Below are 60,948 nucleotides of genomic sequence, written 5' to 3' on the forward strand. Positions count from 1 at the left end.
GAGCAATACAGAAGCATTATGGTATCCATCGTTTTATTTGCCATTCCCTTCTTAATAATTCCTAACATTCTGTTTGCTCTTTTGATCGCCATAGCACACTGGGCCAATGATTTCAATGTATGATGCCTAGAAATATGTCCTGGGTGGCAACAAGTAAGAGAGAACCTAACACTGTGTAACTACAGCAAGGGTTATTTTTCCTTATATCCATCACTTTGCAATTGTCCACGTTAAATTTCATCAGCCATTTGGAAGCCCAATCTTCCAGTCTCACAAGGTCCTCCTGCAATTTATCACAATCAGCTTGAGATTTAACTACTCTGCATAATTTTGTGCATTCTACAAATTTGATCACCTCACTCATCATACCCATTTCCAGATCATTTATAAATATATTAAAAAGCACCGGACCAAGTACAGATCCCTGAAGCACTCCACGCTTTACCTTTTTCCACTGTGAAAACAGGCCATTTAAACCTATTCTGTGTCCTGTCTTTTAATCAGCTTGCAATCCACAAAAGAACATTGCCCCCTGTCCCGTGATTTTTTAGTTTTCTTAGAATCCTCTCATGCGGGACTTTGCTGAACACCTTCTGAAAATCCAAATACACCACATCTACCTGTTCACCTTTGTCCACATGTTTATTCACCCCTTCAAAAAAAAATATAGGAGAGTTGTGAGGCAAGACTTGCCTTGGATAAATCCATGCTGGCTGTGTCTCATTAAACCATGTCTATCTAAATGTTTTATGATTTTATTCTTTTTAACAGTTTCCATGATTTTTTTCTGGCACTGAAGTCAGGCTCACCAGTCTATAGTTCCCCAGATCACCTCTGGAGCCCTTTCTAAATATCAGGGTTACATTGGCCATCTTCCAATCTTCAAGTACAATGGATGATTTTAATGATAGGTTACAAATTAATTGAAATATGTCTGAAATTTCATTTTTTAGTTCTTTCAAAATACTGGGCTGTATGCCATCCGGTCCAGGTGATTTACTACTCTTCAGTTTGTCAATCTGGCCTACCACATCTTCCAGGGTCACATTGATTTGGTTCAGTTCATCTGAATCATCACCCTTGAAAACTGTCTCCGGAACGGGTATCTCCCCAACATCCTCTTCAGTAAACACCGAAGCAAAGAAATCATTCAATCCTTCCACTATGGCCTTACCTTCCGTAAATGCCCCTTTAACCCCTTGTTCATCTAACGACCAACTGACTCCCTCACAGGCTTTCTGCTTCAGATATATTTTTAAACGTTTTTATTGTGAGTTTTTACCTCTACAGCCAATTTCTTTTCAAATTCTCTTTTAGCCTGTCTTACCCAATGACTTACATTTAATTTGTCAATGCTTATGCTTTATGCTTTTTCTTCTGATGGATCCTTCTTCCAGTTTTTGAATGAAGATCTTTTGGCTAAAGTCGCCTTTTTCACCTCACTTTTTAGCCATGCTGGCAATAGTTTGACCTTCCTTCCAACTTACTTAATGTGAGGAATACATACGGACTGTGCTTCTAGGATGGTTTTTTTTTTTTAGTAATGGCCATACCTGTTGCACACTTTTTACCTTTGTAGCTGCACCTTTCAATTTTTGTTAACTATTTTTCTCATTTTATCAAAGTTTCCCATTTGAAAGATTAGTGCTACAGCCATGGATTTACTTACTGTCCCCATTCCAGTCATTAATTCAAATTTGATCATATTATGTTCACTTTTGCCAAGCAGCCCCACCACCATTATTTCTCTCACCAAATCCTGCACTCCACTGAGAATTAGATCTAAAATTGTTCCCTCTCTCATCGGTTCCTTATCCAATTGCTCCGTAAAACTGTCATTTATTCCATCCAGGATGGTCATGTCCTGATGTTTCACTTAATCAGTCAATATTGGGGTAATTGAAATCTCCCATTATTACTCACTAGCAATTTGGTTTTCTTCCCTAATTTCTCTTATTCTTTCACTGTCCGTCTCATCATCTTGGCCAGGTGGATAGTAGTATACTCTTATCACTATACTCTTCTCCAACATGCAAGGGATTTCTACCTGTAAAGATATGATTGTGCATTTAGTCTCATGCAGGATCTTTATCCTGTTGGACTCTATGCCATCCCAGACATAAAACGCTATCCCACCACCAAAATGCTGCTTTCTGTCATTGCGATATAATTTGTATCTTGGTAGAGCACTGTCCCATTGGTTATCCTCCTTCCACCATGTCTCTGAGATGCCAATTAAGTCTATGTCATCATTCACTGCTATACTCTCTAATTCTCCCATCTTACTTCTTAGACTTCTTGCATTAGCATACAAACATTTCAAAGTGTGTTTTTTGTTTGTTTTAACATTCTGCTTTTCAGTTGACAGGGATAAATTGGAATCTTTTAGCTCAGGTGAGTTTTTAATTATATGTACTTGGGCTACTTTTCTTATTATTGGAACCTGTCTGTTCGGATGCCCTAACTCTATTGTTTCATTAGTATCCTTCGAAGATACCCCCCTCCAAACCATGCTCTGCTGAGCAACTGTAAGCTTTCCCCTTTGATTTCATTTAAAAGCTGCTCTATCTCCTTTTTAAAGGTTATTGCCTGCAGCCTAGTTCCCCAGTTCATTACAAAACTGAATCCCTCTTCCTTGCACCATCGTCTCATTCACGTATTGAGACTCCGGAGCTGTGCCTGCCTCTGGGGATCTGCGTATGGAACAGGGAACATTTCAGAGAATGCTACCCTGGAGGTTCTGGTTTTCAGCTTTCTATGTAAGAGCCTAAATTTGGCTTCCAGAACCACCCTCCCACATTTTCCTATGTCATTGGTGCCCACATGTACCACAACAGCTGACTCCTCCCCAGCACTGTCTAAAATCCTATCTAGGTGACGCGTGAGGTCCGCCACCTTCGCACCAGGTAGGCATGTTACCAGGTGATCCTCATGCCCACCAGCCACCCAGCTGTCTACAATCCTAATAATAGCATCATTAACTAAGATGGCCAACCTAACCCTTCCCTCCTGGCAGTAGCCCTAGAAAACACATCCTCAGTGCGAGAGGACAAAGCACCACCTAGAGAACAGGTCCTTGCTATAGAATCATTTCCTGCTGCGCCAGGTTGATGCTTTCCGATCATGAGACCTTCTTCCTCCAAGACAGCACCAGGGCTGCCAGATTAGAGTTGGGACTTAGCTATGATGTCTCTGAAGTTCTCATCTATATACCGTACTTCTCTGTCTGCCTCATCTGATCCAGGTCTGTCATTCTAGCTCCAGAGATTGGACTCATTCTCTGAGAGACAGGAGCTCTTTGCATCGGATGCACACGTACAATTTATCACTGGCAGGTAAAAAATCATACATGTGACACTCGATGCAGAAGACTGGAAGGCATCCCTCTTGCTGCTGGACTGCTGCCTTCATTTTAAATTTGTTCAGTTCCTAGTTAAGGTTTAGGTTGCTATGGGAGTAGGACTCTGCACAATTAGGGTCCTTTAAATGTATACATGTATTCACTATATATATATCTGGTAGTCACTACAAGAGAATGATTAAACTCTTGATAAGGTGTGGGGAATTTCTGAATTTAAGTTACAAGGTAATTCACTGGCTGTATACACATTTGATTCTGATTATATCCACGTCCCCAAAGTTATTCTCCAAACTGATCATCTGTCTATGAATGTGTCTCTTTGTATTGAAGTCCTGAAATGGTCTTACTCTACATGGCATGGAATGGTAAACATCTCAAGTCAGCCAGGGGCCTTCTAGTTGAAGCTGAGGTCCCTTCCCAGACAATGCCTGAAGTCAGTTTATCCAACCTCTCAATCCTCTTCTCTTTCCTGGGCAAAAAACTCTATAGGGGGTCTCCAGATGAAAAATAACAGCTCTTATTCTCACTTCTCCTCTGCAGATGGTAAACAGGGATCTTTCCGATTGAGAGGTCCTGACAGCAGGGAAAAATAACTCTTCTCTTTTCCCCACTCTTGAGCAGGAAGAGCAGCCTCAAAACTTTCTCCTGAAACAAAAGACAAAAGTTTTTCACAAAAATGTTCACTCCATTGGGTGTGAGAAGGATCAAAAGAGCTTCTCTCATCATAGTCCTTCCCAGAGGCAGGGGAATTTTCCCTTCTGGAGACAAGACAAAGGGATCCAGGGAAAAATATTAAAAAGTAAAATGCAGAATTTCTCACATAAACTGCAAAACACTGACGCAACTTTACCAGCCAGATTGTGGATCAGAGAGAGAGAGAGAGAGACTGCCTCTTGCCTATCCCGGTAACACTAGGTCGTGAGGCCTAGCTCACCAGGTATAGGGGACCAAAGAAAATCACTACTTCACCATTACAAATTAAAATGCCACTCTGATCTTCCTCTCTGCCTGCCTTTGAGCAGACAAGAGCTCACCAGGTCAACAGCCTTACCAAGGTGCTGTTCGGAAATAGTGCACTCCTCTCCTAACTCCTGTACCCTAGCTCTAAATCAGTGGTGGGCAATTCTAGTCCTCGAGGGCCTCAAACCGGTCGGGTTTTCAGGATATCCCCCAATGAATATACATGAGAGAGATTTTCATGCACTCTGCCTCAGTTGTATGCAAATTTATTTCATGCATATTCATTAAGGATATTCTGAAAACCCCACTGGTTTGAGGCCCTCGAGGACTGGAATTTCCCACCCTTGTTCTAAATCAAAAGACCAATTAGTAGAGATCCCAAGGGGTCACCACATATTTATTTATTTTTTAAGCTTATAGCCCTGCAATTTTATAGATCAGCAAATTCTGACTACAGAGCAGCTGCCCTAGAAAATTGAGCCCTTTTGGCAGCTTAATGAATGATATATCAAGGGATGTTCACTAAAACACAGTAACGTGCAATAGCATTAAACACATGCATTATTTAGTGACTCGGTCACTTTGGAAATAATGTGACCTGCAGCAATTAACACACAATGTTAACCTGCAATAATGTTAGCCCAGGTTACTTCACGTTAGTGAATCTGCCTCTTAGACTCTGAAGGAGGCTCCTCTGTAGCTCTGCAGGAATCATTGTTAACTTCGGGATCCTTTTTAATGGCATATAACTGACTTAGAAGTGGAGAACAGCTGTTTCAACATATGACTGCCTTGGACCTCTGTTTGCTGGTACTCCCCATAGAATATATTTTAAAGTGAAATATCATGAAAAAGTTAAAACATTTGCAAAAAAAAAAAAAAAAAATTAGAAAAATGAAAGATATATATTAATTATCCCTTTCTCAAATGGTAATTCTAACTTGCTCTGTGTTGGTCAGCATATATTTCTTAGGCTGCAAATGAATGCTTACATCTGCCAAGGGAATGTGGCACAACATGAATATTGCATCAGTGCTTCTGAGTTTAAAGCATTTTACAACTTTGTTTCACAAGAGAAATACTTGATGTATTCTCAAGTGGCTTGCCATGTTAAGGTCTCACAGAAACGGGTTGCTTTGCAACACATATCATACAGAGAAAAAAATCAAAGGCTTCCAAAGGCCAAAAAGAAAAAACATCTGAATACAAATTTTTAGCACTTATTTCTCATGTTTAAAAGAAGATTACATTTAAATCTGGATAAACTACTCGGTTTGATGTTGTGATGTTTAAAGATAATTCAGCTGTATTTGGCTCTTGTTATCTATCATATGACACACTACTGGCTCAATTCTGAAGTTATGCAAGCCATTAGGCACAGAGATATTTGGAGGTCCTGCAGATAAAAACAGTGAGATCCATATTCAACTCCAGGCAGTCCGGGTAAGTTATCTGGATAAACTCATGAAGATAACTTAAACCAGAAAGTCAATGTTGCAGTTGTACTGCTCAATGTACCCAAATAAATCAAAGATAAACAGATAACTTAGCCAGGTAACAATGAATATCTGTGTTATCTGGCTAAGTCAGCCCTGCCCCAGAACACCTTCGGAACGCATCCGACTTATCCGGATACATTTTTATTTGGATAATGATTTAGCTATATAATTCAAAAACTGTGATTTGTCCAGCTAAGTTCTGAACTTAGCAGTACAAAATGTCTGACTATGGATCTTGTTACATTTGCATTTTAAAGATAGTACCAAAAGAGTCCTGCATAACAGAATTTTCATGATTTATATGGCTTCCAAGCCCTGCCTTGTTGTCAGGATGCATTTATCATCACCCTCATTATAATCAAATGTGATTTTCAATGGGAATGTTGGCAACTATAGTGTGCCAATTATCTCTGTGCTCAGTTTTCCCCTTTTTTTCACCCGTGTTTCCCAATTTTGAACATTATTTAATGCCATTGCAGCAGATTGCTTTCTGCTTTTATCTCTCCATTTGCCTTCTGACATGCCTTTTAATACTAGGGGACCAATTTACGAAAGAGCATTCAATACTTGCTTTAGTCCCACCTTTCACCCCCTATGAACACGGGTTTTACTAAAGAGAATTAAACCCTTAGTAACTCCCATGTTAGTGCCTGGATAGTGCATTGTCATGGCTGAAAAAGTATATATGTAACCCCTGGACTGATAATCCCGGATAAGATCCCAGGAACCACACCTCAAACACAGTCTCTTAAAGTTAAGACTTCTCATGTTGTTAATTCATCTGAGTATTGTTAAGTATGCCATCTGCGGCAGACCTGCGGCGCTGCCCCCTCACATTCTTACATAGACTCCAGCTTCTGGTTCCTCCTCCCTAGCGGTGGTGGGCCGCCAGCTCCAACATCGAGCCGCCCCCGGTACCTCCAGCTCCGCCATAGTCCCCAGCGTTTCAGGTCAAGATCCCATTGCTTGTCGGGCCTCTCCGCGTGGTCCGCAGAGAGACGCTGTTGCGTCCGTCGGTCGCAGATGGCTGCGACTGATCTGCCTTAACTTTTCTTCCCTTTTCCTTCTCCTTGGGCAAGATGGCTACCTCCGGTTCCGAGTGCCTCGGCATCCCCAGCTCAGCATGGGCGTTCCAGTCCACCATGCTCATTCCCAGGGCTTCCTAAGGCATGTGCGCGCACGTTGCCTATGCTCAAATACACGTCATGGCAGGAACCTCAGGGGCGTCCCCACCGCATGATGTCAATACCTCCGGGTATTTAAAACCTCCACTTCGCTACTATTGTTGAGTTAGCAAGGCCTTTGGTTTAGCTACTCTGACCGCTCTATGCTGCATGCTTAGATGTCTCTCTATACTCCGGGCCTCGCTCCTTACGAAGCTCTAGGCACCCGCTCCTTGGGGGTCTCTCGCTTCCAACTCCCTTCGGGGCCTCCACTAACTAGACAACCGCTCCTCGGGGGTCTCTCTCTCTCTCTTTCTATTTCAGGATCTCTGGACTATCAGGTACTCGTTCCTCGAGGGCCTATCAGTCTGTGTATCCTGCACCTTGGACCTTTGGTCCCACCATCTTCATTATCAGGAAGACACCTACACTACACTCCTGTGAGTACCTCTACAATCTGGTGCTCCAACTCCACCCACCAGGCTCGGCATTACCCACATTGCGGGCTCCCACCTATCTGAACATCTGGGTAAGACTCCAACATCAAAGACTGTTGACCATATTGGCATCTCGCAGACTGCAGTGCCTTACCTTCCTGCTTCATACCATCTATCTACAGCAGTACAATAAAGCCTTCCATCTACTCTGTGTCTGCTATCTGAGCTTAGCCTATCGCTGTGGTTCCCCATGGAGCCCCTCACCGTGGGAGGAGTCATCTCCACAACAGCCAAGGGTCCATACAATGCCACAAAAACAACAGATGCCACTACCCAAGCCGTGCCCCTCCCTAGGCGTGCATGTGCGCATCGCTGATCCTTATGAAAGGCCCGTGGCGGGAACCTGGCCACAGCCCCGGATGATGGCGTCAAACTCTTCAGTGTATTTAAGCTCAGGTCTCGCTCCATAGCATTGCCTTTGCAACAGGTCTCCTCACTACTTGAGCACTTATTGCTGTGAGAGATTCATCTCTTCTCTCCTCTCCTAACCCTCGTTGTTCCTGGTTCCTGTTCTCTTCATTCCTGCCCTGCCTATGCTTTTGATTGACTGCATGGATTTTGACTTTGCTTTGACAGACAATGCTACAGCCTACCTCCAGACCCAGACCTCTGCTACGCCTGACTACGCTACTGCCTTTCTCCAGACCTTGACCATTGCTTTGATTGACCAACGCTATTGACTTCTCCGTGATCAGACCATTGCTTCGATTGACCGACGCTATTGACTTCTCCGTGATCAGATCTCAGCATTGCTTGGTACGACCCCCACTTTGCCGCCGGCCCTGATCCAAGCCTGTCATTGTCGCCTCTCCTAGTCTACTCCCTGGACGTGGACTTATTAGGCTTCGGCCTACCTTTGCGCGAGCTCTCTCAGTCAACCTTTGTTCCATTGGCGCCCGAGTTCCAGTACCTTACCTAGTTCAGAGTAGGACTACGCCACCTATCGCCTGCTGCCTCTGGGCTGAACCAACCTCTCTTGCTATCCAACCTCGAGGCCCACCTAAGTCCTGCCGGCCCCAGCACCCAAAGGCTCAACCTGCGGGGAACAAGGGCTGGTATAGGTGAAGTTCCAGTGGCCTCTGCCTATCATCCCACTCCACCTGCCGACTGTGGGGATCCATAGGTCCTCGCCTATGGGTTGCGTCAACCCCACCTCAGCCCAAGGGTCCACCTCCGACGCAACAAGTATCCATGATTCCCTGAACAGGAAGGGGAGGGGCGGGGGGGGGGGGAAGAGCGAAGAATACTCTCCTAGGCCCTATGCATTACTTCAAGTCAAATCTCAATTTAAAGTTCATTGTAAACAGCATTGATGATCATTCAGAAATAAATGGCAGCAATAGTCATTCTGGAAGAATTAGATGGTTTCCAACATAACTTTTACTGATAACATTTATAGCTGATGGCAAAAATTTTGTATGCCTCTTGTTGATTGAAAATGTAAGAACATAAGACATACCATATTGGGTCAGACCAAAGGTTCATCAAGCCCACTATCCTATTTCCAACAGTGGCCAATCCAGGTCACAGGTACCTGGCAGGATCCCAAGTGGTAGATGAATTCCATGCTGCTTATCCCAGGAATAAGCAATGGATTCCTGCAACTCCACCTTAATAAAGGGTTATGGACTTTTCCTCCAAGAACTTCTCCAAACCAATTTTAATTGCAACTACACTAATAGCTTTCACCACAACCTCTGGCAATGAATTCCAGAGCTTAATTATGCATTGAGTAAACAAATATTTTCTTTTATTAGTTTTAAATGTATCATCTAGTAACTTCACTGTGTATCCCCTAGTCTTTGTACTCTCTGAAAGAGTAAACAACTGATTAACGTTTTCTAGTTCTACTCCACTCATTATTTTATAGAACTCTATCATCTCCCCTCAGCTGAATCTTCTACAAGCTGAAGAATAGTAACCTCCTTAGTCTTTCCTTATAGGGGAATCATTCTATCCCATTTATCATTTTGGTGGGACTTCGCTGTAACTTTTCAAATTCTGCTATATCCTTTTTGAGATATGGTGACCAGAACTGCACAAAATGCTTAAGATGAGGTTGCACCATGGACCATACAGAGGCATTATGATATTCCTTGTTTTATACTCTATTTCTTTCCTAATAATTTCTAGCATTCTATTTGCTTTCTTGGCTGCTGTTGCTGTACACTGAGCAGAAGATTTCAATGTATTATCAACTATTAGAGATGTGAATTGGAACCAGAATCGGTTCGATTCCGGTTCCAATTCACATCGTGTTTTTTTTTTGTCCGGCCTGATCACGGTTTTGTTTATCGGCTGCGCCCGAGCCGATAAACAACCCCCCCCCCCCCACCCTTTAAAACTAATCCTTTAGCTTTCCCCACCAAAAATATTTTACAGGTATCTGGTAGTCCAGTGGGGGTCCCGGTAACGATCTCCCGCTCTCGGGCCATCGGCTGCCACTAATCAAAATGGCAACGATGGCCTTTGCCCTTACCATGTGACAGGGTATCCGTGCCATTGGCCGGCCCCTGTCACATGGAGGTAGTGTTACGCTTGGGCTCCGGTCAGGAGGCGTGAACACCACCCAGCAGGGTGGCTCCAGGTGGAGAGAGACAGGAAGCTAAAAACAGTGTCTGGTTCCAGGCTGGGTCAGGGCAGGCAGCAATAAGCAGTGTCTAGTTCAGGCTGGGTCAGGGCAGGCGGCAAGGAGCAGAGTCTAAGTTCAGGCTGGGTCAGGGCAGGCGGCAATAAGCAGTGTCTGGGTCCAGGCTGGGTCAGGGCACAGTAAGCAGGGCAAGGCAGGTCAGAAGGCCCGTAGGCCACACACACACAGAAGGCCCGTAGGCCACATACCATAAGCGGGGCAAGGCAGGTCAGAAGGCCCGTAGGCCACACACACACAGAAGGCCCGTAGGCCACACACCATAAGCGGGGCAAGGCAGGTCAGAAGGCCCGTAGGCCACACACACACAGAAGACCCGTAGGCCACACACCATAAGCGGGGCAAGGCAGGTCAGAAGGCCCGTAGGCCACACACATACAGAAGGCCCGTAGGCCACACACCATAAGCAGAGCAGGGCAGGTCAGAAGGCCCGTAGGCCACACACACACAGAAGGCCCGTAGGCCACACACCATAAGTAGAGCAGGCAGGTCAGAAGGCCCGTAGGCCACACATACACAGAAGGCCCGTAGGCCACACACCGTAGTTAGGGCAAGCAGGTCAGAAGGCCCATAGGCCACACATACACAGAAGGCCCATAGGCCACACACCGTAAGCAGAGCAGGCAGGTCAGAAGGCCCGTAGGCCAGGTGAGAACAGCGAGGAAGGAGGCCCGAAGGCCGCGCAAGGCAAGGCAAGGAAAGGCCCGAAGGCCACGCAGGGCAAGGCAAGGAAAGGCCCGAAGGCCGCGCAAGGCTAGAGCAGGGAGCCCAGGTGAGCTCGATGCCGAAGCACCGAGGCAACTGTCAGGCAGGGTTATAAGGACACACCCAGAGCACAGAGTGGACAGATAAGATGGACTGGGCCTGTCCGGAAAGCCAGCACTAGAGGGACCCCTGGTGGTGAGGCGGTTGCACTGCAGCCAAAACTGTAACAGGTAGCACTGGATGGCCAGTGCCCTGGTGCGCCATTTTGATTAGTGGCGCCATTTTGATTAGTGGCAGCTGACGGCCCGAGAGCGGGCGAACACTCCGGGACCCCCACTGGACCACCAGGTACCTGTAAAAAGTTTTTTGGGGGGGTCGGGAGGGTGGGGAAAGCTAAGGGATTAGTTTTAACGGGTCGGGGTAGGTTTAGGGGTTATTTTTGTGTGCTGTTTTTTCCGCCCTCCCCCAAAACGATAAGAGAACCCCCACGAACAATGTCGTGGGGTTTTCCTATCGTTTTGGGGGAGCCCACAATTTCTGATGATTTTGAAAATATTGTACGATATTTTCAATCGTCCGAAGCCCGATTCACATCCCTATTGATGCCTAGATCCTTTTCTTGAATGTTGACACCTAGTATGAAAACTTACTAGAGATGTGCAATCATTTTTCCTGAATTAGGCAGTGTAAACAAAACTGCCTAATTTGGAATGGTTTGGGAGAACCGAAAAACGATTGACTTTTTCCGAAATTTCGGAAAAAATTCATTTTTGAGTTAGTGCGCGCTAACGGGAGTTAGTGCACACTAACTCTGCCAGGTTAGTGTGCACTATCGGGAGTGCGCACTAACCCAAAAATCGAAGCCCCCGAAAAAAAATCCCGAACCACGGGAAAAACGAAATTCCCATGGGGGGGCTCCGAAACGAAGCCTGACATGAAGGTTTTACCCAAAGCACATCTCTAAATCTTACATTATGTAGCTATAATTTGGGTAACTCTACCTAAGAAGTCAATTTTAAAATGAGCATGCATGCACCCCATACATGTGCATATTGGCACGCAAGCAAGGTTATGCTGGAATTTTTAATTGTGCGTGCACTTGCACACGCATGTTTAAAATGCACACCAAATGAGCCTGAGCTGGTAAGTTCACCTCACCTCTAAATGTCAAGACTGCTACAGATGTTCATATATTTTGGCATAAGATGCTCACATTCATTGATGCAAAGTGCTCATCTTATGCCAAACAGTACATGTGTATTTCTTAGCATTGGTACTTATGTCTTTGTTTCCACAGCTCAAGCCTCAGGAACCAGCAGTGCCACTCTAGGGACCAGCAGCACGGCTCCACTTTTACATGCACCCTTACAATTGGATGCGCTTAAATATGCTCCTAATTTTAAGAGGTTACTTGAGCACTAGGGATGTGAATCGTTTGTTGACGATTCAAAAAAATCGTCCAATATTTTTTAAATCGTCAAAAATCGTTAGAGTGCGCGATACAATATACATTTTTCCAATTTATCGTGAAAAAATCGTTACTCCCATTAGTGTCCACTAACGGGGGTTATTTGGGGGGAGGGCGGGAAAACCGGCACGCCAAAACAAACCCTAAACCCACCTCGACCCTATAAAACTAATCCCTTACCTTCCCCCACCCTCCCGAACCCCCCAAAACTTTTTACGAGTACCTGGTGGTCCAGTGGGGGCGCGGGGACTGATCTCCCACTCTCGGGCCATCGGCACCATTTTAGCTGCCACTCAAAAATGGCGCCGATGGCCCGATAAAAAAAAAACCCACCCGACCCTTTAAAAATGACCCCTTAGCTTCCCCCACCCTTCCGATCCCCCCAAAACATTTTAAAATTACCTGGTGGTCCAGTGGTGGTCCCGGGAGCAATCTCCCGTTCTCGGGCCATTGGCTGCCACTCATAAAGATGGCGCCGATGGCCCTTTGTCCTTACCATATGACAGGGTATCCGTGTCATTGGCTGGCCCCTGTCACATGGTAGGAGCACTGGATGGTGGTGGCCATCTTTAAAGATGGCGGTGGCCATCTTTACGATGGTGGTGGCCATCTTTAAAGATGGCACTGGCCAGCCAGTTCTCCTACCATGTGACAGAGGCTGGCCAATGGCACGGATACCCTGTCACATGGTAAGGGCAAAGGGCCATTGGCGCCATCTTTATGAGTGGCAGCCAACGGCCTGAGAACGGGAGATCGCTCCTGGGACCACCACTGGACCACCAGGTAATTTTAAAATGTTTTGGGGGGATCAGGAGGGTGGGGGAAGCTAAGTGGTCATTTTTAAAGGGTCTGGTGGGGGTTTTTTTTTTATCTGGCCATCGGCGCCATTTTTGAATGGCAGCCAAAATGGTGCCGATGGCTCGAGAGCAGGAGATCCATCCCCATGCCCCCACTGGACTACCAGGTACTCGTAAAAAGTTTTGGGGGGGTTCGGGAGGGTGGGGGAAGGTAAGGGGTCAATTTTAAAGGGTTGGGCCTCACTAAAAAAAAATTAATGTTGTGAATCGGAACTGATTCCGATTCACATCTCCACCGATTAGATTTTTTTCTCCCTCCAGCCGAACCCGATCGTTAAGATGATCGGGCACACGATTCACATCCCTATTGAGCACAGTGAGCATGCATGTGTCTTCCATAGGACTTGTTGGCTTTTAAGTATGTATGTCAGCGAATTTTAAAATGTGCTCATGCCTCATACAGGGCACCTTCCCAGTTTTGCATTTAATCCATAAGTTTGTCCAGTTAATAGTAAGGTCTTTCAGACATCTCTAATTCTTCATTCTACACGCCCCCTATCCCCCCAGATGATCCAGACACATCACCCTGTTCTATAAGCCCTAAAACTCAAAATCTAAAGACTTGCTCTTCAAGAGCAGCAGTAAAAGTACAGATAATTAGCATAAGCAGGCTTCAGATTTTGGTTTTAAAATCAGCATTACGTGCATAAGTATTGGCTCCGCCCAGGAATATCCATGTCCCGCTCATTCCCCGCCTGTTTTCCTCCCCCTTATTCCTTATGCTCACATGGGTACATGCACATGTATTTTGAAGCTTTTTAAAATCCAAATAACTCGCACGCGGCCCACATACACGAGTATGTGGGCATTTTTGCATGATGAGCAATGCTTTTAAAATCGACCTGTTATTTGCACTTGTCCATATCAAATTTAATTTGTCTTTTGCATGCCCCATCTCCCAGTTTTGCAAGGTCCTCTTGTAATTTTCTCACAATCTTCTTGTGATTTAACGTCTTTGAATAATTTTGGGTCATCAGCAAATTTGCTCACCTCACTTAGGGGTAGATTTTAAAAGGTTGCGCGCTGGCGTACATGTGCACATGCTACTCGGCACGCACACATGTACAACCAATTTTATAACATGTGCGCGCAGGCGCGCGCATGTTATTAAATCCTGGGTCGGCGCGTGCAAGAGGGTGCACTTTGCGCACGCTGAGCCGCGCTGCTTTCCCCGTTCCCTCCCAGGCCGCTCTGAAATCGGAGCGGCCTGTGAGGGAACTTCCCTTTCCCCTAGCCTGACCTTCCCACCCCTTCCCCTAACCTTTCCCCCCCCCAGCCCTAGTCTAACCCCCCCCCCCTTGCCCTTTATCTTACATTTTGCGCCTGCCGGCTGACTGCCAGCACACAATCCCGGGCACAGCAGCAAATGGCCGCTGTGCCTTGAGCCTCTAACTCCACCCCCAGACCGCCCCACCCCCTCCCCACTCCTTTTTGCAAGCCCCGGGACTTACATGCATCCCAGGGCTTTACGCGCATTTTCGGGCCTTTTTAAAATAGGCCCGGCGCGCGTAACGTTTTTAAAATCTGGCCCTTATTGTTCCCATTTTCAGGTCTTTTATAAATATACTAAAAAGCAATGGTCTCAGAACCGATCCTTGGGGCACTCCATCTTTCTCCATTAAGAAAATTTACCATTTAGCTGTACTCTTTCTTTTCTACTTATAACCAGTTCCCAATCTACATTAGGACACTGCCCCCATCTCATGACTTTTTAATTTCCTAAAAAGTCTCTCATGAGGAACTTTGTCAAATGCTTTTTGGAAATCCAGATACACTATATCAACTGGTTATATCCACATATTTATTTACACCCTCAAAAAAATGTAGCAGATTAGTGAGGCAAAACTTCATTTGGCTAAATTCATGTTGGCTTTGTCCCATTAAACTATGCCTATCTTGCTATATTTGAACATCATGTTGCAATATGATGTTCAAATTTAGTTCTTGAATACATTTGTGACCTCCTCTCTTTCAATCAATCTACATTGACAAAATAGCTTCCAATTCTAATTAATGAGTGTAAGTTCTCCTCCTTCCCAATCAATTTGGGTAATTGGTAAGCTCCCTCCCAATTGATAGAAATGGTCTTTTTAATCAGTTTGATGCTATTCCATAAACAAAGTTTCAGTATATCCTACCTTTCTTCTAGTTCTTCCTACTTCTCCTTACTACTGATTGGTACCTTGTTTACTCCTCATCTCCTGATATCTCAATAAGGCCTAGAATTATCAAAACACTATAAATGTAATAGAAATATGTCACAGTAGTGCCCTCATTAACATAAAAAGTGGCATGTTTAAGAAATACATGATCTTTTGCAATGCAAAGGTATTTTGTGGAAGTCATGAAATGTTATAATGTCACACAATGCATCAGCACTTTATTTGTCATTTTAGACAGCACGTGTTAATTTATGCTTGACACGTTTTTTTTTTTTATTTATATATATATATATATATATATATATATATATATATATATATATATACTGGCTTCCTTCAGCTGCCTCTTTGAGGGTATGTCAGGCATTGGAGAGAGGAGAGGAGAGTTGGATGCAGCACCACAGGTCAGAGAAGAGGAGGAGGAGGAGCAGCAGCCACCTGAAGAACAGATACAGGCAAGTCTTCTGAATGTAAGCCTCATCATTTCATATTTCATGGAAAACCCCAGTCTACAATGGGAGGCAGGTAAACCATCACAACCTACCTCCTGCATGCCATGTCACCAGCAGGTACTGAGCAGGAAAGCCCATCAGCCCCATCATGCCATATTTGGAGGCCCAAATTGCAGCTCCTACCACACCCCATACAGCACCAGCACCAACAGAGCCTTCTATGCATGAGCAGTTGGACCGCATGGAAAAGAGGTATGTGGTGTACACCTCCACCACATACCGGCACAGCTAGTACACTTGATGAAGGCTCTCAACACTTAGAACCAGGCCCTTGTGTGTGATCAGACAGCAGCCCACACACAAGCTCTAACCACTTTGTCAACATCCATCAATAACATGACCAGTGTGTTAACACAAATTCTACAATGATTTGCCCGAGCCTCCACCGGTGCCTTTCCCAGCATCCCAGGATTCCACACCTTGTGCAGCAAGCCATGCCCAAAGAGATGACCCAGGGATAGGCCTCCCAAAGACATGCTGCAGAAAAGGGCCATGAGCCATAGTAGTGGTGCCATACATACCCAGCTTACAAGACTCGTAGAAACAAGCATGGCCAGGCCTTTGTACAGAGTTCCTGTGCTAGCTATATGGAAGAAGCCTGCTGGGCTCATCCTGACTGCAGAGTTCCTCTGCCGGCTAAATGCAAGAAGACTGCTGGGCCCATCCTCACTACAGAGTACAGAATCCCTGTGCCAGCTACTTGGAAGAAGACTGCTTGGCCTATCCTCACTACAGAGTCCCTGTCCTGGCTAGATGGAAGAAGACTGCTGGGCCCGTCCTGCCTACAGCGTTTCTGTGTCGGCTAAATGCAAGAAGACTGCTGGGCCCATCCTCTACAGTACTCCTGTGCCAGCTAGATGGAAGAAGACTGCTGGGCCCATCCTCACTACAGAATCCCTGTGCTGACTTCTTGGAAGAAGACTGCTGGGCCCATCTGCACTACAAAGTTCCTGTATTGGCTAGATGGAAGGATCCTGCTGGGCCCATCCTAACTTCAGAGTTCCTGTGCTGGCTTGCTGATGGGGATGGTATACTGTCTTCCTGTGTTGTTCTGTTGCCTACTTATAATGCCTCCTGTATGCTCTGCCTGTACTCCAGTCTCCTTGATGTGGTCTCCAGTAATGGTCCTGCTGCTGTCTCTTCTCATCATGTCTTATCTTCTGTTCCTGCTTCTGGTGTTTCAGCTCATCTCATCTCATGGTGCTGCTGCTCCTGCTTCTGATGTCTCATCTCATCTCATCTAATGGAGCTGCGCTTCCATGCTGGTGTCTCATCTTATCTCATGGTGCAGCGGCCTCCATGCTGCTATTTATTTATTTAAATTCTTTTACTATACCGATGCTCAAGACCAAGTCTTATCGTACCGGTTTACAATGGAACTGGGGGAAACCAATTAACAACTATATAGAAGGTAAAGTTACATTAAACAGGGAGCAAAACATGGGAGTTGGAAGACAGGAAAGAATTTAAACGATTACAACTGGAGAGTGATAAAATAGTCAACGAAAAACAATAGAGTAGCGAGACATATACAGATTGCTGAATTCGGCTGGAGATTTATCATAGGCAATTATTAACATAATATTTCCTGTGGAAGGAGGAAACATGGGGGGGTAAGCAGGGGGGTGGTGGTGGCAGGGCAGGGAATGGAGCGAGGAGGGAGGGAGGAGATAGGGAAATGGTCGGAATGTGAGAGTCAATGTTGGTTGATAGATGCTCCTTCAACAGTAAGCTTTTGTGAACAGCCAGGTTTACAGTTTCTTTCTGAAGGAGAGATGGCATTGTTCCTGGCGTATATCTGGGGGAAGCGAATTCCAATGGAGCGGACCCACTGTCGAAAGTGCTCGCTTATGAATGGAGTTGTGGACTGAGGATTTGTTAGGGTGGGCCTTGAGAGAATCTTTGTAGGTGGATCTGATCGGCCTTGCGGAAGTATGTAGTTCGAGAGGGATGGCGAGTTGGAGTGTGGATTGCCGGTAGACAGATTTGTGGATGATGGTGAGAGTCTTGAATAGTATTCTATATTGGATGGGTAGCCAGTGTAGGATTTTTAGGATTGGTGTGATGTGGTCCTTACGACGTGTGCTTGTAAGGATCCTGGCCGCTGCGTTTTGCAGCATCTGTAGAGGTTTAGTAGAAGAGGTGGGGAGACCGAGTAGTAGAGCGTTGCAATAGTCGATCTTTGAAAACAGTATGGCTTGAAGAACTGAACAGAAATCCTGGAAGTGTAAGAGCGGTCTTAGCTGTTTCAGGACCTGTAGCTTCAAGAAGCATTCTTTAGTTGTGGAGTTAATGAACTTTTTGAAATTCATTCTAGAGTCAAGGGTGGCCCCAAGGTCTCTAACCTGGCTTGCTAGTGGAATAATTGTGTTGTTGGCGAAGGGGTTGTTATCTCTAGGGGAGATAACCAGGAGTTCTGTTTTGGACGTATTAAGGACCAGGTTGATGTCATCCCCTGGGGTGTATTAAAGACCAGGCTATTTCATCCCCTGGGGCTCCAGCCTCCATGAGTGCAGTCTTTCAACATGGATTGTCTGGGCCTTCTTGCCATCACATAGGTGTGCTGCTCTCAGCTATAACATTAGAGCTGTACTGCAGCTATTGGGTTGCCACTTCTGATTTCTATGTTCATTGCTGTAATCATGATTGGGCAAAAGGATAATATGCTAATACTGTATATATAATGTTGCCATTTGTAACAATGTATGTACAGATCTACACACTCAATGTGCTGGTTATTTCAGTTACAGTGTCATGTGCTATTTGATATCTTGTCCTTGCAAAATGTGATTACCAAAGACATTGACTTGCTTTGAATCTGTTGATGACATTGTTGTGTAACAAAGTGGTCACAGGTTTTGAAAAAGCACTTTCTGGTTGTATCTTTTCATTGTGTGGGTTCACTAGGTAAAAGGTATGTGACCCACATGACCTTGCATGCTAGAATATCCAATCCACAAGGAGTGCAAAGAAACTATAGGTCCAAAAGTTTTTGTCATCAAAAGCAATTTATTGAAACTTTAATTTGGCAACTCCTTTTCTCCAAAACAGTGAAGGAAAATAGATCTTTCAGGGTCCCCCGACACGGACCCCGTGTTTCGCCCGAAGGCTGCGTCGGGAGGGACAAAATTATTTTGCAATAACTAAAAGAGAACAACAAGAAATAGGTTTTAAAATTTTGTCCCTCCCGACGCAGCCTTTGGGCGAAACACGGGGTCCGTGTCGGGGGACCCTGAAAGATCTATTTACCTTCACTGTTTTGGAGAAAAGGAGTTGCCAAATTAAAGTTTCAATAAATTGCTTTTGATGACAAAAACTTTTGGACCTATAGTTTCTTTGCACTCCTTGTGGATTGGATTTTGTACTTTTTGGAGTGCTTCCTCTGCTCCTTCTTTATATTAGGATATCTCCTTGCATGCTAGAATGCCATTGGCCATTCCAACTAGGCACATTTCTTGCATACAAGACCATATGGCTTAGGCCATACAACTGAAAGCTCACTGTATGTTCCAAGGAAGACATCAAGAGCTAAACTGGAAACTCCTTACTGCAGAGCTTCACAAGCTCATGTTGCCTTCTTCAGAGAGCATACTCTTAGCAAACTCTTGGGTACATGGGCATGTATGTGAGATGGGATAGGCACTAGCTTGTGTTCACCGCCATAGGCTCTCCAATGGAATAGATGTAGACATGCTTGGCTAGAGGTAATGTAGCAATGTCTTCATGCTATTGATAACCAATATGTTATAAAGCTATGCTAATTAGGGATGTGAATCGTGTCCTCGATCGTCTTAACGATCAATTTCGGCTGGGAGGGGGAGGGAATCGTATTGTTGCCGTTTGGGGGGGTAAAATATCGTGAAAAATCGAAAAAACGTAAAATCGCAAAACCGGCACATTAAAACCCCCTAAAACCCACCCCCGACCCTTTAAATTAAATCCCCCACCCTCCCAAACCCCCCCCCCAAATGACTTAAATAACCTGCGGGTCCAGCGGCGGTCCGGAACGGCAGCGGTCCGGAACGGGCTCCTGCTACTGAATCTTGTTGTCTTCAGCTGGCGCCATTTTCCAAAATGGCGCCGAAAAATGGCGGCGGCCATAGACGAACACGATTGGACGGCAGGAGGTCCTTCCGGACCCCCGCTGGACTTTTGGCAAGTCTTGTGGGGGTCAGGAGGCCCCCCCCAAGCTGGCCAAAAGTTTCTGGAGGTCCAGCAGGGGTCAGGGAGCGATTTCCCGCCGCGAATCGTTTTCGTACGGAAAATGGCGCCGGCAGGAGATCGACTGCAGGAGGTCGTTCAGCGAGGGTTCCGGCGCCTCGCTGAACGACCTCCTGCAGTCGATCTCCTGCCGGCGCCATTTTCCGTACGAAAACGATTCGCGGCGGGAAATCGCTCCCTGACCCCCGCTGGACCTCCAGGAACTTTTGGCCAGCTTGGGGGGGGCCTCCTGACCCCCACAAGACTTGCCAAAAGTCCAGCGGGGGTCCGGAAGGACCTCCTGCCGTCCAATCGTGTTCGTCTATGGCCGCCGCCATTTTTCGGCGCCATTTTGGAAAATGGCGCCGGCTGAAGACAACAAGATTCAGTAGCAGGATCCCGTTCCGGACCGCTGCCGTTCTGGACCGCCGCTGGACCCGCAGGTTATTTAAGTCATTGGGGGAGGGTTCGGGAGGGTGGGGGATTTAATTTAGAGGGTCGGGGGTGGGTTTTAGGGGGTTTTAGTGTGCCGGCTCACGATTCTAACGATTTATAACGATAAATCGTTAGAATCTCTATTGTATTGTGTTCCATAACGGTTTAAGACGATATTAAAATTATCGGACGATAATTTTAATCGTCCTAAAACGATTCACATCCCTAATGCTAATGTCACAGTGCAGCTATAACAAATCTTTGTCCTCTTCCATTATGAAGATATATCTGTACATACCTCTTTGCTAAGGATGATCTTAGATATGAGTGTCTGTGTGCATCTGGATGAGTTACGTGCTGTGTTAGCTCTGTCTATATCTGTGTCTGGGGGTATATAATCAACTGAAAAAATGTGCCACCACTTCTATGTATGCACACAAAATGTATCAAGCTACATATGCCATAAGCGTATACTTATGGAAGAGTAAGCCTCAAATGATGTGGCTTTGTGTGGCAGCCTCAATGTCGAGTTACCAGAATACGTTCTACAGAGAAGAGGGTAAGTAGGCCATTGTCTCAAAAAAGGGAAGCTCTAATAGGGGTGCTGGCAGAACTCATGACCCCCAGGTATAATCAATACTACAGGCAGATATCTACTCATCCAGAAAAGTGGCACAGCATATCTAAGGTCTGACACAGGCAATTTTCAAAACCCACCTCTTGATGAAAGTAATAAACAGTGTCAGACCAAGGTGGAATGTTAATTTATTAAGCATGAGGCCATTTTCTCCCCATCCTATACAATAACATCTTTGAGGCACCCCCAGTCACAAATATAGACAGAAGCTAACACAGCACATCACGCATCCAAATGCACACAGACATACATATCTACTGTATTTGCCCATAGTTTGATACAGACAACCTCCAGCACTTTCTTCACTTACACATGCCCAATGTGGATGTCCTGGCCTGTTTGTTATCAGCCATCATTGATGTCTCTATCAAACTTGTCTCTACCTCCTAATGAGGGAGTCAGAATCATGACTCCTCACAGAAGATTATCTATACCTGGCAGCATGACAGATATCTGTCAGAAGCATATTTGATAACAAAATTGTCAGAGTTACAGACATGGGATCCTCCAGCCCTTACGTAGCCCTAAATGGTTGTATTTCAACATAACAACACTGAAGGTGCAGAAGCCATCATGCCAAACACCTGATACCTCTGAAGCAGTTGGCCTATATATTTTGCATAGCTGCAGGCTTTAGATAAAGGCTGGTGGCTGCTCCTGAGGTCATCAGCTGACAACATCTTTTTTAGCCTTAATGCTATAACAGAGCTCATGATTGAGAGTTTATCAGCACATGTGTCTTGGTTACAGTATCCACAAATTCTAAAAGGCACAAACACCACATGAGACACATCCTATAGGACACCCTGTTGGCCTCATGTCATGGCAGCCAAGTGAACAAGCAAGGACCTCACACCACAAAACACCTGAAGGGTGGTGGCTCATCTTGGAAAATGACCATTCTGCAAGCTGCTCTCCCCTGGAGTCCTCAGCCTATGTGCTTTAAGGGTAGCTACAGATAGGATAAAGAGTGTAACTGAAACTAGCAATCAAAACAAACAAACTACTCTGCATATTTTCTATCTACATACATACATACTTACAGTGGGACAACATGACTAGCCCTGAACTGGACAGGCCAAGGGCCTAGCAGCACTATGGCATGTCCATATTTGACAAAGGCTACCTGTGACATGTCAGGCTAGGCAAATAGATTCTAACACAACTTTGCCTTGGATTCAATGAGATGAACCTTTTCTTAGGAGACATGCAGGTGCTATTAGAGTCATTACAAAATATACTCTGATCTACATATTTGAGTTGACTTTCAACTACAAGTGAAAGCATGACACTATCCAATTCCCTATCCAGCCTTCACACAGTCTGATCAGCATCCTTGTCTAGGCTACCTGAGCAGCTTCATGTACCCTCACTATCTGTACATGAGAGTTCACAGTTTGCCTAGTTAGGTGTAGCAGGGTCCAGCTGTTTATGGGTGCATACAACCACAATGAGGTATGCTAGCTTGTAACTTGTGAGCATTTTGGGAATGCCACAATCTTTGACATGTGCATTCCTAAAGGCTGTAAGTGAAGGCGTGCTAGGTGAGCACTCTGATGTCAGCACTGCCTCTGAAACAGCTGAGGCAGTGCTGTCATCTGTGTCTGAACGCCCATTGATACAATGCATCCGATGTCCAGGAGCATATCTTCAGATGCACACGAATGTCTGCAAGGAAATGTGGCTGTAAAATAGTGACTCTGTGACTGTTTCTTTTAACTGTTAACTTATAGCTTTAGGCTGTGCCTTTAAGCAGCTGAGATACTTGTGATTTATATGATTTCTAGAGCAGTTGGGCTCCATGTTCAAGGCCCTGCTGGAGTTTTCTCTTACCTATGCAACTATCTCGCCCATACATGATAGCTAGGATAGGGTCCAAGGCGTAGGGCTGTCAAGCAAGAAGGCACAAGCTAGGACAAGCTATGTACATCGTGTTGACAGTCCTACATGAACACTATTGCGAGACATGGCTCTTTTAGACTCACTATCAGTCAGAAAACATTAGGCCAGCCACATGTCTTTGGTATAATCTTTACTTTGAGTATACTTTTGTTAAAATTATTTCTTTATTAGATTTAAATCATATTATTTTCAAAATTATCAAATAGGGCCCATAGCCTAAGTATAAAGGATGTTGCGGTCTTGCCCGCGAAGAGTGCAGGCAGGCTCCTTACCTCTTGCGGCTTGTCGGGCTGCCGACACTGTCCTCTTCGCGGCGGACGTGCCGCCGTTGCCGGGCTTCTCCCCGGCTGCCTCCAGCCCTGCGCGGCAGGGTCGGGCCGCCGGGAGCTCCTCCATGCGGCCGGGTCCTTTGTTGCTGCTCCTGCCTCTCCCCGATGAGCTCAGCCGCTCCCGGGGTCTTCAGCCGGCAGGGAGGCCATCCCTGCCGATGCCTGCTGCTGCTCGGGTCCTTGCCCAGCAGGGAGACCGTCCCTGCCGGTGTCTGCAGCTCTCTGCTCTTCCTGTAGCCAGCCCTTCTTTTCTTCAGTCTTCCAGCTTCTGTCTTCACGGCTGGGAGCCGCTCCTGCAGCCTGCCACCTCTCCAGCTTCAGGGCAGGGCTGCTCTGCTACCTACCTGACTTCCTTGGGCCTTCCACGTGACTGAGGATGCCACCAGCTTCCAGCTCTCTCTTCTCTCCAGCTTGCTAAGGCGCGGGCACGCTCCTCTCGCCTGTTCTTCAAGGGCCAGCCAGGTGTGGCCCCCTGCTGACCACTCCCTGGGCGTTGTCCTCTTCAGCCCTACAAAAGGGCTCAGCGTTCATTCCAGCTTTGCCTTTGCAAGGAGTTGATCACTTCTGGGATCCTGCTGTCCTTCGCTCCAGGAGTCGGCCTTGTTCCAGCACTTCTTCAAGGTCCTGTGTTTCCTGTTCTTCGTTGGAGCTCTTCGTCTTGTCCAGATGTCCGCCTGCTGTTCCAGTCCTGATGTCCACCTGTTGTTCGTGTTCCAAGTCTAAGGTCTGTCTCCTGATCCAGCATCCGTGTTCCAATCCAGATGTGTTTCTCCTATTTCTGATGTTGTGATCCTGTCCAGTTGTCCTGAACCCCTGGCGTGCCATGTTGTGGTCCGCGACCAGCCCCAAGGGCGGGCTGAGTAGGGCGCTTCATGATGCAAGCCTTGTACTTCATTCCTGAGTCTTCTGAAAGCCTTGTACCTCGTTCCCGAGTCTTCTGTAAGCTTGGTACCCCACGGCAAGCCATGTCATGGTCCGCGACCAGCCCCACGGGCGGGCTGAGTAGGGCGCTTCATGATGCAAGCCTTGTACCTTGTTCCTGAGTTCCTGAGTCTTCCAAAAGCCAAGTACCTTGTTCCTTCCTGCTCTGGTCCCACTCCCGTGGATGTAGGACAGGGTGGTCCGTGACCAGACCAGTAGTACTGGCTGAGTAGGGCGCCCTGAGGGATCGCGCCACTGTCCGTATACCCGAGTCTCGTCTGTGCATCCAAGTACCTCGTTCCTGAAGTCTACATCTGTGCGTCCAAGTACCTCGTCCCTGAGTCTCGTCTGAATCTCCATGTTCCGGTCTTCGCTGCCCTGGCCTCCATCCGGCCTGCCGCTTCTTGCCGTACCCTGCGGCAGGTCCAAAAGGGCTTGGAACGGTCGGAGGACTGTTCATAAGACCATCATTGTGTTGTTGGTCTTCCGAAGTGTGCAGGTCCGGAGGAGGGTCAGTATCTCTAGTCACTTGTCTTCAGTCCAGCCTCATTCATGTCCAGCCCATGCTCGGGCATGCCTCGCCTACCGCGGCACCTCTTCGGACTTCCTCTGGGGTCGAGCTGTGGCCCAAGAACACACATCTCTTGGTAAGTGGGACCACTCTCCTAGCGCTCCACAACAAAGGAATCATGTACAGCTTCCGGGTACCTGGCCACCATGTCGAGGATGAGCCTTCGAGCATCACAGACCACTTGCACGTTGATGGAGTGGAAGAGGTTTCTGTTGCAGTACATCTCTTCCCTGCCACAGGGTGGGATGATGGCTACATGAGTGCAGATGATAGCTCCCAGAATATTAGGAATGTTGGCAATGGCATAAAACCCTCGCTTCAATTCCATCGTCCAGCCTGTCACAAGAGAATGCTTATGTAGCAATAAATGCGGTCACATTCAGCTGTTATGATCTGGCCCAGACAGCGGGAAAAAGAGGTTTGGGACATTCCCCCGATGACCCCAACTATCATTTCGAAGGGGCCAGATGCCATGAAATGCAGGGTAGACAATAGTTTGGTGAGGCCCGGTATAGCATGGGACCTTTCTGTGACCAGCTCCAGATCCCCTCTGAGTTAGTCATATAATTCCATGACAGCCTGAGAGCTGAGGCGATACCTGCTAACCCCGTGTTCCTCTGGCATGCCCAGCAATGTGGTTCACGGAGAAAAGATGTGCTCCCTATGTCACCACCATGCCCTCCTGTGGGCCTCGATGTTCTCCCAGTGGTGCCAGTGGCTGTGGTTCTAGTGTAGGGACCTCCCTAGGAGGGGTTTGAACTTCCCTTGCCTGTTGTTGTGGTTGTTTTATTCTTGTTGTTGTCAGCTCCAAGCATCTTGAAGCAGCCAGTATCCCACTACAATTAAACTTCCCCTAACATTGTAGCTTTAGGAAGACAGGTCAGATAAGAAAAGGTGTTTTTATTGGCCCAGGAGGGCTTTGTTTGATGTGTCTGATAGAAGGCCTCATTTTATTGCGTATGATAATAGCAACGATCCACAATAATGGCCGCTGTCGTGTGATTAAAACGTTTTTGCCCCTCTAACGCAAAAAAAAGGTGTTATTTCCCACTTTAAATCCCACATTATTGTGCATCAGATCACTGCAAAATGTAGTAGGAGACCCTGCACTAACTCCTGGCATTTGCATAAGCATTATAAAATTTACATGCTTTCTTGTGGTGCAATATTTATTAGGGATGTGCATTAGTTTGTGACAAAATAGGTGCCATTGGCCAGCCTCCATCACATGGTAGGAGCAATGGACAGCCGGCACCATCTTAAAAAATGGTGCGGGCCATCCATTGCTCCTGCCTCCTACCATGTGACAGGGGTTGGCCAATGGCTCCAATAGCCCCTGTCACATGGTAAGGGCAAAGGGCCATCGGCATCATTTTGATTAGTTGCAGCAGACAGCCCGAGATCGGGAGATCGCTCCTGGGACCCCTGCTGGATCACCAGGGACTTTAGGCAAGTTTTTTTTTTTTTTGGGGGGGGGGGGGGGTCAGGATGGTGGAGGATTGTAATTAATTAAATCTGAAGGGATGGGGTGTTTGGGGTTTTTTTCAGTTCAGGACAGCCAAAAAAAAACTGGCCTGAACCGCGGGAAACGAAATTTCCCGTGGTGGACCAATAATGAAGGCCGAACCAAAAGGTTCAGCCAAATTACATCTCTAATATTTATTACATGTCTAATGCGCATTAGACACCATTTAACACATGTTAGGGCCTCAACATGATTTTAAAAAATGACCCTGTAAGATGGTAATGAACCTAAAGAATGGATGAAAACCCACTCCTCCTCCAGAACTAACTATAGTCCACCCATGCTCTCTGGTTGAGAGACACCACTCCTCTAGATGGCATATACTGAGTTCCCGGATGAATAGTCAGCCATGTTAGAAAAACTTCTTAAAAATAAAAACAAAAAAAGGTAAAGGATGGGTGGTCTTCAGTGGATCATCTTAAGATTAGATGAAGGCATCCTTAATACTTTTCTTTTTCCCAAGCCTCAGCCCTAGAGGCCCAAGAGTCCTTCCGTAGGTAAAATAAACTGCCACTTCAAGGGAAAATGAAAAATTCCACACAAGAAAATGGTGACTTAGGTTTATATAGCATGGGAACACACCACTTTTAATCTCCCACATGGGGGAGCTACAAACCCACACTAACGAATCTTACCTAACATTGTTTTAACCCCTAATGTAGGTGAAACCAAACCCTTCTGGTACAGAGCTGGTACTATCTCTACACGTGCATTACTAGCTGCAGTAATGTCCATTCCAGCCCCACTCCCCCACCCCTGCCACATCCCTCAGGATATGATAGAAAAGGGGGCTGCAGTTTGGCAGCTCTCAGTAACCTGCCAGATGGCAAGTGAGGAAGAGGTCTGAGATGATTGTTGTCAATCTGTTCATACACCATCGCTGGCAAAGCAGATTGTTTGTTCTAGGCTTTTGCGGGATGTGAATCGTTTTTCAACGATTAAAATTATCGTCCGATAATGTTTATATCGTCTTAAATCGTTATAGAACACGATACAATAGAAATTCTAATGATTTATCGTTAAAAATCGTTAAATCGTGTTAGTGCGCACTAACTCAAGTTAGTGCGCACTAACTCCCCGTTAGTGTGCACTAACTCGATTTAGTGTGCACTAACTGAAAATGATACAAATAAACACTTTCCAGGTCACTGAAGGTCAGTTAGGAATGAATATGTGTTCCTATTGGCTGGCTGCCCTCTTATCTATTGATGTTACCAAGGTTACCACTGAGGTGATGGTTGGGGGGATGGGAAATGGAACTGGAAACTAACGAACACCAACAGAAAATGAAACAAAGTGTTCACACTTCCCAGGTCAGTAAAGGTCACTTAGGAATGAATATGTATGTATGTATTCCTATTGGCTGGCTGTGCTCTTATCTATTGATGTTACCAATATGGTTGGGGGGATGTGAAATGGAAACAGTTGGAAGCTTGACAAAAAAAGTAATGTAATGATCAGCACTCACCTGACTAGAACTTGTTTGTTTATTATTTTTGTTAGCAGGCACCTGAAATGCTAGTGCATGTTGAATTTGCCAATCACTGTGCATTTTAGAAAGGTGGTCCTGGCTGGAACTGTACACAGTTCAAATATATGTAATTGATTGTTGGTAAGTGTATTTTTTAAGTAGCCACACTGGCACCAATATGTTTACTTTTCCTCCTACTTAACTCACTAGCTCAGCTTTGTAAGAAGGGCTTCTCTGCTTATGTGTTGTTTTTGTTTGGTGTGAGGAGAGCAGAAACATCAGATCTTTATTCAATCTACTACAGTCATCTCTTACAGTGCCCTATCCCTATTAATACCAGGAGTGTTGTGATCTTCCTGCACACAGTGCCCTAACCCTGATACCAGTCTGAGACAGCTCCCTCCCTGCATTACTAGTGAGAGGCTGGCTTCACAGACAGGGGGGAGCTGCCTGACCCTCACTCCTGACTTCCCCCATGTCCCAGCTAGTGAATGGTGTGTGGGTGAGGGGGGGGGGGGAGGATGGTGAAGTCTGAGACAGCTCCCTCCCTGCATTACTAGTGAGAGGCTGGCTTCACAGACAGGGGGGGAGCTGCCTGACCCTCACTCCTGACTTCCCCCATGTCCCAGCTAGTGAATGGTGTGTGGGTGAGGGGCGGGGAGGATGGTGAAGTCTGAGACAGCAGCCTCCCTGCATTACTAGTGAGAGGCTGGCTTCACAGACAGGGGGGAGCTGCCTGACCCTCACTCCTGACTTCCCCCATGTCCCAGCTAGTGAATGGTGTGTGGGTGAGGGGGGGGGGAGGATGGTGAAGTCTGAGACAGCTCCCTCCCTGCATTACTAGTGAGAGGCTGGCTTCACAGACAGGGGGGAGCTGCCTGACCCTCACTCCTGACTTCCCCCATGTCCCAGCTAGTGAATGGTGTGTGGGTGAGGGGGGGGGGAGGATGGTGAAGTCTGAGACAGCTCCCTCCCTGCATTACTAGTGAGAGGCTGGCTTCACAGACAGGGGGGGAGCTGCCTGACCCTCACTCCTGACTTCCCCCATGTCCCAGCTAGTGAATGGTGTGTGGGTGAGGGGCGGGGAGGATGGTGAAGTCTGAGACAGCAGCCTCCCTGCATTACTAGTGAGAGGCTGGCTTCACAGACAGGGGGGAGCTGCCTGACCCTCACTCCTGACTTCCCCCATGTCCCAGCTAGTGAATGGTGTGTGGGTGAGGGGGGGGGGAGGATGGTGAAGTCTGAGACAGCTCCCTCCCTGCATTACTAGTGAGAGGCTGGCTTCACAGACAGGGGGGAGCTGCCTGACCCTCACTCCTGACTTCCCCCATGTCCCAGCTAGTGAATGGTGTGTGGGTGAGGGGGGGAGGAGGATGGTGAAGTCTGAGACAGCTCCCTCCCTGCATTACTAGTGAGAGGCTGGCTTCACAGACAGGGGGGAGCTGCCTGACCCTCACTCCTGACTTCCCCCATGTCCCAGCTAGTGAATGGTGTGTGGGTGAGGGGGGGGGGAGGATGGTGAAGTCTGAGACAGCTCCCTCCCTGCATTACTAGTGAGAGGCTGGCTTCACAGACAGGGGGGAGCTGCCTGACCCTCACTCCTGACTTCCCCCCATGTCCCAGCTAGTGAATGGTGTGTGGGTGAGGGGGGGGGGGGATGGTGAAGTCTGAGACAGCTCCCTCCCTGCATTACTAGTGAGAGGCTGGCTTCACAGACAGGGGGGAGCTGCCTGACCCTCACTCCTGACTTCCCCCATGTCCCAGCTAGTGAATGGTGTGTGGGTGAGGGGGGGGGGGGTGGATGGTGAAGTCTGAGACAGCTCCCTCCCTGCATTACTAGTGAGAGGCTGGCTTCACAGACAGGGGGGAGCTGCCTGACCCTCACTCCTCCGGGGTATTGTGATCTTCCTGCACACAGTGCCCTATCCCTGATACCAGGGGTGTTGTGATCTTCCTGCATGCAGTGCCCTATCCCTATTAATACCAGGAGTGTTGTGATCTTCCTGCATGCAGTGCCCTATCCCTATTAATACCAGGAGTGTTGTGATCTTCCTGCATGCAGTGCCCTATCCCTGATACCGGGATGTGTGCAAGAAGATCACAACACCCCCGGTATCAGGAATAGGGCACTGTGTGCAGGAAGATCACAACACCCCCAGTATCAGGAATAGGGCACTGTGTGCAGGAAGATCACAACACCCCTGGTATTAGGGATAGGGCACTGTGTGCAGGAAGATCACAACACTCCTGGTATCAGGGTTAGGGCACAAGTTCTAGTCACATTGACTGATCACATTACTTGTTTTGTCAAGCTACCAACTGTTTCCATTTCCCATCCCCCATATACTGTCAGTAGGAAACTTGGTAACATGAATAAATAAGAGGGCAGCCAATAGGAATACATATTCATTCCTAAACTGACCTTAACTGACCTGAAAAGTGTCAAATTGTATCATTTTCAGTTAGTGCGCACTAATCGGAAAAAACGATTTTTAATGATTTTTTAACTAAAAAATCGTGCCCAAGACGATTTTCTTGCCTTGCCACACGATTTCTATCGTTAAGACGATATGGAAAACGATTCACATCCCTATTTGCCATATTGATCACAGGCATCAGCCACCACTGCATGAGACAGTTCTGCAAATGCAGATATTTACTCAATATTATTAAATAACAGTGTGAGCAATACTGTACAAGGATTAGAAGGAAAATTTTCCTTTTCAGGTGTATCCGGCTACTTGCCAGTAATTACCCATATAAAACGAAACTTATTTAGATAAGAACATAAGAACATAAGTGCCGCTAATTTACCAGATAAGTCCAAACTTGCCTAGCTCACGGTTTTTACATGTGCGGGCATGTATGCATACATATGTACTCGTGTTTTATAATGTGTGCATATCATTTGCATGCAGGTTATAAAATATAGCACACAAGCAGTTTTGAAAGTTATACTCACAGCTTTGTATATTTGTATAACTTACATTTAAAAAGTTGTTTCATCAGTTGTGACAATAACATTAAATCAAGTAACTTTTACATGAATGCAAATGATCATTTTTCTACAATTATCTTTCTGATTTTTTTTTTTTGTACCAAGAAAAATGCAAAATTTCTCCATTGCCTTCCCCATTTCCTCAGAGTTCAGACCTTTTGTTACTTGTAACTTTCTTCTATGATAGGGTCCAGGTCCTGAAGTAAACTTCTTCTTCTTCTGTTTCCACTGTTTTTAGGACTCCTTTACTCCATGTGAAAGGAAAACATTCAAAACTTCGAGTTTGGCTACCCACTCTGATTTCCACTGGCTTCTGGACTACAGCTATCCTGTTGGTAGCACAGGTGTGCTGTTTCCTTCAAGGTCTGTGAGGGAATTAGAAAAGCCCATTACAAATGTGACAGAAACATTAGTCCCGTCACCAGTAAGACCTGGGTGAGCTTTTGGTCTGGTCAGCAAGAGAAGAGGTTACAGTAGAAGGAGGAACCTTTCAAATGCAGATCCTCCCTTTGAAGGGTCTGGAATGGCCGTCCCCCTAAAAGTCTGTTTAGGAGCTTTCCATAGTGAGCTCAGGAGGCAGTCCCTTCAGGATTTCAAGGAGTGCAGAGATGTAGAGAAGTTTAACTTTTGTTATTTTTTTCAGGCCCAGTCATTAAAAGCAGGCTAGCCCAGCCTGTGGGTCCTGATCAGGGTCGAGAGAGAGAGTGGTTTCCTTTTCCAATCCACAACCTGTTTGGTTAAGAATCTCCCTCGGGGAGAATCAAGATGGCCGCGAGAAGGGAGGTTGGGCTGTGAAGAGCTCTCACTGTTACCAGATTACCTTTGGTTTGGAGATGGCTCATACGAAAAGAAAGGGCAGAATTCGGGTGGAAACCCCAACCACATCGATACATGCCCTTTCTCAATTAAATATTGAGAACTTCTTTGCCCCGACGGCAATTTCAACCCCGGAAGGAGCGTCCACTGCGAAGGTTGGCGGGCAGCACATGCCGACGTCGCTGGACCCACAAACATCTTTAAGCCCCGGGGTTCCCATAACGCCTTCACCTCTGCGATTTGAGCTGACACAGGATTCGGGACAGGTTACCTGACCAAAGATGCCGAGTGATTCAAAGTCCCTCGGGAGGAACCCAGTGGAGTCTATGTTTTCTTTTGAAAAACTGAGGAAGAATTTAAATCTTCCTACATAGAATTTCTCTGCTTATTTGAAAGCCAATCATTATTTGAATTCACTAAAGCTGTGTGATCTGAATTTATTTAGCTCTCACTCTCTTACTCAGTTAATTTATCTTATTGTTCTTAAAGGTAATAAAATAACATATTGGTACAAAATGCGATATAAGACTGCTGTCTATCTATTCTTGCAATTAAATGGTAAGCTGAGTTTGGAACTACTATTACAAGTGATCTTATTGGGAATTTATTTAAGAATTTGCATATGCTGACCATTGATACATATTTCCATGCTCTTTTAACTACAGAAAATGCAATATAGGATTTTGCATAGGCTACTATGCTTCTGTTAAGGCTTTCTGAATGGGAATTGTATCTTCTGATTTATGTCTTAAATGCATAATTGCTAAGAGTACTTTGACTCATAAGTTTATGCTCTGTATGGCATTATGACTTTGGAATACTGTATTGACTACTATACAGAAAATTATTACTAAAAAGCCATCTTTCCAAGGGAAATATATTTTTTTGGGGGGGAGAGATGACTTGGGCATTGTCATTATCTAAAGGCTATTGTTAAGTTTGCAATGGTAGCTCTTTTATTATCAAAATTCTAATTTCACAGTTCTGGATTAAGGTTGTCCCACCACCGATACAATTGTGGTACTCACTTATGTCCGAATGTAAGCAGATTGAAGAGTTAGATGCCAAATGTTGGTATAAGCAATTTAATAAGGATTATGTGAGTGCTTGGAATCTGTTTCTTGCATATTTGCCTGTACAAGATAAGAGAGGATTGTGTTGTTATTTTGATGTTACTTCCTCTCTGCATGAATGATATATGTGTCAGAATGGATGTCTGTCTTGTTTATGTGTTGCTGCCTAAGCAGTTTGTTAAATGGGAAATGATGCGACAGGCAGCTTTGTGTATATTGGCTTTATTATATTGTTCATGCTAAGTTACTAGACTGTTGCATGAATTAAATGTTGAAAAAAAGAAGCCGCTAGATATAGATATACTCACAAACATAGCAAAAGATAAAGAGAAAGCATTAGGGGAGGGTAAGAATAAAGGCAACAAGAAGCACAAGACACTACACACACCACTCTATCATAATCTCCTTCTTTATCAGTTGATTGTCTGCTTCCAAGCCTGAATCCAGCTGTTCTCCCCTTCCTCTATGGAGCGCTGATGGCCAGAGCATGTGCCTGCTTCCATTTCTATATGTTTTTGACCAGAGGAGAAGGAGATGAACGAAAAACAGTGTTGCTGAGGCATTAAATGATGTCAAGAAACTAAATGCCCCTCATACACATGAACTACAAACACTGAATTACAACTTCCCACTAGTGTGAATGGTGAAACTTTCAACTACTTTTTTTTTAGCGATAGCGTGTTCTAGTTATCATTAGCTTAGTGAACTAATTGTTGAAAAAAATGTAAGCATACATGCTAAAAATTGAGTACCTCTGCTCTAAAAAAATTGTAATGTGAAGTTTAATGAATCAACCACTTAATGGCCTATGCGATAAACGTTTAACAAGCACAGCAAAGGCTATTTTGTGCATGCTAAAAACAGCATGCAATGCAGGAAGGCCTTGCTGGTCAGGTTAAAAGGGTCTTAAGAGGCATTTGTGAGGGCTTGCAAAAATATACAGTAGAAACCAGTGCATGCAGTTGAAGGAACAAGCCCTATGCAAATGAGGGCTTGTGAGCTCAAGCTTAATACTGTGCAGTGCTCTCTCTCTCCATTCTATTTAGCAAAAGCTCCCTGAATGAATGTTATGCACATTACTTACTGAGAGCAAGTTAAATAGCACGAATAAGCAAAATAGCATGAGCAGGCCAAACTGAAGATGATTGCATGTTTAGAACGCTGTCTTTTTTTTTGTCAATAAGAGTCTTCACAGAGCTGAGTCAGAGGATGTAGCTGGGGACAGAAGGAAGCATGAAAGAAGGATGCCATTCCCTTTTTTTTTTTTTTTGTAACTAAGGATGCTACATGCTTATCCCAAGTGTTAAAGAGGGTATGGCATAAGCACAGATAATCCTTAGTCGCCAAAAAGTGAAGAGACAGCAGAAGAATTAGTAGCCAGGTCTGTCGCCAGGCTGTACTTTCCTCCTTCTCCTCTTCTGCTAGAATGTAAATGTTTTCATTTTTACTTATTTATTTAAAATTGTTTATACACCACATATACTTCATCCATCAAAGTGGTTTATAGTTAAGACATCTATAATAAAAACATATAATGAGAACAGCACATTAAAATAACATGACAGCCTTTGTTGCAGGAGGCTCAATCTCACTTCCTGTCTAATTACAAAAAAAAACAAAAAAAAACTCCCATGCAGGGAAGATCTGCCCAGGCCCAAGTGTGCATAGCCAGTGGGTAACCTCCAGGCCTTCCCCTCCCCACCCCAAATGTAAAAATAAAATTTGCACAGGGCACCATCAGGTCAGGGGAGACAGAGAAGAGAAGAATGTTAGAGAACGAGGCAGTTTGCAGAGGAAACACACTAACACATGCAAACACTTCAAAATAACTCCATCTATATCTACATAAGGCAAATTAATTTCTACTTCATAGAATCCCAGAACATAAAGATCCTTGCTATTATTGACATTGTTAGTGTAGCCCTAGACTACTGTAAACATCGAGAGGCTTTAGGATAAAAAGCAGTCTGAGCCTCAAAGGCTTTTGGAGCTGACCGATCGCTTTGGTAAGAGTGCAAAGCTCATGTCTGTGAGCTTAGAGGCAGTGGCAGACTCCGTGGTGCAGTCGTTGTAGTGTCCACACACTGTAGGGTGGTGGTAGTGGGGAAAATGGACAGATGCAGGTGCCTTTGTGGGAGTCAGGGCATTCAGATTCATTCCTGGGTCTCCTACTTGCTTATTCCCTTTTGTCCTCAACCATGTCCTCTCACGCCACGCTGAAAATCCTTACTGATACAGAAGACACAGAGTTCTAAACATGCAGTCATGTCGGTTGTCTGCTCTTTTAGAACTGTCCATTTTCCTTGTCCTCCTCGCCTGCTTGGTTTTCTTCTTCTTCCCTCTGCCCTGTCTAGGAAGCCCTAGTATCAGGTTTACTTGTATACCCCTGAAGCCAACAGGATAAACCAAAAGGAAAAAAGAACTGAGCATGCTCAGCTTAGCCTGCACATGTTACTTAGCTTGCGCTCAGTAAATAAGCTTATATGATTTAGCCAATACATTTTTGCGTTACTGTATGATTATAGCATTGTCATGCTGTTTTTTTTTACATGTTTCTGCACAAGGACACAACTTCTTTTTGTGTGACTCATTAAGTGGCTTTTTAATATGACTTAATTTTTTCCTCAGCCTATGCTAACATTTTTGTGTGTTTTATTGCATAGGCCCCTTAGCGTGTTAAGAAGAGAACAAAAGATGAAGTCCTTTATGCCAGGACAATAAGAAAAGCACTGAATCGTATGTTGCTTGCGGTATACTTTAGCTTAAGAGCTCCTACTAGGTTTCCAATGCTGTAGGGAATTGTCCCAATTATTGGTTTATAGGAGGGAGTGTGTCAAAGAAAAGATGAAGCCCAATGAATGATACAAAATAACTACAATTATCTTTGGCTCTCAGTCCTCTCCTCAGAAACAATTCTTCTCCATCAATATTGAGCTCAGCAGTCTCAGCTGTGGTTTTGTCAGTTACAATGACCCACTCAACAGTATGGAGGGTGGATGTCATATATCATGATATCCTCATGTCTTGTATAAACACGGCTGGCTTATATTCCCTCAGGGTAGTTTTTCATTAAATTAATTTCCCAGGATACACAACTACTGCATTGTCTAAAACATTGCCATGATTGTGCCTTCCAGTAAATGAATGCACACATATATTTGTATGTACTGAGGTGTTATATCAGTCAGAAATTGCTTTTCTTTTCTTTCTTTTTTTTTCCTTTAGTCAGTATACTATTAAGCTACGGAAATTTGTTCTTACGGGGGAGAAAAGAAAAATGCTCAGAATGCACACAAGCCTTGATTCACCCAAATTCTTTTTTTATTTTTACCTCTGGAAGGTGAATATTGGAAATCCTAATAACAATTGCTGTAAAAAAGATATTCAGGAGATGTTCAGAATATACATAATAGAAAATATTCATCAAGGTATGAAAAAAAAAGGTTTCAGAGCATGCAGGAGAAGCAACAGCCACCATAGATGATCTATTATATGCAGTCAGGTCCACTAATACTTATTCATCCAAATATATATTTGCTGTCTATTTGCCTCTAACAGCCCTCAGAATTGCAGGTATTTATTCTTGCTCAAAGCTGTCATAAGCTTGGCTCAGAGTTTTACCACAGCTATGCAGCTCCAGTTACTTTCTAAGGGGTAGGTTTTAAAAGAAACGTGCATGGCCTACATGTGCGCATGCTACTCAGCGCGCGCACATGTAAGCCCGATTTTATAACATGTGCGCATGCTGAGCTGCGCTGCCTTTCCCCGTTCCCTTCCCCCTAGCCTGACCTTCCCATCCCATCCCCTAACCTTTCCCCTCCCTAGCCCTACTTTAACCCCCCCCCCCCCCACACACACACACACACCTTTATTTTACTTTTTGCAGGTGCAAGTTTCTGCATACCGGCTGACTGCTGGCCTGTGGTCCCTGTAACAGCGGCAAATATGGCTGCTGTGCCGGGAGCCTGACCCCGCCCATGCCCCGCCCCTTTAGTAAAGCCCCGGGACTTACATGGATTTACGCGCATAACCTTTTTAAAATCCAGCCCAAAGTCTTTAAAAGTCTTAATCTGTCTCTTCCCATCCTTTGTGTGATCACTTTTGTCCTCTCACCAGCAGGAGGAGTCAGTGAGCAGCACACCTTACCTACTGCTGCCTTCTCTTCTTCTGGCTTCCTTCTGTATGGAGCCAGCTGGTCTCACAGCACAATTCCTCTTGCTCTTTGCAGGCAATCCTGAAGGAAGAGGAGAAGGCATTACTGGGGGATCGTTGGTACCTGTGACATAGTGAGGGCAAAGGCGATCGGCGCCATTTTGAATACTGGCATCAGACACACAACTCTCATTCACATGCTTACAAACATGCTCTCTCTCTTTCCCATTTACACACAGGCTCTCAATCACATACTCACATGCTCCCTCACCTAAACCAGCTTTCAATCACACACAGACACACATGGTCTCTCTTTCTTTCACTTTCACACAGGCTCTCAATCACATACTCACATGCTCCCTCACCTAAACCAGCTTTCAATCATAGACACACATGCTCTCTCTTTCTCTCACTTTCCCACAGGCTCTCAATCACATACTGACATGCTCTCTCACCTAAACCAGCTCTCAATCGCACACACAGACACACATGCTCTCTCTCTTACTTATACACACAGGCTCTTAATCATACATACACATGATCTCTCTCACACACAAAGGATCTCAATCATACACACATACTCTTTCACACAAACAGGTTTTCAATCACAGACTTACACATACAGGTTCCCAATCGTAAACTTACATTCATGTTCTCTCTATCTCTCACAGGCATGCTCTCAATCACAGACATACTCTCTTTCACATATACAGGCTCTCAATCATTCACATACATGCTAACTCACTCACACACATTCACACGCACAGGATCTCAAACACACATGCTTGCTTGCTCATTCACTCTCTCTCCTTCCCTCCCTCCCTGGAACTAGCGGCAGCAGCAACCTCCTCCCAACCCTAACCTCCTTCATTTTCAGCCCTCGCGGAGAAAGGAGTCCCATCGGCCATGGGGGTTGACATTCCTCTTCATTTTTCTCTGAGCCGCACTGCTCATTCCTCAGGCCGCACCTCTCTTCTGTTCTTCGGGCCGATGCTGACCACACTAGCATGGTCTCTTCTTTCCGCGCACGCACCCACTGCTCACCACTTCCTCTTCCGGGCCACGGGGGGGGGGGGCAGGGGGCGGGAAGAAGAGAGCATGCTGGTGCCACTGATTCCAGTTGTTCTGCCGCGTTCCGCCCGGGCTGACAGCATTTTAAGCCCGAGCGGAGGAGGATCGGGGAGCAGCTGGGTCAATGTAGCGACACACCTGCATGTTCTTGGTGACACACTGGTGTGTCGCAACACACCGGTTGAGAACCACTGCCCTACACTACTACCTAAACCTCACCTTGAGTTTCTAGGGGGGCCTCATATAGAGGTATAAATACCTAACTACTTTAAGGACCCTATAGCTTTGTTCTCTCTCTCTCTCTCATTATAGGTAGGAATTGTGGCACTTACCCCAAAGTGTGAAAAAATGATTGCACTCAGAGGTAATACTTGTGCTAAGATAGCACACTTTGCAATAAATAGGCCATTACCATTAAACCTCTTCCTATCGCATGCGATACTTTGATGAATCCTGGCCTTAGTGCTTTGGCATGCTTATGCCACTCTTTGTTTCTTTTTCAGTGTCTTGGGTTTTTTCTGCCATCTTTTCTGCTTTGATCCCATTTCATGCTGTCTTAGGTAGTTGATGCCACTTTTGACACTACATTGCCTCTTGTGCTGACATTGAGGGTTTATACCACTATTGTCGGTGGTTTCTTCTTTTGAAGCTATGGGTGTCCTTCCTTGTCTTGCTGCTTCATTGCTTCTCTGACAATGCTTTAGAGAATTTCTAAACCTGCAGGTACCCCTTTTTCCCTTTTCAGTGCCTTAAGCTATTCATACCACTTTTGGTGCCATTTTGCCACAATCTAGGTACCTTGCAGTTCTTTCCCCCTTCTGATAATGTCTTCCCACAAGTTTCAATAGAATTGATGATAAAACCCCAATTCTGGTGCCAGAATAGGCTGTAGTACTTCCCCTATTGATTTTAAGGGCAAAAGTGTTACGATCCTATCCGTGGACCCCATCCCACGGACAGGCCCTCCACCTACTGCTTCTACGCGGCCTTGCTGCTGCTCTCTTCCTTTGCAGCTGGAGCCACGCCGCTGACTCTGCTCTCGGCTGCAGGGACATCCCTGCCAGGATTCCTGCCCGAGGCGTGAGCTGCCGCCATTGGGCCTTCACCTTCGCGGAGGATGCCACACGCTGCTTGGCTCTCCTGCAGCGTGGAGCCGCCTCTGGCCTGCTCTCTCTGCGGGAGGATGCCGCCACAGGCCTCATTTCCACCTACCTTCCTCCAGGGTCCCTCTAGGTGTGGGCAGGTGCCTCTTCTCATCATTTAAACGACCAGCATCAGGAAGTACTCTTTGGCCCCACCGTATGACGTCCTCGGGGCTCTTTCTGGACCTGCCCTATATAAGGGCCCTGCTTCAGTTCTTCAGGGCCCTTTGAATGGAGTTACATCAGCTCCGGGGAGTTCTCCATCTTCCAAGGACTTCCACCTAGCTGATCCTGTCCAGATGACTTCATGTTCCTTGTTCTTCGTGTTCCTGATGTCTCTGTTCGATGTTCTGGGTCTCGTCCCTCATCTGACTTTCTTTGTGGTATGTTCCAGCCCTCGGTTTTCCCTTCCTGAAAGCCCTGGAGTTCCTTGTCTGTGTCTTGATGTCCAGACGTCCATTCATCCAGATGTCCCCTTGTCCGCTTGTCCAGATGTTTGGATGTCCACTCATTCTGATGCCTACTTGTTCAGGTGTCCACTCTTCCAATGTCCAGATGCCCAGATGTCCTCTTGTTCAGATATCCAGATGTCCAGTTGTCCAGATGTCCTATGTCCTTGAGTCCAGAGGTACCATTCCCTTGTGTACCGATGTCCTTCATTCCTTACCTCGATCCTGAAGAATCCGCTAGCAGCACTTCGTCTCCAGCCGTCCTTCTTGAGAGTAAATCCGTCTCTTTCATTGTCCGTCTTTGGGTGACTGGAGTCCCCTTCCGGCTGAACCTCTCTCAAGTGCTGTTCCAAGAGTCTCGTCTCGTCCAAGTCTCCCAGAGTCTCATCTCGTCCAACTTCCAGAAGTTCTCGTCTCCTCTATGTTCTCTGACTCTTTTCATGTATCTAGGATCTGGAGTCTCCTGTTCTAGTTCCTTAAAAGGGGGAAGCAAAGGAGACTGCTCTGTTAAAACAAAAAGGATCCATGCTAAAGTTTGTTACAAGAGAAGCAACTGATCACCATCATGAAAAATCTTCTAAGAATAAAAGTTATAACTTTGAGGATACAGTTCATGCAGATGTTCCAGTAGAGTGGACTACTGCTACATCCAAACTGACATATCAAATGTATGTTCCTGATTAAGAAACTGCAGCACCTGTGAATGCAGTGGAGCTGGAGGTCACAGCTGCCTCAGAATTCAGTCCATCATTCTTATAAGACCCAAGGTTTTGACCAGAAATAAGCAATAAGCAGAGAGGCTACCTTGCAGTAAATGGTCCAAAGAAAGTGAAAATGTTCAGGTTTCTAAAAGAAACTTTAAACAGAAGAAGCTTTCATCGTACTGACTACTGGTGTGAAAAACTGAATGGTGAGTAAGTGGAGAGACAATGTACTCAAAGACCCAAGATGCTGCATACTGCATTCGCTGCAAACTTTTCCAAGCTGATAACACTACATCTGCATTAGGTTCCAATGGATCTAGGGACTGGAAAAACCTGGCTACAACTTTAGCAAATCAGGATAAAGCACCACATCACTGCAGAGCATTCTAAGGCTGGAAAGAGCAAGAGACAAGACTGAGGTTAAAGGCAACCATAGATTAAAGCAATCAACAGAAAACTGATTCTGAGACTCATTACTGAAGAAATGCTTTAAAAAGACTAATTGCAATTGTGAGAGCACGTGATACACAGAATCTTGCTTTGCATGGGAAGTCAGATTAGTTATCTGTGCCAAACAATGATAACTTTCTTAACATTGTGGAGTTGATGGGAGAGTTTGAATCTGTACCAAAGGAGCATCTAAGAAATATAAACTTCAAAGAAACTCACACTACCACTCTGGGAAAAATAACCACACAAATCAAAAAGATTTTGGAAAACATTGAAGTCCTCAAATATTACTCCATCATTCTGGACTGTACCATTGACATCAGACATCCTGAACAAATGACTTTAATGGTGCATTTTGTAACAGCCGAAGAACCTTTAAAAAATGAAACTTACATCGTGTCAGAGAACATTTCCTGGAATTCATTGACATAGATCAGGGGTGATCAAACTGGTCCTTGGGCTTCCCCTCCCAAGCCAATCAGATTCGCAGGATATCCCTAATGAATATGCATGAGATGTATTTGCATGTACTGGAGGGGACCCAAGGACCAATTTAAGCACCTCTGACATAGATGACATTATGGAAACCAGGATGATATTCTACTTCAAAAGCTAAAGGAAATGGACATTAACATTGCAGATATGGTGTACAAGCTCAGGTGAAGGAGTTAAATCACCAGCTTGTTGAAGCTTTTACATTCTTCAGCACTATTCAAAATATGTATTAGGGATGTGAATCGTTTTTTGACGATTTAAAATATCGTCCGATATATTTTAAATCGTCAAAAATAGTTAGGGCCACGATACAATACCAATTCCCCTGATTTATCGTCAAAAAATCGTAAATCGGGGGAAGGGGGAGGGCAGGAAAACCAGCACACTAAAACCCCCTAAAACCCACCCCCGACCCTTTAAATTAAATCCCCCACCCTCCCGAACCCCCCCCCCCCCAAATGCCTTAAATTACCTGGGGGTCCAGTGGGGGTTCTGGACCGCCGCTGAACAACCTCCTGCAGTCGATCTCCTGCCGGCGCCATTTTCCATACGGAAAAAGATTCGCGGCAGGAGATCGTTTTCCGGACCCCCGCTGGACCCCCAGGGACTTTTGGCCAGCTTGGGGGGGCCTCCTGACCCCCACAAGACTTGCCAAAAGTCCAGCGGGGGTCCGGAACGACCTCCTGCAGTCAAATCGTGTTGGTCTATGGCCGCCGCCATTTTGCGCCGCCATTTTGGAAAATGGCGCCGGCTGAAGACAACACGATTCAATTGCAGGAGGCCGTTCCGGACCGCTGCCGTTCCGGACCGCCGCTGGACCCCCAGGTAATTTAAGGCATTTGGGGGGGGGGGTTTAGGGGGTTTTAGTGTGCCGGCTCACGATTTTCACGATATTTTAAACACCCAAACGGCAACAATACGATTCCCTCCCCCTCCCAGCCGAAATCGATCGTTAAGACGATCGAGGACACGATTCACATCTCTAATATGTATGCATTTTTCTCTGCATCTGTTTATCGATGGCAAATTTTAAAGCAACATCTGGGACCATCAAATTTTTCACTGAAACTACTGAGAAGTGAGTACCACAAGATGGGAAACTAGTGTGAAGGCGGTAAAGGCTATTCATAAGCAGATTGGGAAAGTAGATGATATCTTTACTGCAGTTATAGATAATGATACTTTGACAGGAACCACTTGGGCCAAAACAATTGCAGAATGAACAAGAATTGTAAGCAATATCTGTAAATTCAGATTTCTGTATGACTTAGAGTTGTAGCATGACATCCTATTGAAATATACCATATCTGACAAATATAACCCTCCAGAGGGTTGAGATTAACATTTCTGGAGCAATAACACAACTGGAGTCTGCAAAATTATTCCTCCAAATTTACCTTCCTAATGAAGAATTAGAAAATGTCCTGAAAAAGCACAGAAGCTGGCAGAAGAATAATATTGATGCTGATTTCCCAGCTGAACCAGTAAGGTCTCGCCATAATAAGACACTTTGATTAAGAAGCACAAGATTGCCCGTATCACAGACCCTAAACACAACAATTACCACAGGATATTTGAGAATACTCTACAACATTCCAAAAATCCAAAATGCTGCACCTGAAGTCCTTCAACAAAAGTATGCTAAACTTGAGAAAGTGCTCTTCAGTGGTGAGTAGCATGACATGAAAGCAACTGACTTGTATGATGTATCGATTAACCTACAAACTAAGTTCATAAAAATGATATTTTCTATGTTAGCAACCATACGAACCTTTTGGAAATGCTGTTAAACATCATAACTTTGTAAACTGTTGTGATGGCGAAATCGAACGATGGTATATAAAACTCGTCAAATAAATAATAAATGAATGAATTAAGGACACTTTCCAGACATGTAATAGAGGACTTCACTCCAAAGGATGTTATGGAGAGCATACAGTACACCAAACAAACAGGCCGATGCCCGCTCTCCCGACTCACGCCCAGGCAACTCTCCTGGGTGTACAATTCTGTATTTAAATTAGGCCGGGCGCTAATAAGGAAGCGCTAGGGGACATTGTGCATCCCTAGCACCTCCTTATTAACGGAAGAGTCGGCTGTCAGCGGGTCCGACAACCGACGCTTAATTTTACTGGCGTCAGTTTTCGAACCCACTGACAGCCACGGGTTTGGAAAACGGACACCAGCAAAATTGAGCATTCATTTTCAAACCTGCCGACTGGCGGGCAGATTTTTTTGGTATTTTTTTTTTTATTTTTGATGCCTCTGGAGGGTGTTCAGAAAAGCATTTTTTTCTGCTTTTCTGTACACTTTTCCCGGTGCTTTCTAAGTTAACGCCTGCTCTGGGGCAGGCATTAATTTCTGAGAGTAATATGTGCAGCTTGGCCGCACATTTTACTTCCAGTATTCCAGAGAAATAAACTAATAGGCTCATCAACATGCATATACATGTGATGAGCACTATTAGTTTTTTGGGGGGTTAGCCGTGCGTTTTCCACGTGCCGTTACCTCTTACAGTATAAGGGGTAATAGGAGCGCATCAAAAATGAGCGTCCGAACAGGTATTAAATGGTGCATTCAGCCAAGCTCACCGTACTATATCAGCCTGAAAGAGTGTCATTTACCAAGCATTTTCCCATAGACACAGAATGAGAAAAATCAGGCTCCAAGTTATCTACCATCTTTCCAAATACTTCCACTGCTCTGTGCATACTTTTGACTCTTCCGGTAACAGCTGTAAGTATAAAATACAGCTTCTCTAAATTAAAATGTATAAAAACATATCTGTATTCCATTATGACCCAGTAACAGCTAGTTGGGTTTGCAATCATATCAATAGAGCATGAACTAGCCCAAACATTAGATCTTATGGAATCGAATTGAATCTTTGCAGCCCAGAAGGCACAAAAAGCAGTCATCTGATTAGTCAGAAACAGGAAAGAAAAGTCTTTTTGTGTGTTGGCCCATTCACCACAAAAAAAGAAAATGATAACAATATTCCAAAAATAATAAAAAATGAATAACAAAAGTTTTAATTGCTATGAGAGAGGTGTGAAAATGCAATACAAACAGTAATCAGTTCGTTCAAAAAACTGCCTTAACAAGACTCATAATTTAAATAGAGGCCACCTGCGTCCAGTCAAAGTAAACAAATCAAATACTCCTGGATGAACTTCTGGGTCTCAATGCTAAGTGACACATCTGGCGTAAAACACAGAGCGCATCACCCTGCTAACACCCACCCTTCAGAAAAGCATGGTGGTGGCAGTATTATGTTGGGGGGATGCTTTGCTGTAGTGGGGACAGGAAGGCTTGTGAAAATGGAGGTAAAGATGGATGGTGTAGAATACAAGTAGATACTGGAAGAAACCTGTTCAAGTCTGCCATAGCCCTTGGACTGGGAAGAAGATTCACCTTTCAGTAGGACAATGATCCTAATCTAAAGCAAAAGCAACAATGGAGTGGCTTAGCAAGAAGAAATTAAATATACTTCAGTGGCCCAGTCAAAGCCCAGACCTGAATCCAATAGAAAATCTGTGAGAAGTTTTGAAGGCTGTAGACCAGAGACAATCCCTGGCTATCCTGCCCGAATAATGAACAAAAATTACACCATCCCGCTGACTTATGGCTGCTGTTGCTGCAAAAGAGGCTTCTACCAAATATTGATCCAAGAGATGTGGAGTCCTTTGCAATCAAGACTTTGGGGTGTTTTTTTTTATTATTCTAAATTGCTTTTGGATTATTTCTGTAATTATTTTTTTCATGATGAACGTGTAGTGTTTATTTTGTAGATCAGTGGAACCAGCTTCTACTTCAGTATAGTTTTTTTTTTTTTTCTTTATGGCAGAATGTGAAAAATGCCCAAGGGGTGTGAACACTTTTGCAAGGCACCTATATTTTATTATGTTTTCAGGTATGTTATTTTTCATGTCCATATGTTTGCCATTTGTTGCTTTTTGTAATGCCGCAATTTGCTTTATGCTATGCATTGGCCTTAAGTTCTTGAGCAAAGTGAATGATGGTTTAATAAATCCAAGAATAAATACATGTTTTTGTGAGTATATGCCTTTTGAGTACTGGGGGATGCGGGCACCAAATCATCACTCGTCTCAGGCAGAAGGTTGCCTTGAGCCATCTCTACCACAAGGCAAAGATCATTGGTTGTTAAACAACTTTGGGAGAAAGGTAGTGCTTGCATTGCTGCCTACCAGTTCTATATAGTGCAATATTCATATATTGCATTCAGAAACTGAAACGACCCTAGGCCCAGGTGACAAGTGCTATACTCCATATCCATACCTGGCAGCTTTCTGTATTTGGCCCGGAGGCTCCGGAATTCTGAACAAATTGCCAGGTCTCTGGGCCAACACCCGAAAACTCCAGGTACCCTGCTGCATAAGGTCAGAAATAAAAAATGGCTGGAGCAGTACAAGCCCAAAGGAGGAGGAGCATCAGCAGCTGTACTGCAGGAAGATGAAGAGAAGTGCAGAGCCACGCAGCTGGAGCGAGATGAGCAGGCGCATAGCACCCCCCCCCCCTCCTCCCCCACGAAGAAAAAGAAATTGCAGGCATAGGAAGAACAGCAGCATCTGGCTGCACACAGGAAATGAAACAGGGGCAGTACTGGCGTGACACTGCAGAAGAGGAGGAAGTGGCACATTTGACTCGTGAGCATAAGGAAAGAGGCGACTCTTGTAGTTAATTGGGGATCAAGGTGAGAAGAGAGAATGAGTATGCATGTATGTGTAGAAGAGAACGAGAAGAGTGCGTACGTGACAACGAGCATATATGTGTGCGTGAGAGTGTGAGTGAAAATGTGTGTGCTAGTGTGTGAGATAGAAAGTTTGAGCACATGCTGCTACCAGGCTCCATCCCCTCCCTCCCTACCCTACACTGATCTCAAGGTGACAGGAAATCAAAAGTTTCTAGTATGTGCATATCCTCAGGTACTCTGGACGTGGAAGAATGCATATGTCACTTCATTCAGTAGGTATATGAGTTATTCAACACTATAGCCTGTTCTGCAGTGGTAGTAGCCATTAGAGCCCACCGAATGGCTTGGTTAAGGGCCAGCAGTTTGCGTAACAATATCTACGACAAGTTGTAAGATGTTCCCTACACTAGAGATTACCTCTTTGGAGACAAACTCAGGGAAATGGTCACCCAAATCAAACAGCAGCACATGGCAGTCCAGTCTCTCTTGACAAGCTCTGAGCAAGTCATCGTCTAGGCAGGCATCCCTTCTTCACTTTTAAGCATTCCTTATTTTCAGAATCACCCTTTCCAGCAATTCTAGTGGTATCATGTTCCAGCTGTGCTGCCACAGCAGCAACTTCTGAGTTGAGGACAGCAGTGGCCCAGTTTTTTGACCAGTCTCAAAGTTCAGAACTCAGTCCCTTCACAAAGGAGGGGGGGGGGGTTCAATTCTATCTGGTAGAGTGGAACAAAATCAGCAAAGACTGCTGGGTACTCAAGATTGTGGAATGTGGTTACTGCTTGAATTTCTTCCAGTTTCTGGTAACTCCCCATTTTTCATTCTTTAGTCTGGATCCATCTCACTCTTCTCAGCTCCATTTGGAGGTAGAGTCACTTTTTAAACAGCAGGCAATAGAACTTGTCTCTTTCAACTAGCATAGCCAGGGGTTCTACGCCAGCTATTTCCCAATCCCCAAGAAATCAAGAGGGATTGAGTCTCATCCTGGATTTATGAAGCCTGAACAAGAGCTTGTTATGGGAGAAATTCAAAATGAACTCCTTCCATACAATCCTGTTTTTCATTCAGGTGGGAGACTGCAGTGGAGGAGTAGCCTAGTGGCTAGAACAGTGGACTATAAACAAGAAAGTCAGGGTTCAAATACTACTGCTGCTGCTCCTTGTGACCTTGAGCAAGTCATTCCACCCTCCGAGTACAAACTTAGATTGTGAGCTTTCTGGGGACAGGGAAATACCTACAGTACCTGAATAATGTCATTTTGAAGTGGCTGAAAGGTAGAATATTGTTGCACAGGAGGTGGACCCTTGGGCTGAGGTGGGATTGACGCTACCTGCAGGGCAAGCCCTATGGGTCCCCATTGTCGGCAGGCGGAGCTGGTAGATTGACAGAGGCCGGCTGGAGCTTCGCCAATACTAGCCCTTGTTCCCCGCAGATTGAGCCCTTGGCTACCGGGGGCGGCTGGGCTTAGGTGGGCCTCTGTCCGAGGTCTTCTTAGGGATGACAAGAGAGTCAGCTAGGGGCCAGCAGCGGTGGTAGAGGTAAGTGATCTGATCCAGACTAGGCCGAGTCCCGGAGACCGGGCGCCAATGAGAACAGGAGACAAATAGAGGGTGCCCGAATAAGAACAGGCCGAAGCCTGAGAGGACAAGTCCAGAGTAGGTTCAACGTTAGCGTCGTAGAGCAGGCTGAAGTCAGGGCAGGCGTCAGGCAAGGAAGAGTGGCAAGACAAGCATGGATCAAACCAGGAGTCAGATAGAGAAAGGTCAGGCAAGGCAAAGGTCAAACCAGGAGACGGGCAGAAGCGTAGTCAGACGTAGAGGAGATCAAGCCAGGTATCAATCAGTAGCATGGTCAGACGAAGCAGAGGTCAAGCCAGGTATCAATCAGTAGCGGATAAGCAGGGTAGACATGGAATACAGGAGCAGGAAGGGATTCCAGGATCAGGATCAGGAACAGGAACACAGACAGACCAGGAACCAGGAACATGGAGGAAACAGGAACAAGCAACTAAGCACATGACAAGCACGGAGACCTGTTGCCAAGGCAAGGAAGCACTGGCTGGGACCGGCCTTAAGTACCGGGACCCAGTGACTTCATCAACCGAGGCCTCAGGGTGGCTTCCCGCCACGACCCCTTTAAAAGCAAAGCCGATGCGCGCACCTAGGGAGGGGCACAGTCCGAGATGACGGTGTCTCCCCGCAAACCACGCAGGGAGGCCCACCACGGAACTGGGAAATCCACATAGGAGCTGGAAGCATGGGGAGTGGCCCAGACATGGAGGCGGCTGCCCATAGCCACAAGTGATAAAGTACACAAATCTTAGAGAGCCAAAATCTATATATGAAACATACAAAGTTTATTGAAAATCCCACCCATATATACCTACATAGACATTAAAACTAAGCTAGCACACTCACTCATTCATATCCACAAATTAAAAAATATGTCTTTTTGAGATACAAAAAAAGTACAAATGTACATTGTTATTACATATTGATTTTACAAATGCCCATGATTTATCATAGTTAATCAATTGCCTATATTATATATTGCCACAATTAAATGGAGTCATTTGTTCAATGTATCCTGTGTCCGACAAAAGAAGATCCAAGATCTCTTCGTTTCACCCCTGACCTTCGGGGCTTCCTCAGGGACTGATTTTGTTCAATTCTTTTAAATATGCTTTCACACTGAAAAACACATGCGGACCATTATCACAACATTACACTAAACCATATTCCCCATTCTATAATTACCATCACAATTAATCTAGTTCTAACCATATTTCCTTAAACCCATTATCACATATAGAAGCATCACCTGTCAACTGTAATACCTCATTTTCCCTTTCTTTTTACCCGTAAATTTAAATCAAACTAATTGAAAAACCACGCCATTTTTATTCTTACCCCATACTGAACACCCGAGTCAAAACTCAGGTAAAACTAGTCAAAGCCATACCTACCTAAGCATATAGAGTCTTATCATATATGTATCACCTCCGGGCTTCCTTCCAGGCTCATGCCACACAGCGTTCATTTCTAGGTCCTAAACACATCTTCCAGGCGTTCATATTACACGGCGTTCCCCTTAACCGTTAAAATATATTTCAACTCTCACTTCTTTACAAGTATATTAGGGAACCTGCCGACTTGCAGTCTCAAAGAAACATATTCTGAAAAAAGAACAAAGAGGAAACCCCAGGAATCCCATTAGAAAAGATAACAGCACATACCGTTAGTCGCCAAGTTCCTCGCTTTACCAACTGCAAGAATGTCCGATACTCACGTCTAACCGGAAGTGACGATGACACGTCACTACCCGCTGAAATGTGAAATGCCGATGTATGAGTAACTTTATATAGAAGAACCATTAACCATTTAGACAATCAATTCAATTAGCTTTTAATGAAACCCCATCATTTATTCCCAACATATGCCAAAGGCTAATATGGAAACCCGTCGATTAATAAAATGCATTCCACTCTATGGGGCCATTTAGACCTGCCGGGGCGATTGTATGCCAACTATAAATGAACTGTTGTTCAATTTTTCTTAACGTTAAAGACAGGTCTCCCCCATGTTGTAAAGTCACTTGCTTAATCACAAAAAACCGGATCTCTTCCACAGTGTGATTACTTTCAACCCAATGACTCACAAGGGGTGCATGCTCACGTAGGGCTTTGATGCGTCTCCGATGCTCAATAATACGACAGCGAATGGAACGAGATGTTTGCCCTACATAAATTAAATTGCAGGGACAAATAATAGCGTACACAACGCCACTGGTATTACAATCAAACAACCTGGGGATCCGATATGGATATCGCAAATGAGGATGACAAAAAGATTGACATTGAAACGTCAAAGAACAAACGGAACACGACCCGCAAGGCACCTGTCCGTATGGTAAAGATGGATCCCATATTCCCTTGCCACTCTTAAGTTTATCATGTAAAGACTGTCGTTTTTTAATGGCAAATATGGGCTTTTCAATAAAACACGGTGTAAAAGATAGAAGGTGCCAAGGGTTCAAGATAATTTCTTTGATCTGATTACTTTTCAAGGAAAACGGAATCGTGCAAATCATACGATTTAAGGTTTTTTTGGATTATGGATCAACAAATTGTCCCTATTAGAATACAACGCACGCTTATATGCTCTTTTTATAACTGATTTCGAGTACCCTCTGGCAATAAATCTTTCCTGCAACAAAGACGCCTGGATCTTAAATTCTGCAGTGGAGGTACATAATCGGCGATATCTCAGAAATTGGCCTATGGGTATATTGTCCTTAAGTTGTTTCGGATGAAAACTTTGATAATGCAACAGTGTATTCCTGTCTGTGCTTTTCCTGTACACTGAAGTAACAAGTCTATTATCATGGACATACACCTGCATGTCTAAAAAGACCACAGATCGATCATGTTTAGTAAAGGTGAACTTTAAATGTTGGTCCCAAGAGTTCAATAAATTCAAAAACCTCTCCAACAGTACCTCATTACCACTCCAGATAAAGAATAGATCGTCAATATAACGTTTCCAGCATATTACATGTTGGAACAAAGTAGATTTATAAACACAATGGTTCTCAAAACCGGAGACATATAATCCCGCTACACTGGGAGCCATTGGTGATCCCATCGGGATACCCTGGATTTGCAAATAATGATCTGATTGAAAACTAAAACTGTTCTGAGTTAAAGCGATTTCTGCTATCAGATTAACATTACCAGATATACAGTCTAATTGGATGCTACTCACAGCCGATATAACCTCGTTGTACACCAGCATTCCCCAGAGAGAAGCTCTACAAATTATTAAAGCGGAGCTAGCAAACCTTGATATTTCACAGCGGAGGTTGAATTTTCTTAATCGCTTTAACTCAGAACAGTTTTAGTTTTCAATCAGATCATTATTTGCAAATCCAGGGTATTCCGATGGGATCACCAATGGCTCCCAGTGTAGCGGGATTATATGTTTCCGGTTTTGAGAACCATTGTGTTTATAAATCTACTTTGTTCCAACATGTAATATGCTGGAAACGTTATATTGACGATCTATTCTTTATCTGGAGTGGTAATGAGGTACTGTTGGAGAGGTTTTTGAATTTATTGAACTCTTGGGACCAACATTTAAAGTTCACCTTTACTAAACATGATCGATCTGTGGTCTTTTTAGACATGCAGGTGTATGTCCATGATAATAGACTTGTTACTTCAGTGTACAGGAAAAGCACAGACAGGAATACACTGTTGCATTATCAAAGTTTTCATCCGAAACAACTTAAGGACAATATACCCATAGGCCAATTTCTGAGATATCGCCGATTATGTACCTCCACTGCAGAATTTAAGATCCAGGCGTCTTTGTTGCAGGAAAGATTTATTGCCAGAGGGTACTCGAAATCAGTTATAAAAAGAGCATATAAGCGTGCGTTGTATTCTAATAGGGACAATTTGTTGATCCATAATCCAAAAGAAACCTTAAATCATATGATTTGCACGATTCCGTTTTCCTTGAAAAGTAATCAGATCAAAGAAATTATCTTGAACCATTGGCACCTTCTATCTTTTACACCGTGTTTTATTGAAAAGCCCATATTTGCCATTAAAAAACGACAGTCTTTACATGATAAACTTAAGAGTGGCAAGGGAATATGGGATCCATCTTTACCATACGGACAGGTGCCTTGCGGGTCGTGTTCCATTTGTTCTTTGATGTTTCAATGTCAATCTTTTTGTCATCCTCATTTGCGATATCCATATCGGATCCCCAGGTTGTTTGATTGTAATACCAGTGGCGTTGTGTACGCTATTATTTGTCCCTGCAATTTAATTTATGTAGGGCAAACATCTCGTTCCATTCGCTGTCGTATTATTGAGCATCGGAGTCGCATCAAAGCCCTACGTGAGCATGCACCCCTTGTGAGTCATTGGGTTGAAAGTAATCACACTGTGGAAGAGATCCGGTTTTTTGTGATTAAGCAAGTGACTTTACAACATGGGGGAGACCTGTCTTTAACGTTAAGAAAAATTGAACAACAGTTCATTTATAGTTGGCATACAATCGCCCCGGCAGGTCTAAATGGCCCCATAGAGTGGAATGCATTTTATTAATCGACAGGTTTCCATATTAGCCTTTGGCATATGTTGGGAATAAATGATGGGGTTTCATTAAAAGCTAATTGAATTGATTGTCTAAATGGTTAATGGTTCTTCTATATAAAGTTACTCATACATCGGCATTTCACATTTCAGCGGGTAGTGACGTGTCATCGTCACTTCCGGTTAGACGTGAGTATCGGACATTCTTGCAGTTGGTAAAGCGAGGAACTTGGCGACTAACGGTATGTGCTGTTATCTTTTCTAATGGGATTCCTGGGGTTTCCTCTTTGTTCTTTTTTCAGAATATGTTTCTTTGAGACTGCAAGTCGGCAGGTTCCCTAATATACTTGTAAAGAAGTGAGAGTTGAAATATATTTTAACGGTTAAGGGGAACGCCGTGTAATATGAACGCCTGGAAGATGTGTTTAGGACCTAGAAACGAACGCTGTGTGGCATGAGCCTGGAAGGAAGCCCGGAGGTGATACATATATGATAAGACTCTATATGCTCAGGTAGGTATGGCTTTGACTAGTTTTACCTGAGTTTTGACTCGGGTGTTCAGTATGGGGTAAGAATAAAAATGGCGTGGTTTTTCAATTAGTTTGATTTAAATTTACGGGTAAAAAGAAAGGGAAAATGAGGTATTACAGTTGACAGGTGATGCTTCTATATGTGATAATGGGTTTAAGGAAATATGGTTAGAACTAGATTAATTGTGATGGTAATTATAGAATGGGGAATATGGTTTAGTGTAATGTTGTGATAATGGTCCGCATGTGTTTTTCAGTGTGAAAGCATATTTAAAAGAATTGAACAAAATCAGTCCCTGAGGAAGCCCCGAAGGTCAGGGGTGAAACGAAGAGATCTTGGATCTTCTTTTGTCGGACACAGGATACATTGAACAAATGACTCCATTTAATTGTGGCAATATATAATATAGGCAATTGATTAACTATGATAAATCATGGGCATTTGTAAAATCAATATGTAATAACAATGTACATTTGTACTTTTTTTGTATCTCAAAAAGACATATTTTTTAATTTGTGGATATGAATGAGTGAGTGTGCTAGCTTAGTTTTAATGTCTATGTAGGTATATATGGGTGGGATTTTCAATAAACTTTGTATGTTTCATATATAGATTTTGGCTCTCTAAGATTTGTGTACTTTATGACAAGACTATAGAGAGTTGTACTTATATACCCTTTGTGTAAACTTACCATAGCCACAAGTGAGGCAGAACCAGGCGCTGGAGCAGGCAAATGGGCCCGACTGTGGGCCTGCCGCGGCTGGCACACACAACAAATATACGTCAAATAAATAAATGTGTGTCCTGGATCTAAACCCATCTAGCCCTCTCATTGGCAATATCTTTGGTTTGTGGTGGAATCATCTCACTACCAGTACAAGGTGCTCCACTTTGAGCTGTCATTGGCACTGAGAGTCTTCACCAAATGGCTAGCAGTAGTTTCAGTACATCTCCATCATCAGGGCATCTATGTTTTCCCTTACCTGGATGACTGGCTAGTAACAGGAGCTTCTCAGATGGGGCTAATGAATGTCTTGCAGAAGACAATCCATCTTCTGCAGTTGCTGGGTTTTATTATAAATTTTTAGAACTTGATTCCATCACAGAAAATCAAGCTCACCAGGTATGGATAGACTCTCCAGAAAAGAGAGTGTTCTTCCCAACAGATTGAGCATGCTGCCTCAGATCCCTGGCTCATTAGAATGATGTAGATGGAATACACAACATCCAGGAAAGTGTTAGTTGTCCTGGGCCACATGGCAGCAGTGGTCCATATGTGCATCCTACAATGTGGACTCTGCATCCAGTGGGGCCAATTGACTCAGTCCTTTTGACTTTAGTGAATGTCTAACAGGAAATAAAGAGAGAACTTCACTGATAGCTGGACCCAAAAGTTTTAGAGAGGGGAATCCTCTTTCATCTACTTCCTGATCAAGTCACATTGGTAACAGATGCATCCACCAAGAGATAGGGAACATAAACAGATCCTTTCTGAATCCAGGGACCCTGGTTAGTGGAATGGCTGTTTCAAATCAATCTGATAGAGCTTTGAGCAAACACAACTTGAGAGCTTTTTCACATTCTCTCCAGAGAAAGAGAATGCTCATCCAAACCAAAAACCAGGTAGCCATGTTTTACATAAACAAATAAGGACTGTAAAGCCTTCCTACAAGTGCCCTACCTTCCAGAAATTTTGAACACATTGGTAGATTGCCTCAACATAGGGATTTCTCCTAATGAGTGGTCCCTACATCAGACAGTCTGTTCAATATTTGGGACACCCATTGATCGACCTGTCCACATTAGAAGAGAACAAAAAATGGAAAAAATTTGCTCCATTCTTCCAAGCACACTCAGGTCTGCTCTAGTTGCTTTTCTGCTCACCTGCAATGCAGATTTCATATATGCTTTTTCACAACTTCTACCAATTGGATGGTGCTAAAATTTCTCAGAGACCGGGCTTGCTTGATACCTAGTACACCAGCATGGCTCAGACATGGCACCTTGTCCAATTGTCTGTCAGCTTCCCCAGTCCCTCTAGGGGCCAATCCAACCTCATTGACTCAAGAAGAGGGCCTTCTGTATATTTCAAACCTTCTCTCTCTTAAATTGACAGCAGGGATACTGAGCACTCACTGATCACTTCTCTATCTCTGACCAAGGAAGTTTAAGATATGTTGGTATCCACCAGGAAGACCTCACCAAAAAGGGCTTACAACTTTAAATAGAAATGGTTTTCATTCTGGTGTCAGTAGAGCTCCCTGGACCTGTTTGATTGTAAACCACAGGTGCTGCTTCCATACTTATTCTATCTTTCCTCCTTGGGTCTCTCAGTACCTCTTCAGTCAAGGTGCATCTAAGTGCAATAGCAGCCAACCACATTCAAGTAGAGGAAAAACCAATATCCACTCATCCTTTAGTGTCAAAGTTTAAGAAAGTCTAATTGCATACAAAACCTCCAGTAACCAAACCATTGGTATTTTGGAATCTTAATGTACTGCTGGTGAACTATTGGAGTTGGCTTCTTTGAATTTTATCATATGGAAAGTGTTATGCCTTCTGGTGATCATGTCAGCTATAAGAATCAGTGCAGTGATGGTGGAAGCACAAGGTGAACTCGGTGGCTGCCTAGAGTGCTACAAGTTTGGGGTCAACAGTCTAGTGCTTATACCGGCCCTGTTCAGATTTGAAAGAAATCTTCAAACTGTTCCTAGTAGTAGGACTGTAGTAATTGCACCTCCATCTTCCTGTCCACTGGGATTGGAAGAGAAAATGGGTCATGGGCCCATGCAGGCAGGAAAAAGGAGGTCCAATCACATGGTTGGAAGAAACAGGAGATATATGATCTGTGGGCTGGAAGAAAACAGTAGACCATAGCAGAGCGTTGGCTGAGACCACATGGCTCGAAGGAGCAGGAGCAGCATTGGTACCTGTCAGGCCCTCCCAGAGGAAGAGTAGAGCAGTGGATGGGACTGAGTGGCCGAAGAAGATCAGGAGCACTGACCAGGCCTCACAACTGAAGCAAAGCAGAAGCACCCACTGGGCCTGCAGAACAGAATAGCAGGGGCTAGTCCATGCTGCTGAAGAAGAGCAGCAGCAGCCACTGACCCATTCGGCCAAACAACAAGAACAGAAGCTCCTGTAAATGCATGTGTATGTGAGAACATGTTTGAGAGAGCAAATGTGTGTGTGAGAGAGCATGGCTGAAGAGAGGCACAGAGAAAGAGAGGAGATTCCTGATACAATAGGGGCCCAAGGAAGAGACTGCTGCTGCCTGCAACTCCCATGGGGGGAGAGAGACAATGAAAGTGAGATAGTGTGTGAGTGTGTGTGTCAACTTGTGTGAATGTATGTGAGATCATGTATGAGAAAGAAAATGTGTGTGTGAGAGTGAGTATATGAGAGAGCAAGTGTGGGTGAGAGCAAGAGAGAAAGTGTATGTGTGTGTGAGAGAGAGAGCATGTGAGAGAACAAATATGTATTAGAGACAGCATGTGAGAGAACAAGCATGTGTGTGTTTGTGAGAGAGGAAATGTGAGAAAGTGTGTGTGAGAGCAAGAGAGAGTGTGTGTGTTTGTGAGAGAGAGCATGTGAGAGAGAAAGTGTGTATGAGAGTGAAAGAATGTATATGAGAGCAAGCAAGTATGTGTATGTGTTGGAGTGTGTTTGTATGAGAGATAGGAAAAAGTCTGTGTACCCTCAACCCCCACTAATCCACAACAATCTCAGGGAAATCAAAAGTTCCAAGTATGGAGAGTGGGGAATTTTTAAATCATTAGTTTTAATTGTTGGCTGTTATTTGATATGTCTGCTGCTTTGAAATATTTTATTGTGTCTGGGAACTTTTTAGAAATTTATATATGAGGTTTTAATTAATGGATATTTTATTGTCCACTGTTTTGAAATATGTATTCATTTTATTAATATGGTTTTACTATTATGATTAATGTTTTGTAGCTCTTGATTTTATTGCTTGATGTTTTAAGACGCATGGTGATATTTCTGTTTTCTATGGTTATACTGCATATATCAACGGCAGGGAAGAAGTAAAATTAATACTTCATGCATATCCAGCATAGCTCTCTGCTCCAACGGCAAGGGAGAAGAAAAACTGATACTTCACGCATATCCAGCATAGCTCTCTGCTTCAACGGCAAGGGAGAAGAAAAACTGATACTTCACGCATATCCAGCATAGCTCTCTGCTTCAACGGCAGGGGAGAAGAAAAACAACCAATAAGGGCTGAATAACATAGTCTGGGTAAACAAATAAGTATGGGTGTAGCTTGCTTGTTGCGGCGGTTACTACCCCTAACTAATCAAGCTTGATATGTCACTTGGATGCAGCTCCATCACTGCTTTCTGCATTAATGGTGGGGGTGAAAGGGAAATAGAACCAAGGGTTGCTAAGAGCCAAGAGAAACAGATAAGTATGAAAGGAAAGAAGTGTGAAGCTTGCTGGGCAGACTGGATGGGCCGATTGGTCTTCTTCTGCTGTCATTTCAATGTTTCAATGTTTCTATTGGTCGATTTTAAAAGTCTTGCGCTTGCCAAAACTGGGAGATATGCACGTGTTTCGGATACTTGCGTACCACACAGATTTTAAAAGGCCCACGGCAACGTCCATATCTCCCGTTACGCGCACAAAAATATTTTTGCCAAAAAGGAGCAGGGCGTGGGCATGGTCTGGGCAGGTCATGGTTGGGACATGGGCTGGCCAGGTCTGTAGCATGAATCTAGAGCTTAAAAGCACACGTCGGGGTCCCCTACCTCATAACTTTATTTCTGCTTTGGACGGCATATAAGTAATAAAATAAAAAAACATGGGCTAGTTAACGAGGTTTAGGGGGTCTGGGCTAACAGAGTCAAAGGTAGGCAAACTAAGGCCAATTGGTTAACTGGAAGAACTGGAAATGAACTGAAAAAATGGGCTCTAGCATCAGCACACATATCTACTGAAATCCACCCCATTTACACGATCCAAGCAGCATTTGCATGCACATGCGAGCATCCATATAAACTGTTGCGCACATGTACAAGCATCCAGGCTATTTTAACAACATCTGTGTGTGCCTGCACGTGGCTCTTAAAATTTACTTCATAGAGTTTGGCTTGTTGTGGTTTCCAGTCTGCTTTTTCTGCATTTATCTATTCATATTTTATTCTGCATTTGGTGAGGTTTTGTCTGTATTCTGCATGTGAGATATTCTGTTAGTGTGAAGATTCTGCAGATAGAGTGTAGTTTCTGTGTAGGAATCTATAGCAGCCTGGCCTATTTTGCTTTCCTAATAGGAAGTATATTGATGCTTTGGGGCCTTGTGTAATATTTTCAGTGTTGTCTTCTCATAGGTAGGGATATTATTGTTGAGTGCTGGAATTTAGTGCTGTTTTGGTATAGGGGGTTTATCATATTATAATTATAATTAAGTTTACTCATAGCTTTCCGAGAGCCAAACCCACACCCAACATGTGTTATACTAGATCTAATACCATATGGGTTTCCAAGAGTCTTTTTTTGCAGGGTTTTCTGATTGGCACCATAATAGAGCATATAAATATAATATATGATGTAAGTGATATTTTTAACTTTACATGTCCTTTTCATGTAAAATCTGTTGTTGGGGGCACCAGGCTGCAAAGGCAGGCATTCATTTGCAACAAAATAGGAAATACTGACAATATTTCTTATTTTGTTGCATTTCAGAATTAAAAAAAAATAGGAAAAATCACAAAATGTTGTTTGGTTTCTCTTATCGTTTTTTGGGGGGGTGACAAAAAAAAGCAAGTTAAAAAAAAATCAGAACCCACCCCAACGTTTTCCTATTTATTAAAATATTGAGGCCTCCCACCAGTGGATCCCCTGCTTACCCTAGCCCAACCTCTCAACCCCCGCCCAGGACTCACCAAAAACACCTAGTGGTCTAGCGGGGAACATGGGAGCAACCTCCTGTTCCTGGCCCCCCCACTAGACAATCAGGCATTTTTGCTGAATCCTGGGTTAGGCAGGAGAGTGGTCGGGGGGGGGGGCACTGGTGGGGGTCCTCAATATTTTAATAAATGGGAAAGGTTGAGGACCCCCACCAGTGCCCCCCCCCCCCCCGACCACTCTCCTTAACAACGAAACAGGGAAATGAAAATACAAAAAACCCCCGATCTGAGTGTGGACCCGAAATTGTCCACTTCGAAACAAAAACAAAGCAGCAACAATTTTTTTTAGGGTACCACCCCTACCAGGCTATAAGTTTCGCCTAGAATGCCTTACACCCTTGCATCAACTCTAAGTCAGTGAGCTTCAGGCATTAGTGCACTACGCTCCATGTATGCAATTTTTCCACAATAGGGTAGTACTCCATACCCACTCCAAGTTTGTCAAAAGTGGTATTAGCTTTTCATATAAATCAAGCCATCATGTTATCCACATTCTTTCCAAGGCTGCACATTCACAAGGGGCAAACATTCCTGCATTCATTGGACTATAAGAGAATCTTAGCTTACTACCGAAAGAGAACTCAATCACAGCCCTCACAACTATGCATCTCTTACAATTGTTTGGGCATAGCAGTTGCCAAATGCACTCTGTCCAATTAGCTAGCAGACTGTATTGTGCATTGTTATGTTCTCACTGGTCTCCAGATCACAGGCTCATAAGGCTCATCAACTAAGAGCCATGGCTACATCAGTGGCTCATCTACGAGCCGTGTCTATTGCAAACATCTGCAAAGTCATTATTAAGTCATCAGTTCACACTTTCATCTTCCATTACTGTCTGGGCATTATATCAAAAAGTGACAGTAAATTGGGACAAGCAGTTCTGCACAGCCTGGTCTCCCAGTAGGCCACTCTCCACAGTGGGATTCGGGTTGCTTTTCAGTAAGAGCTCCGCTGCAGCCCTCAGCTTGGGACTCTCCACATGTCGTTGCTAATTCAGCACGGCTTATCAACGGAGAAGCCCTGCATACTTTAAACAGTGCTCTCTGTAGACAACAAGATGAAGTAGCCATCATTAATACTGACCTGCCTCCCCGGAGAGCCAACTACCTGGCTAAAGCTTAGCTTTAAAACTGACTGAAGAGCTTACGAGGCAGCACTCATGTAGGAACTCACACATGTATAGGAGAACAAAGGCACTGTGAGCTAAGAGAAATAGGTCCGTTTGTGTCATTCTTTGATATTTACCCATGTTTCATGGGTCATTCATTCTGCTGTCTACAGAGAACAGCATTTACAGTAAGCAACTTTGCTTTATTTCCACCTTAGACTCCAGGGCTTCCTGTTTAATTTAGATGATCTCTTTGTTTCGGGGATAGGGAAGAGGAGGGGAAAAAAGGTGGGGTCATAACTCTATTTCACATGAGCTTTGTCATTTGATTTACTAAGACATTGTACTGCTGCCAGACAATGGAGTATATGATTCTATTATTTTTTTCAGTTTCATATTGGTCTTTCAAAATGGCCTTTTTGTTAAATTAAAGAATATCACTAATAATTAAGTGCAAAAAAATCCCTGCTCACATTCTGCGTACAGACTCTGGAATCTGATAAGAATCACTTTAATTCAAAGTTTATTAATTGCATCTGGGACAGGGTATGAAGCCTGTAAATCCAAAATTATTATTTCTACAGTAAAATACTTTTCCTATCTGCAAAACATGAATCAGATTTTCTCACAAGATTAATTCCAACAAACCTCAGAGACATTGCCAAACCATGTTCATGACAACAGCAACATGATTTTTTTTTTTTTTAATGGCAGCCTGAGTTCTGCTGTGCTTTTAATGTCTGGAAGTCATTGACAAGAGAAAATGGTGAGTGTTCATGGGCCAAGCATAGAGGAAGAGAGGCTAAAGACACACCACAACAAGTAGAATTTGTGCTATTTCAGTAGATAGAATAAATGAACAGAATAAATTAACCTCATGGTCTTTTCCTACTATTATAGTTTTTTTTTTGCGTGCTTTTGTCTTAAGTCATTCAGCAGCACCCTGAAAGAGAGAGCATTTCTGATAGAATTTTTCTCCTTCTCTGGTATAGGGTCAGAACCAGACGTGTTGAGCAGCACCGAGGAAAAGCACTTACAGTCAAGCAGAAATGACCCATAACTCTTTAGGGCCAGTAAGCAAGGATTCTTTACTTGGCAAACTGGATAGGAAAATAATAAAAAGTATATATACACCCTGTTGCATTTACCTTGTTCCATTCAGGTAATTGTGCCATTGTGACCAGCACAATAGCAGGGAAGAAGATGAAGGCTTGAGTCATTAATATTTGTTTGAAATGAAATAGAATATGTCAGTATTTCCTGTTTCATGTCATTATCAAAATTAGAAAAAAAACAACAAAATTTCATTGGTTTTCATTTTGCTTTGATTTGGAAGAAAAGGTTGATAAAAACCCTCCCGAACCCAGGGCTCCGGGAGTCTCCCTGG

The 60,948-nt window shown here is 44.5% G+C and overlaps 1 long non-coding RNA gene across 1 annotated transcript; it reads right to left on the reverse strand.

Moving 5' to 3' along the window:
* Window positions 1–30,877: 30,877 nt before the first annotated feature.
* On the reverse strand, window positions 30,878–39,983 carry LOC115086097. Its single transcript, XR_003855074.1, has 3 exons — window positions 39,742–39,983; window positions 36,856–36,943; window positions 30,878–31,185 (listed from the first exon to the last, which is right to left on the reverse strand). It is a non-coding gene; the product is annotated as an uncharacterized LOC115086097 (long non-coding RNA).
* Between the last annotated feature and the right edge of the window lie 20,965 nt (window positions 39,984–60,948).

The sequence above is a fragment of the Rhinatrema bivittatum genome, chromosome 2, assembly GCF_901001135.1.
Source record: "Rhinatrema bivittatum chromosome 2, aRhiBiv1.1, whole genome shotgun sequence".
Classification (NCBI taxonomy): domain Eukaryota; kingdom Metazoa; phylum Chordata; class Amphibia; order Gymnophiona; family Rhinatrematidae; genus Rhinatrema; species Rhinatrema bivittatum.